This window comes from Oryzias latipes, chromosome 16, assembly GCF_002234675.1.
Source record: "Oryzias latipes chromosome 16, ASM223467v1".
Lineage (NCBI taxonomy): Eukaryota > Metazoa > Chordata > Actinopteri > Beloniformes > Adrianichthyidae > Oryzias > Oryzias latipes.
The window spans coordinates 4,768,066-4,840,154 of record NC_019874.2 but is presented as its reverse complement, the minus strand read 5'-3'; the positions used below and the strand labels follow the sequence as shown (position 1 = coordinate 4,840,154).

The 72,089-nt window shown below is 41.5% G+C and overlaps 3 protein-coding genes across 6 annotated transcripts in view; 2 read left to right on the top strand and 1 right to left on the bottom strand.

Annotated features, from left to right (window-relative positions):
• LOC101161187 (proprotein convertase subtilisin/kexin type 4-like) overlaps nt 1-23,110 on the top strand; it is a 234,265-nt gene extending 211,155 nt beyond the window's left edge. The window contains exons 17-20 of the mRNA XM_020709885.2: nt 6,333-6,456; nt 14,287-14,456; nt 17,960-18,028; nt 18,653-23,110. Coding sequence (XP_020565544.1) covers nt 6,333-6,456; nt 14,287-14,456; nt 17,960-18,028; nt 18,653-18,745 — 456 coding nt within the window. The 3' untranslated portion in view covers nt 18,746-23,110. The remainder of the gene's footprint in view (nt 1-6,332; nt 6,457-14,286; nt 14,457-17,959; nt 18,029-18,652) is intronic.
• A 1,451-nt stretch (nt 23,111-24,561) lies between these two features.
• LOC101159940 (POU domain, class 3, transcription factor 2) lies at nt 24,562-27,977 on the top strand. 2 transcript variants are annotated; one of them, XM_023963835.1, is made up of 2 exons: nt 24,562-25,781; nt 26,938-27,977. In XM_023963835.1, exons 1-2 carry the CDS (start codon nt 24,804-24,806, stop codon nt 26,971-26,973), a joined length of 1,014 nt encoding a protein of 337 aa, XP_023819603.1. In that variant the 5' UTR covers nt 24,562-24,803; the 3' UTR covers nt 26,974-27,977. The 2 variants fall into 2 exon arrangements, with proteins under 2 accessions (XP_023819603.1, XP_004077648.1); XM_004077600.4 differs by lacking the exon at nt 26,938-27,977 and having other exon boundaries at nt 24,565-26,357.
• Nucleotides 27,978-32,418: 4,441 nt separating this feature from the next.
• On the bottom strand, nt 32,419-55,564 carry fbxl4 (F-box and leucine rich repeat protein 4). 3 transcript variants are annotated; one of them, XM_011484838.3, is made up of 9 exons: nt 55,438-55,564; nt 53,478-54,114; nt 50,229-50,562; nt 49,339-49,583; nt 48,901-49,114; nt 44,457-44,528; nt 38,292-38,416; nt 37,837-38,024; nt 32,419-36,701 (listed from the first exon to the last, which is right to left on the bottom strand). In XM_011484838.3, exons 2-9 carry the CDS (start codon nt 53,972-53,974, stop codon nt 36,538-36,540), a joined length of 1,839 nt encoding a protein of 612 aa, XP_011483140.1. In that variant the 5' UTR covers nt 53,975-54,114; nt 55,438-55,564; the 3' UTR covers nt 32,419-36,537. The 3 variants fall into 3 exon arrangements, with proteins under 3 accessions (XP_011483140.1, XP_020565542.1, XP_023819806.1); XM_020709883.2 differs by having other exon boundaries at nt 55,541-55,563; XM_023964038.1 differs by having other exon boundaries at nt 53,478-53,921; nt 55,438-55,558.
• Nucleotides 55,565-72,089: the final 16,525 nt, after the last annotated feature.

The following is a 72,089-nucleotide window of genomic DNA, read 5'->3' as shown; positions in this document are numbered from 1 at the left end:
TGAGAAGCAGGGTGGCAACAGTCTTTGAGAAATAACATCTCTGATTCCCAGAGGACTTTGAGACTCAAGCCAAACAGAGATGCTGAAGGAATATAATGGAGCTGCTTAGCCTGCAGCACTGTGGACACACAAACACACACCGCCACAAACACAAACAACCGCGGTTTCTGCCTGTGACTGACAGATCATATATTTACCATCATCTTTCCCGGTGCTTCTCCAGGAGTCTCTCCCCTCTTGTCTCCTCAACAGATTGCACAAACCAAACATGAAGTGACTAACTGATAAAAGAAAAACCAGGAGATAATGTTGTAATTATGCAGTTCAGCTGATGCACGGAGCCAGCAGGGAAAAATGATCAGCCTGTGTCTGCCACCTGGAATGAATGGATACTGTACAGTTTTTGTTTCTGCAAAACTACTCAGAAAAATAATCAATCCTGTGGTCCTCTGCGGAGAGACGATAGCATTACATTTCAAAACAATTCCTCAGAGGCTTATCATACTTTTAGTTGAATCATGGCAGGACGGTTGTGTTTGAAAAAAATGTGCCGCGTTTTAGACATGCAATGAGCATTACAGTGGATCATACTGACAAACTAGTATTAATCCAGCAAAATGACTCTTCTAACTTCTTATGTTTGTAACAGCTGCAATCTGTTGCATTACAATAACAAAAACTGGGTTGGATGCTGTATATTAACACTGCTTACAAGTGGCCATACTGTAATACTATAGGGTTATATGTTGCACATCAACCTAACATAACATGGAGTGTAACAGGTTCTCTGGATAACACCTGGAAACAGCAAAGATGCAAAAACACAAATGAAAGCAATGCATTTTTATAATTATCAAAGCAAAACTGCAAAGGTGCCTCAAATTAAGTTAAGGTTGCAAAAAAGTCGACTGATTTGAGTTTATTTCCTTTAAGGAATAAATAAGTCTTAGTTCAAAGAGAAAAATTGGACATTCTTCTTGTTGATTAAAATTTTATGCTCTTTGTTTGACTCTGACCTAACAGAAAAGCATCTCTCCGTCTGCCTCATGAAGCAAGAGCCTGCTGGAATCTTCAGCACCATGGACAGCACACTACCCTGAGAACAGTCAGCTGAATCTTAAGAAAAAGTTAAAGTTGTGTGCTTAACTTATTCAGCCATAATACCTCTGCATACTTTCTTCTTAAATTTGTTTAACATGGACTCTCGTCCCGTTACTGACCCCACAGCAGTTATTACAGTAACATCAAGTTAAAAATGTGATTCTAGCTTTTACCAGCTGGATTTCTTACACAAACTGCCAGAGACCTCAGTAAATCACACCAAATTTTACACTCTGTAAAAACTCCCATAAATACATATGCAGCAGTCCCACACCTTTCAGGTGCGAGCTCATCACTGGGTCTTTTTGATAAATCCTGATAGTCCTGCTTCTAAGCCGCAAAACTCGTGCCAGGCACAGGCTTCTGGTTAGATGTCATCCCTTTTTTTTTAAACTCACTTCAATGATTTTTTGTGAAATTCTGTAATTTTGATGCATTGCCACTTTGTTGGGAAACACCTCCACCCTCTCCCTCAACATCAGCAAACACACAGTATCAAGTTGGCGGATGTGTTGTCAAAGCTTGAAATGATAACTGAGCCGCTTGCACTTTCAAAAAGACAGCATCTTTCACCCCAAAACACACACAAACTCTCCCTCACTCTCACTGGCCCAAGGTGGATTTCTAGAGGTGCATATATTTGCATTAATCTGCATGTTTAATGAATTTTGGGAGATCAAGCGATCTGAGCGGGCCCTTTGTGGGTATTCTTTTCTTTTTTCATAGCAGTTCAAAGTGGGGGTTTTTGGGGGAAGGGGGGAGTGCTCCATGTAAATATCACCCACTGTGTGTTGGCACCCGTCACAGATGGTCGGGGGCGAGGGCACCCTGTGGGCAAAGGATACCTATTTATGTATGTTTGTGTGACACTGAGCAGCAAAAAGAGTGTGACTGTGTGAATAGTTTGCAGCATATGTGTTTTTGTGTGGGTGCGCTCTTTGTGTTTATCTGTGTGCTACTTGCAGGATGTTAGCTTCGATAATTGTGCTGCTGTTTGAAGTCCAGTGCATATTTGTGCTGTGTGTGCGTGCCTGCGTGCGTGTGTCTGAATTGATGCAAGTCTGGTTGTGTAAGTCGGCTTGTTTGTGCTGAGGCGTGCCGCAGAGTGTGCGTGCCTGTGCGTGCGCATCTCCCAGCATGCAGCACTGCTGTGGTGGCCCTGTTTTGGATGATTGATGTGTTGGAAGGAGCAGTGAGGAGCCCAGGTTGGGCCAAAGCCTCAGTCTGACACAGTGCTGCCTCCCTGCTGCTTTACATATGTAGACACAGCAAGACTCCTCTTTCCCTCCCATCTGACACTGCCTCACTCTAACAACTGTGCCAACACTCACAGGTTCCTTTTTCTGCAAGGGGTGGGGGTATTTTATTTTGAAGGTTCTTTTTGGTAGTTGCTGAAGCCTTTTGCTGTTTGGTAGCAACTTCCTGTTTCCTGTTTTAGACTGGAATCAAAGTTAGAAGCAAAGACACAGTCAGTTCAATTTTTACTTTTTTATTATCATTAAGCCTGCAGCTCTTTTCTTTGAAACACCTGCAGTCATCCAAAGACTTTCACTTATTATGAGAAGCTGTAATCTTTACCTGATATATCTTAAGTGCATTTGGCCTCAAAATAATATCACAATAGTGTAAAACAGGTAAGAAAACATTGTTTTGCCACAGAGTTTAATTAGCAGGAAGCCAAACTGACACAACAAGCAGAGCTTTAAATCATTACCACTCCAGAAAAATGTCAGGTTTCTATTTGTGTGGCACAAATTTAGAACGTTAGTCAAACTGCAGGCTGCGTGGTGGAACAGTGGTTAGCACTTCACCTCACATCAAGAAGGCCCCAGTTCAAATCCCGGCTGGGACATTTCTGTGTGGAATTTGCATGTTCCTCCTGTGCCTGCATGGGTTGTCTCTGGGCACCTTGGCTTCCTCTCACAGTCCAAAAACATACTTCATAGGTTGATTGATTACTTTAAATGAACAGATTGACAAACTGTCCAGGTTGGACCGTACCTTCATGCAATGGTTTTCCATACATCCTATGACCCTTTTTGGGGTCACAGGATGGAAGTCACACTGGAAGTCACACTGCAGTTTGATCTCCATGTTTTTGATGCATGAAGAAATTTTGTCAGAACAGGTTCAGCTGCACTTTTAGCAAAGATGACAACTCTGTCCAAATAGGCAAGGCTATTTGGAAATGCTTTACGCTAAACAATCAGTTTCACTTAACAATATTCAATGTATAGAAATGGATGGAACACAAAGATTGATGATGCTGTAATTAAAGTCCCTTTCTGATCATCTTTAGATCCATTTTCAAAGCAGCAGTGGTCTTTTAATTATGATTATGCCCTTTTAAGGAGAAAAAAAAAACGTGTCATTTAGGACATACTTTCTGCAGAGCGGCAGAAACTACAGTTCCGCCCTCTGAGTTGCAGGTGGAACTGTTGCTGTGGATAAGCCTGCCACCATTTCCCATTATCCATCTGTGTCCTGCTAGCTTACATCCCTTCACAACCCCAACCTAACATTAGTGGCACAACAAAAATGGCGAGCAACATTGGAGCTATTCAGTCGTACATTTTAGATCCAGATGCCAGCTTGGACAAGGAAAAAAAAAGATGTTGGTCTGCAACTGGATGAATCAAAAGGGAGTGGAGAAGGGAGATTGTAGCCTAGTGATTTTACCACCTACATCACTGCTTTTCTAACACCATTTTTCAATACTCAGAAAAGCAATTTTAAGCTTAATTTTCCTTAAATATGTCCTTCATCTTTAGACAAATGCTGCAAGATTACAGTTTTCATTGGAGTGGTTCTTTAAACGTTCTATCTAAAGGTAGCACTGACATACTGCCCCAAAGGACTTGCAGCCTAAAGTCTTAACCCTTGTGCTATCTTATGGGGTCTAGATGACCCCACCCTTACATTGACGTGTTCTCCCTACCAAGACAAAGGTGGATAAAGGTGGAAAGATTTCATGTAATCCATGGACACCAGTGAAGATCACAAATCATTGAAGAAAAAAGGTTCAGTGCACTTTCTAGTGGGTCTAGATGACCCAACTCCCAACGTTAAAGTGCCTAGGACAGCACAAGATTATTTTGGTCTATGGGTCTTTTTTTATTTTGGTTACAAGCACCATGAAATAATTTTCCGGTTTTGTCTTCAACTTAGTTTCTGCCCGTCGTTCTCTGCATTCTCCTCCATCTTCTCCTGTCTTGTTAAATGTATCACTTCCACTCAGTGTTTTGTTCTTCTCATCCTTGTTGAGCAGAACTCCCACTCTCCCTCTCTGTCTGTCTCTGTCCCGTCTGCTTTTCTCTTGCATTTGCCTACCTCAGCATCACTGTTTGTCTGAGCTCCTCTCACATCTTTGGCTGTCTTTCCCCTGACACTCAACCGCTTCGATATCCTGCCATCTCTCCCATCACTTATCCCCGGTGCTTCTTTTCCCATCCCTTTTGAAACCAGTCCCGTCTCCCCCGTTCATCCGTCTCTGCTAATCTGTCCATTTTCTTTCTCTTTAAATATTTTTTTTTTGTGACTTCTTCAAAGCTGGTTTGTGCTTTTTTGGACATACAGTAAACAGTTTATTATGATTACTGTGTCCCTCACTTTTATTGTCTCGGTTGAATGCACACCTAAAGAGCTAACATCCCTCCAAACATGACTGATACTTTAAACAGTGTCCCTCTGGACATTAAATTTAGATAAGTAATTTTAAATTCGCTGTTTCAATTAAAACATGCTTTCTAATGCATGCCTTTGGTTTCTTAATGACGGCAGGACAACAGCTTCTTGGAGAGCCGTATTAGACCAGCAGAAGGGCATGCTGGGAGGCTGCGAGCCATGCAGGCCTTATTGATCCACCTGTAGCATCCAGCTGTTTGTTTACCAACAACAAATCAATGAAACTCTCAGCTGGGCGCCGCCATGCCTGGACTCAGATCTGCACTGAGCACTCACACACTTCAGGTCTCACACAAAACAAGAATCCACACACAGAAAAGCAACTGCTGTCAGCTGATGAAGTTTGTCCAGACTTTAGGTGTGCTTTGTCTTTTAGATAGTCATGGTCTGGTTTTCATTAAGACGTGTTGGAGGCTTACGACACTTTTTGGTCTGTAAATTTTGGGATTTAGGTTGCTGATTTTTCAATGCTGGGTTATTTTTTTCTGATGCTCAAGGGAGTATTCAGGCTGGTCTCATTTGGTCAGCTTAAAGTGTCAAGACATATAAACAAATAATTTTTCTAAATCCCATACAATGCCACCCCCCCCACACACACACACACACACAAACACACACACACACCATGGTAAGAAAAAATTATGCAATGTAGAAATCGGGATCTCTAGTGAAAAGGGGAAATGATATTTGGGGGACATGTCCACATCAGTGATTATGCCATTTTTAGTCAAAAATGTGTTTTCTAGGACATAGTTTGTTCAGAGCAGCAGGAGTTCATTAGAAATTTATTTCATACCTGTTGATGCGGCGCAACCATGCCCCCTCTTCCCATCACCCATAACTGAGCTATCTCTATACACAATCTCCCTCATACCCTCAACTTAACTTTGCCAGTGCAGCAAAAATGTTGGAGCTTTCCAGCTTTACAGTTTTGATCCAGATGCCAGGTTAGATGAAAAAAACCAAGATGTACGGATCTTTTTGTCTGCAAGTGAATGCATCATAATGGAGTGGAGCAGTGAGCCTGTGGCTTTCTCTACCTAATAGAAAAATGCTCAGAAATGCAATTTTAAGCTTAATTTAATAAATATATGTCCTCCATCTTTTAAAAAAATGCGTCAAACATGTTAAAGAACATGTTAAAAATACCAAAAACAACATTTTTTGTTAGAGTATGTCTTAAAAACCTGCCGTTGAGTGAGACCCAGTAGAGTAAGAATATTTTAAAACCTCTCAGCCATGCCAGTCAACCTAACATGACCCTAACGATGGACATCATTTTATTTTGGTTGTGTCGTTAAACATTTTAACATGGCGATCCATGGGAAATTGCTCCCTTTAACAGAGAAACATAAAGCCATTTATCATTTAACAAATTGACTAAAATATAATCTAAAGTTAATTGTGAAAAATAAAAGATGGAAAATATATCTCTTCCTTGCTTGTACATGCCGTTTTTGTTTTTTGTTTTTTTTTGTTAAAAATGTGAACGTTTCCCTTCGGAGTCTTTGTTTTGTGAGATCGTGTATTTCCTTTCCTTGCTTTAGGTGACCGACCACAAAGGCGAAGTGTGGAGATGCACGAGGCAGCATGAAGAGGAGCCTGCTGGAGCTTTACTCACTGCCACCCTCATTCTGTACGGCACCTACCACTCACACCAGAGCTCGCCTGGTAAGTGAAAGTGTCCGTCTTTGTTGAGTCTTCCAGGTGCTTCGGTGATGTAACACAAGCACTGAACATCTTTTTGTGATGAGTACAAAAGCACAAAAAAGAACAACAAGCAGAAAGACTTGTTCCACTCAAGTTTCAGTCAATTCCGTCCAATATTTCTGTTATGTTGTAGAGCATACACCATAAAAAATGTTTGAAGTGAGAGATTTGTCACTAAGACCTTACTCACTAAGTGAGCTCATTTCATGTTTTAATCCCTGATTCAGCATTCATAGTTTCTTCCACAGCATGCATGATAAACCCTTATTCCCTGCCCCAGTCATGCCACCATAGACGCTGTTTAATAAGCTCATAGCTGAATACCATGCAGAGTTTTGGTTCTCTTTAGTCCAAAACGTCCATTATCACCAAAATAATGTTTTCACACATTACAAATTGCCTTGTGGTTGGGACTTTTGGAGTCGAGCAACCCCGCCCTACTTCCCATCATCCATCTGTTTACACACTCTCTCGCGAGTTTACAGCCCCTCACATGCGCAACCTAACATTGTCAGTGCACAAAAAAATGGCGACAATACTAGAGCTAACCAGCCGTACAGTTTGGAACCCAGCTTTGACAAAGAATACAAAGACGTACATGGATCTATTTGTTCATAAGTGGATGCATCAGAATGGAGCAGAGCAGGGAGCTTATGGCCCACTCACTGTAGCACCGACTGCTACTGCTACAAGCTTCTTCTACCAGCATTTTCTTATTTACTACTGATTCACAATGATTTAAATAAGAAGAAATTCCCCAGAAACAGGTTTAATCTTGGTATTTTTATCGAAGTCCTCCATCATCAGAAAAAGGTACTAGAACATGTTAAGAACACAAAAAATACACTTTTCATTGGAGCTATTTGTTGCCTCCTTTTTTGAGATCTGAAACATCAAATTATAAATAAACTAAAATAATTGCAAATGTTTTCAATGGAACTGTTTCGTTATATATTGTCTCACATGATTTGAAAGTGTTTTAATGTTTAAATTAAAAAAATAGGTTGTAATAAATGTGTGTTTTCATGTCAAATATTGTTTTGTTAAAACTTTCAAACTCTCACAGCACAAATTTTGTCCTTTCATTGTTTATCCAGTCGGATCTAAAGAAGTCAGTTTGTTGTCCAACCCAACTGTCATGTGTAATTACAGTGTGACCTGTAGCTGCCCTTTCCCAATCCAGCCACCTCCTTCCCAGGGTGCACGCGACCTCCCTTCAGACCTGTAACTCGTTAGCTGCCAACCTCTGATTCCCTGCCAGAGGTTTGAGGACTGTTAAAACCACTGAGACATACTGGGGGGAACACACATTCAACCCCATTTTGCTGTTTATCACTGTCAATCAGTGTTTATTGTGGTCATGGAGGTCATGCACTGCCACAGTCTATTCACAGCAAATCAAGGAACACTGAAAAATGTTCTCTTAATCCTTTAGATTACATTCTATTGTTTTCACGTTGCACTCACTGTAGAAGGTTAGTGATGGACGTATGAATGAAAAGTGAAGGAATTTCCCTAAAGTGGCTCCATTGGGAAAGCTGCTTCTTGCTCGTGTCCCATTGTGTGTGTGTGTATTGCTCCCCTTCCTTTCTTTTTTTGTCAAGATGCTGATCTCTCTGTTGACAAATCAATGCCCCCCTCCCTCCTCTCTTCTACATAGTCAATCCATCCATGTACTTCTCCCCATGCTTCTGGGTCTAATCCAAGTTCAAGCTGTTAGTCAATCTGCTGTCCATGCACACAAATACATGCAATCGCACACACACACACACACAGGGCTAATTTGCAAATTTGCATGAGCCGCCATTCTTACCATTCAGTACTTCAATACTTTGCTGCATTTATACATACAGTATTATACTACAGACTGCTCTATTGCTGTTAAAAAAGGACCATGCCACCTATATTTACAACGACTTCACAACTAAAGGCTTTATGCCAAAATCTTGGTAAGATAATTGCAAAAAGGAAAATGTGTTTTACTCAGTCTTTCGAAATACAACGGAAAATTATTCTGGTAGAAAAAACATTATATGAGAAATAAAAGCCATTGACTAATGTAACTTTATCTTAATGTCGTAAACTGACAAAGAAAACCTAAACAGTTTTTTTAAAGTGTTTGTTACATAATTTAAAAAAAGGGATTCTAACTGTGCCAACATTTATTTTATGTACTTTTTGAAATCTCAGATATTACTCTTTCAAATAAAAGTAAATTTTCGCTGATGTTTTTTCCACTGATATTTCACTTATCTTTCCAAAGTTCTCAGATCCATCAAAATAACTTGGCAAGTTTTTATATTCATATTTAATCTGTCTTTAAAAATTTAAAAGGTTCTGCTAAACTTCTGTTTTCCCTGCAAATCAGTGGCTCCATTCTAAAGAGCGGCAGGTCTGTCAACCTGTTGTGGACAGAGTGTGTCTGTGGGGAAACCGTATTGTGAGCTGGCACGCTTGAAAAAGTCTACCTGCTAAACCAACTTTGGCTGTGGTTTTTTTGTTAGTTCAGGGCTGAGCTGATCTTCAGCTTTTCTTAGGCTGTAGTGAGCTTTGTTTAGTCAGAGAGCATGTTAACTGCAGTTTGATGTCCCAGAACTTCCAAATGAGTTTATCAGCAGCTTTTTTCTACCTGGAATTTGCGTCAGAGACATTAAAGGTAAGAAAGCGTGATTAGCTTTTCTCGTTTGTGTTTTGTTCTCATAACTGGCCCAGCTGTGGCTTTACAGCTATCACAGAAATGCCAGTTTCATTCTTTCTCGCCTTTGCTTTTTTAAACGTTTTGATCATTCATGTGTGAATTTAGGAACTTGTTTTTAGAGTTTGTATTAGGTGGCTTGCAATATTTTTCTGTGTGTGAGGGGAGGGGAGGGGGGGTTGAAAGTTAACTTTCCAACAAGTTAGAACAATTTGCTAAATTTTGCATTCTTTAGCATGAGTGGTAATACCCATTACAGCCTTAAATTCTTACTGTAATTATGGTGTGGCGTATGTGAAAACGGAACCTTAGAAAGTGGTTCAAACGTTGAATGAGGTAAATTTAAGTTACCCCCTCCAGAAGGGGCTGTGGTGGGATTTAGGACTTTTATTTCATAGATTGAAATTCTGTTTATTGTGACTGCCAGAGATCTGCTAACACAACACACGTTATAGGTATTAGAAAATGTTTGTCATATTCCGTCTTTAAAAACTTCATATCAGACATGGTTAGAGCTGTTATCCAAACAAAAAAATGGACATAATAAAAATTAATTAAGTCAACACTTACTGCACTTTATTCAGCCTTGTAGCTAAGATATCTTTATACATTTAGTGTAGAATTTGTGATGAAAGTCTGTAGGTTACCAAAATTCTTTTGTTGAGCTAACAACAAAGCTAACAAAATACTTTTCAATAGAAACATTTTTCCTAAAGTTCTCAAATGACATAAAACCCCAAATTGTTTAAGTGAAGAAAAAAGATGTATTTAAAAAAAAAAAAAAAAAAAAAACTATCCATTTCACTTTTTATAAATTTTAGCAACAGAAGAAGAAGTGCAATTTACTAAATTATTTATGGTGTTCACAATGTTTTCTCTTCATGTTGCTGTAGAAGTTTGCATTCTGGATTCTCCACAGACCACCTCACCTGACTGTGTCATTCTCCTGTGTTTAAAATATTATTTTTACAGAACAAAATGATGGGAGACCAAAATAAATGAACTGTCAAAAGCTGAAATCAGTTAAATGATGGGATATTTTTGCACGATTAGGATGTGGCAGTAATATTGTTGAAGTCATCACAAAGTCATTAACATTTAGGTTCATATGTCGCCAGACTGTTAACTTTTCCGATTCTTTCACATGAGAAGTAACAAGTTCTAAATATTTTATAAAACTGTGAATAAACGTGTTTGTTTTTTTATTAACCTTCTAGTATGCCTGCTTAAACTCTAAGTAATTTTCACTAAAATGAACTGAAAAAAAATGTTTGCTTACAATAGATCTGTTAAAGACTATTGAGTCAACAATGAAGATAATGGAAGCAAAGAACTCAACAATATGAACTTCAACATTGGCGGAGCTAGAACTTTTATATTGGGGTGGGAGGGGATCAGAGGACTTTTAAAAAAGGTGGCAAATGAGAACCGCAGAGTAGAAGGCCATTACAGATGCACGGATCAAAAAAGCAAATTTTAAACAGTTTTATTATCATTATTGTCAATATTAAAACAGCAGTTCTTAAAGATGGTTGCGATCATTAATGTAAAGCAGTAGCAAAACAAAAAACAAAAAAGTGTAGAAATTCTAGAAGCACCTCTAAAATGGAATTCAAGCACAATAAGAGATCAAATGTGTCCACATACTGAACATTCTGAACAACAAGAAAGAAATTGTTTTCAAGAAGTTTTTTAGACAAACTTTATTTTTCCAAAATGGAGTTCATGAACAACAAGAAATCTAACTATTCAAGCCTTGTACTGATTTATAAGCGACAAAATACAAGAGAGTTTGAGGTGATGGTTGTTGTGTTTCACAGAGATGTCTGTATCCGGGGCTTTGCACGCGCTTTCTTTTTTTCCCCAATACTGAGAATGACTAGATTTCTCAGGCAACTGTCAGCTACAGTTGATTTTTTGAAGTTGAAAAGCAGCATTGACATCCAGCAAGAGTTCATTTAAATAATGTGCTTATGTTTTTTTTGATGACCTTTTAATCTTTGTCAATATTGATACTAATGCTGACTAAAAAATTTGGGGCCAAGTAGAGGGGGGGGGGGTTGCCCTCGTGTAGCTCCGCCCCTGATTTAAACAACATTCAGCTTCTTGCTAAACTGATGTCCTGAGAGCAGTTTTCTGTGACCAGATAGATAAGTGTGATTATGTCCGTCCTTTCTGAGAGTGTCTTTCTGAGAGGGCAGTTTATCATTATGCCTGATATCCCAGCTCATCACATGTCAAGTGCATTTATATTTTATATTGTAACGTTTAATGTCCGATCATTTTATAAATGTATCAGTTTTATGAAAACACAAGTTTGCTGTGCAGAAGCTGTGATGTGACGGTGTAGGCTGTCATGGAGGATGGCTGTCACAAGACGATGCAGTTAAAAGGCTCTTCACGTAAAATGCTAACCGCCTGCAAACTTCCTCCATTCTCACATGTACCCTAAAGATGAAGCAACATCTGCAGACTGCCCGTCTTTGTGGCTCGACCTCGTCCTCCTCTGTGTGTTTGTTTGGCGGTAGTGCTGCAAGTGAAGGTAAATTGCTGTGATTATGTGGCAGTAATTGAACAGGGATGGTGTGTTTAATTGAGTTGTTGTTTCCTGATGTTTCTCTGTAGTAGCGGGAGGTGCCGTGCTGACAGGTGCCTCGTCTCGCCTCGCCAAGATGAGAGGGGTTTTTTTCTGTACCATAGGCTTTGTTGTGTCTGTTGTAGCTATGTGTGTGTATTTCAAGTAGGAGTGTTTGGCACAGAGTGTGTGCGATTAACTGTTGCCTCTCTGAGGTTTATAGGTTTTAATTATTGCACCTGCATGTGTCTGTGTGTTTACAGACTTTGGTGCATCTTTAGACGCACCAAAAGGCCCGTTTCATGATGCTTCTTTGCATCTGTGCTGGTTTGAGCGCGCTGCATGCCATGTGTGCGCGTGTGCGTGTTTCATGAGTGATCAGGCATGTGTGTGCAAGCAGCTCTATATCTGATCTGGCTCCCGGGCTCCTTGGCCCAAATCAAATGGTAGGAAACATCAATTTCACCATTTCGTTTCCTCCTTCTCCACCCCCATTCCGCTCCTCCTCTCCCGTCGCAGATTTTCTCCCTTCTTCATCCCATCCTCCCCTCCAGCCCCTCTCCACCTCCACCTCCCTGCCTCAGAATCTCTCTCTCTGTGGAGGAGTGATTACGTTTCTCCTCGGAGCACCAGTGATCTGAGGGTTTAGTGTGTGCGTGTGTTCAGTTGGTGATCTGAACAGCCTGGTGCTGGGCATTGTGCTCTGCAGACCATAGACGATGTGTTTAGATGAATGCTTCCATTCACAATTACAGCCTCTCCATTAGCTGAAGCTTGCTGCCTTGTTGTTGTCTTTTCTTTGACTCTGCAAGAGAAAAAAAAAGCAATTAAAGCACAACAAAAACAAGACAGAAGAGCGAAGGCAGTAAACTTGGGGAGACGCATAAAAAAATCTGTGAACAATCACACAAACACTTTGTTGGATGTTTGTATTTAATGTTGTTGGCATCTTTTAAACCAACTGACCCTCTTCAAAATATTAACTCAAAAAATTAAGTAAAGTATTTGATGCGGAACATTCTGATCACTTTATCTTTTCAAACTGCATCAAAGATTACATATAAAATGAATAATGTCGAAGTTATTTGTATTTTTGTTTTTAGATAAAACATCAATTAAGTCTAAAAACACATGATGTTTATGACAACTTCAGATTTTCCTGCAGTGTGATGATTGAATGTATCTGTTTTTGTTAATGGCAAAAAGAATTTAAACATAAATTAAGAACATTAACATAATCAGACTTTTCATTATTTTTACTCATGTGTAAAAATGAAGAAATATTATCTAACTGAAAATCCTTTTGTGAAGTTTTGACCTTGGAGTTTTTAATCTAATCAGTTAATTTTGACACTGTCTGAAAACTGCATATACTTTCCCTAAATGATGCATCCACCTGCTGAAGCTGTAGCTCCTCACAGTAGTAGAAAGAGGAAAACCTGAGCCTGCACCACAAGTTAACCACAAGGTAAGACTGAGGAAGGGCTTCCACACAGAAATATGAGGGAGAAACTCCTAAGTCTTTTCTGCATCAAACACAGGCTTCAAATGGGAATCATCAGGCCAGTAACAACTGACAGAAAATGTGTTTCTCATTTCTTTTAACAAATACCATATATTTGAATTTCAGATATATTGAGCTGGCCTTTTTGTGTTCAGTGTCTGTCCTTGTTTTGTGGCACCATTGAATAATGAGCTTTCGTCTAACTTAAAGTCCCACTATGATCATCATTGTAAGAGCATACTCAGTGGTATAATAAGCATGATATTATTTAGGCATGAAGCGTGATGATGTGCTGTTTTTAGCCAAAATAAAAAAGCTTTTGCTGTTTTCTAGGACATTGTTTCTGCAGTTGTCATCTCTGAGTTGTCGGCAGGACTGCTGGTTAATGCAACCCCACCCCCCCTTCCGGTCACCTATATTAAGAGCTGTTTACGTGCTCTCCAGCCGGCTTACAGCCCCTCACAACCCCAACCTGTCAGTGGTGAAAAATAAAGGGCGAGCAATATTTGAGCCAAACAGAGGCGTACGTGGATCTGTTTGTCTACAAGTGCATGCATCAGAATGGAAGCTTGTGGCCTGCCCAGTGTTTTTTCTACAAACAAATAAGCTCTTTACTCCTGATTCTCAATTGGAACAGGTAAATACTCAGAAATGCAATTATCGGTTTAATTTATTTTTACATCATGGGAAAAATGCCACATGAACATGTTAAAAACACCAAAAACATAATTTTCATCAGAGTGGGTCTATAAGCACATTTAGACATTTTTTGTGATGAGAAAAAATATATATTTTTTAGCTTTGTTGACATGTAAAATATCTAATATTTAAATACTTGAAGTAGTACTTTACAATTGAATGTAAACATATACAAACATAAACTTTGATGATAAGTCATTTTTCATTCATAGGAAAATAAACTGTTGTGCTAACGGTGTTTGACCATGTAACGAGTTTGTCGGGTGCACACTTCCATACACTCTTTTAATAGCATTCCACTCTTTTTATCTTCTTCAGAGGGCCCCCTGTATAGCATTGTATCCATGGGGTCCCGCCACCCCATCCCCGGCGGTGGGTTGCACCGGAGGGCCCGCCCCCCACCTCTGGATCTGCTTCACTGGGTCTACCAAATGGAAAGAGATAGGAAAGTGCGGGCTGCTGACATCATCGTTCCAGCCAGACATGAGGTACAGTACTTTACACACAAACACATTCTAAACACACACACGCTGTGATTTACTGTTCCAATAAATCATTGCCGTTGCCTAATTTCCTATGGATTTCAATTTCCCCCTGGACACATCTGCATTGATCAACTTCAGGTGTGAGGATGTGCCAGGTGTCGCTCACTGTGACACTGAGGAATGACTTCGAGAGCTCTGCCATGTTTTTGTCTGTGTGTGTGTGTGTGTGTGTGGGGGGGTGCGCACCTTTGTCTGCAAAGTGTGTTTTGTGCTCATGCAGCATTTACCTTTTACCTCCATCATCACTGTTGTGACTTCAAAATACAACTCCTTTAGTTGAGTAGTATCATCTGAAGACCAAACGGGAAGCAATGGGTGAAGCCAGATTAAGTGGCTATGTGTCTGACTCTGATTTTGAGGTACAATAAAATATTACTTTGCTTTTTTCAAAAAAGATCAGGTTTTAGGAAATGAACTATAGCTTCCTCGTGTCTCCATCAGTGACGCTGCAGTAAAAAGCAAACCCTCAGACATGGCTGTCAGTGTGTGTGTGCTGCTTGCAGACTTGTCCTTGCAGGGGTGCACGGTTGCTCAGCCTGTAGATGAGCTTTGAGCCAGTGTTAGAAGGCAGCGACAAGGTCTGACAACGTCTTTACCTCAAGTTCCTCCCCTAGAGGCAGATCTGAATGGATTGTAGATGCAAGGAGGAGAAATAAATTGAAGAAAAGGATAAATCGATGCTCGGCAGAGAGGCAAACAGCCTTCCAACCTCTGGTCCACACAAACCCGCACACACACATGAATGCTCCACATCTTGGCTTTTTTTCCTTGGGCTGTATTGGATTGGTATGCAGAGCCAAGGAGAGACACTCAGAAAAAGACTTGGCCTGCAAATGATGTACTTTGTTTGATCCATTAGTTTGAGGGGAGGGGTGTGGTTTGTGGGTGCACAAGGAGGGGTCATTGCATGGCGTGAGCAAAAAAGGTAGGACCCCCCCCCCACACACACACACACACACACACAAATACTGCTCCTCCATTACAGCGTTTTCTCTAAGAGAAGAGCAGAGATCAGATTCCAGAGAAGCTGCATGTCACCTGATTCTGTTGAAGAGATGCACTGTGGCGTTCCACTGGGTGAAAATATTCTGAGGCTTTCACTGAATATTGTTCTCTGTTGCTGATCTATTCACTCTGTGATTGGCTGAAAATGGGGAACTCCATAACACCAGTTATCGAAACATGAACAAAACAAAAAATCGTAAATGGACTCCAAAAACTGTTCTGTTGAAGGAGGCGAAAGTCAAGAACGAAAACAGGAACAGGAGTTCAAATTGATTCAAACTTCAACATGTCGACCACAACTTTATCGCTTCAGCCAAAGCAATTCTTGTAAATAGAAGCTATAGAAGAAAAAAACATTTTTAGCAGAAAGCTCAGTTTCCTTGAAAAGTCATCCAGATGCAAACATTTAGAAAACTGATTGAGTTTAAGTTTATTCTGACTCAGAACATATACTGAAATGAGTAGAAGCATGACTTTATCTAATTCTGTACATGTTTAGTCTTTTAGTCTTTGAGTGGTCACTGAAATGTCAGGAAAACAAGATTAATAATAATTACTATTGTTAAAGTTGAGAAAATTTGTGGAAATTATTTATTTTCAAAGATTCATGTTTAAATTTATATCATTTCACAGCTTTTATGAGTTTTACACTAATTCTTTTTTTTTTTTTTTTAGATTTTGGTATTGTAGTCTTTAGCTTCATGACAAATTTCACTTCAATGTTTTTTTTTTCCTAATAACCAAATGACAAATGGTTCATTGTTTTTCTTCACCTCAAACTAAATAGCAGTTTAAATGTGCACTCTAGTTACTGCCCGGCCTTGAAATCTTTGATAGGTTTCTTACAACTTAGTGTCTTTTAAATTAATTCAAGAATTATAGATAAAATCTCCTCTTCGCCATCCAATCAGAACACAAGTATTAAACTTAAGAATTAAACTTTATCCATGGCATCTTGTAAACTCCTTCCATTGGCTGTAAGAGTGGCTCTCACACAGCACCCTGCAGGGGTAATCAGACCCATTTCACTCTCAAAACAGATTCATAAGATGCAATCAAATGTAAACGTCAGCGTCCCTCTAATTATTGATGCACCCATCCTTCTGCATCAGTGCTCCCTCTGTTTACTCTGCTCCGTGCTATTTCTGTCTCTCATTTCCCAGCTCCTCAGCATCAGCAGCAGCAGCAGCATACACAACCAGTTCTCTGGAACTTCTCTTTTCACTGCATTTCCTTTTATAGTGTACTCGTTCGTACTGTACTCCCTGCTGTGCGTCTTTTTTTAAGAATGCTGGGAGAAATAATTGGAGCGCCATGTACAGTGCCGTCTGCTGCAGAGCTCCCACTTCCTCGTGCCTTGTAAATACTGTATCACCGAAACCCCTGCTGTAAGCTCCGGGTTTCCTCTCAGCTCTGAGACGTCAACGCTCGCTGAAAACGTGAGCTGGGATCAAACCGCGTAACCGCAGTCTGAGCGTCGTTCCTGCGGACAGAGCTGGGTTTTGACGGTTTTAGAGTTCAGATGTTCGTCCTTGTCTCGTCTTTTCTGTGTGAGCACACAGCTGAGGCAGATTTCTCTGAAGAGCTTGCATCCCTCCCTCTGTGTGTTTTTCTTTCTTTTTTTTTTGCTTCCATAAGTTCCAGAAGGAGGAAAAAAAAATATGTCAAAGGAGTCACGACTCCTGCTTCAAGTGCTGTTGGTGTGAAGTACGACAGATGGAGGACTTCAGGGGAGCTTCACAAGAGCAAACATACCGCTCTCACTGAAAATAAAACCAGCGCTTTCAGATGTTAGAATTAAGTTGCTGTCAGTTTGCCATTGAACAGCCAATAGTTTTCACCTTTGATGCAACTGGAAAGCCCAGTGCATTAAAATAAAAAGGAGCGTCTCTCAACAGTCTGAATTCATTGTCTTAGTTGTTTTTTGTCCTGCAAGCATAGAGGTAAAGTTCTGTCCCCACTAAACTGTCCAGAAACATCAACTAAAGATGACCAGTTACCATCAACACCAACGGATGCAGAACACCTCCATCCATGGAGGCCACACATTATAAATACATATCCTGTCATTTAAAAGTGTATATAAAACTTGCAGTGAAAACTCCTCTTTTAATGTTTGGAGCACAGAATGTAAATTGTCCTCATCAGTCAGAATGGAGCTCCTGATTCTGCCATCCTGAAGCAGTGGGTGGCAGCAGAGTGGGCTGTAATCACAGTCCACCTTTAAGCCCCTGTTTACCGCTGCATCACCATGTTGGAAAACAAGCAAAGTGTCCTCAGACTTCTGTACAGGACACACGAACGCATCTCCACCTCTGAGGTCTAATCTGTTATCAAGCAGGAGCAAAACAAAATGTTTTTTTGTCTGATTGAGCAGTAAAAGGAAACAGAAAATCCTGTTTTGATGTATTTTCATGCTAAAGATCTCTTCTATTTACCAGAAGCTGGAGACTCCTGCTGATAGAACGGCTAACTTCCTCAAACTTCTGACATCAAGGGAAGCATTAAAGGTAAAGAAAATACAATTCAGGTGCAGTATGGAAAAAACAATAATTATGACTTCAAAGAATATTTAATGGACTGTACGATGGTGCAGTGTTTAGCGCTAAGGCTGCACAGTGAGAAGGCCCTTGTTTGAGTTCCAGCTATGTCCTTTCTGTGTGGAGTTTGCGTGTTCTCCTTGTGCATGCGTGAGCCTTCCTCAGGCTCTCCGGCTTCCTCCAACAGCCCAAAAACAAGCTTAAAACAAGGTTAATTGGTATCTTTACATTGTCATCAGGTGTTAGTGTGTGACCCTGCAGCAGGCTGACGAGCTGTCCTGGGTGTACCCCCCCCCCCCCTCACCCAACAGTCGTTGGGATAGGCTCCAACAGCTCCATGACCCCAAAGGGGATTTATTGGGTGCAGAAAATGCATGTATGGATGCATGGATGAACTGAACTAGATGAACTGTTTTAAATGCGCTTTTGTCTTCATGTTTTTTTTATCTTAAGGTGTTTTTTGAATAATTTATAAGAATACATCAGTAAATCTTGAAAACAGAGATAGGAGTGATAGTGGTTGAAGCACTGATATCACCTACAGACAACTTTGACATGACATGTGCTCATAATGACTGTTGCTGTATTCCACAGCTTCATTCGGCATGTCTTCTACAGAGGTCCTCCGCGAGATCAAGTCCTGCCGCTGGAGAACTTCCTGAGCAAGGACTGTCAAGAAGGGTGTGAAAGGGGAAAGTGCATCCTTACCATCTTGTCTTCTCAGGGAGGGTATTGCGCTGATGAAAAAACAACTGTCGGACTCTTCAGTGGAGCTGGATGAAGGGGCTGTGAGCAGAGAGGCAGTGGGGGGAGCTGAAAGCACAAACATGAACCACAGTTAAATAAAGACGCTTGTTTCCCTCAGTGCAGCAAGCCAATTGATCACAAATCAATCTGTGTACTGTATTTCAGCCGTTTGGCCTGTGTCGATGGAGATTATTTATTGTGGATTCCCAGCCTCTTTACAACGCCATCTTTCTCACACCTACAGAAACACATCAATCTTTTCCCCAAAACAAATCAGGAGCAGGTCTCATCTTCTTTCCTCGTTTGCCTTCTGAAAGTTGCAGAGATTAGTGAACGATATGTTTGTCTTTTTCCACTTCAATGAAGGGTGAATTCAGCTCAGTGCAATAAGAAATGGATTACCCATTCATTAGGGAGGCTGTGTCACTCCTCATTGAGTTGGACAAATAACAAATTAATTCCTAGCCGCCTAATTTCTTTCTGTTCTCCACAGAATATTCCATGACATCGAATTACCGATCGCAGCTCCCTAAACTTTCTCCTCAATTCATTAAAAATTAGGAAGGAAATGCGACTGCTTTGCCAACGCATGACAGAATCCAAAAGTAAAGTGTTAATATTATAGGATTTTGTTAGTTACAGAAAGTTTTCTTTTTGACTTTCTCAGAATCCGCCAAAACTTTGAGATTAGACATCAAAGATACTGAGGTTGTGTTTTTTTTTCCCAGTCAAGTGCAGGTCTGTTGGTGGATGGGTTTGTAAAGAAACAGTGGTGTATTGACAGGCCAGTATTGATGTTTCAATTAGAGCAGCGTTACATCGTGCTGCAGCACGGTAACATGGTGCGTCTCCTGCCATCTGCTCTGCCTCCACGTCTGACGAACGAGGCACGTGGGGCTAATCGAGCCGCACATGAGCGATGGGACCGCAAAATCTGTCTCTCACGCACACAGTCACACATATATCTTATGCACACGTCCTTATGCAGAAAAAAAAAGGTAGAGGGGGAGGGAGGGGAAGGAGAGCTCCTCAGAAAGCCTGATTCCTCCCCTGCTCCCTTCACAGGAGCAGCCAGCAGGTTATTTCTCTGACAAGGAATCCGGTTGAAGCTCCAGATGCATGAGATGAAATTCTTCAAAAGCCCGTGCGATGGAAAGACAAAAAAGGAGACAGCTTCTGCCAGGTTTTCTTGTGCTGGGATGGCCTCAAATCACTGTGCTTTATGCCTGGCATAACTGCCTGCCAAACCACACGAATCAAAGACCTCATTGTGTGGATTACCTCGTTAATCTACTGATGCCATTGAGCAGTATTGCAGGTGTTAATGTGCCAGGTTTTTTTTCTCTTCTTTTATTGGGGAGGTGTACCATCAGGTTCGTAATCTGCTTTAAATGCTTTCTGGGGAGTGCCACACTGACACTCTGCCAAGAGAGCTGTGCTATCGCGAAGAGCTCCTCGTCAATGCAGCGCGCAGAGGGGATGGGCTGACTCAGGCTGCGGCGCCGATGCCAGTGGGACTGAACCACTGAGCCACACACCACTTGTTGAAATGTATGACTGCATGAATAATGAAAGAGGAAGAGGGAAGTGATATTGCTGGAGCGGTCCCACAATGACATCCATCACAGAGGTGCCTCATCTCTCTTCTTCCTCTGTTTCCTGCTCAAACTCTGAGCCTCCGCGCCTCTGTACCTGCCGCAGCTGATAGACTGCAGAGGTGAACTCTAAACCAGAATGAGATAAAGAGGAAAAGAGAGGGACGGACAGAAAGAGAGGTAATCCTTGCTTTTTTTTCCTGCTCCCTGGGGTGGTCTCTTCATCCAGGGCCTCAAAGGGGGACAGAACACACCCCCCTCCTACAATGGAGGGGGACACGCAGGGGCTGTTGCTATTTGAGTGTGTGTGTGTGTGAGCGTGTAGTGGGGGTGCAGCTTTAAGCAGGCCTTTGAGTGGCCTAATTGCGTTGGAATACAGCAGCCTGAGAGCTGGCTCAGATCACGGCGGGCTGCTGGAGGGGTTAGCGCCTGCACCTCGACAGCCACACTCAGCAAAAGAGCCCCGGCACAAAGCACACAATTAATGCTCTCCCTCTCGTTAACTCTCTCCCCACTTTTTGTCCTCTCCTACTTTTCTGTCATTCTCTCCCTCTCATCACCCCCCCTCGCCATATCTCGGTCCCCTCTCCGTCTCTTGTTCCTCCCTCCCTCCTGCCACACCGGCTCACTGTTTCGTCACTCGCCCACTGTATTAATCCTCCCATGCAGCCTGTCAATCTCCCCATCTTTGATGCACACAACAATTGCAGAGAGAATGAAAGGCGTGGGTCAGCCGCCTCTATTATGTAAGACCTGAAGCAGGCCAGCATGAGAACTACTGATATCTCGCAGCTAATCTGAGATAAAATCCTTTAAGTGATGCATGCTTCTGCATATGTTTCACTTTGAAATTAAAATTAAAAACTCTAGAAGCAGAAAATACTTGATTATTTGTGACGACTGCGATTTAAAAGTTTCATTTTCACCTTTGTTTTCCTTCCTGAATATTGCAGTACATGTTGTTATTTTCTCTGCTTACGTGGCAGCAGCTCAGCTAGGGTTTTATATGTTTGCAGGTCCTTCACATCACTGAGAAGTCAATGCATCATCCTTCAGATTAACTTCCAGAAAAACGGGCTGCAGTTGTATTTTCTTGTATTTTGGGGTCAGCAGCAGATGGATGGCATGGGTTAATGGATCTCTGCAGCTCTGATCACACCCCTCTAGCTGTTTTTTTGATGAAACTGGACTCCGCATGTGGAACAATAAGCGGTTTTAAAAAACATATTTCATCAGCCCGTCGTTTGATTTTCTCAATTACCCAAACCATGTCTTGATAAAATCTAATCATTTCCGCTCACAGGACGCTTCCTGGTGAGAAATTGGCAGTGGGATGTGAGCTGATGTATGGGCAGACAGTCGCCTAATTAGAGTGTTAGAAATTGAATCTTTACAGCACATGGGTCATATAATTATCCTACTGTTAATTTAACGGTTACATTCTCTACTGTTCATTTTTATTCCCTTAAATGCAGTTTGGCAGCAGGCCTCGTTGCTCAGCACCGGCTCTCCGTGTATGAGGGGAGGCAGCGTGGCCCCTATCATTGGCCCCTCCGAGTGATTGAATAACTGCAGACCCTGCAGTCCAAATAACAAGGCTCGCATCATTTATGCATTGTTAAGCCATGTAATTGAAGCGAGCCATAGTTTGCATATTACACCATTAAAATAATGTGCTTTGCGTTTCTCCCAACACGACTATTTAAGTCTGTGTGGCGATGTGGTAATGCCTTGAATTACAGCCTAATTACCACAATGTTCTTTTGATTTGGCTGAATTCAATGTTACGCCACAATAATGTTCAGAATTACCAAAATGAATTACCGAGCCGTGCTTGAAACTTTTTATGGGAAGACTTAAATCCTGGTGGCTCCATGCACCGCCAGAGCAGCTGCATTCAAATCTATAAAGGATTATTAGCTGCAGGAATGAGATCCATTAAAGACCCAATCACTAATACTTTGTTGAAGAGCTTGAGTTATACATGGAATATAATCATTTTACATTTCTCACTTGATCATCATCGCCTCTTTTAATCTGGTGTGTGCAAGTATCGCTGATGCAAACAGAATTCATCTTTGCATTTAAGTTTTGACTATGTATTATGGGTAACAATCATTTCCAATAACACATTCATCTTTTTTGTGATCATTTTAGCAAACAATACTTTTAAAAAGTCATTGTTTATTATTTTATATTTGTTTTGTCCCATTAGAGACTAATTATGCTTATTTCAGTCAACAAAGCAGCTTCAAAGCAAAAAGAAAAAAAGATGGGTTAAAACGTGAATCTGCATATGAATGAAAGGTCAAACTGAGGTCGTAGAGTTTTAGCAGCTATTGTTTGTGCTGTATTACACGCGTGTTTGCAGTCTGCGCGCTTCTACGTTCTGATAAAAGTTGAGATTAAAGATTACACTTCTGTTTTTAAAATAAAAAGGTTAAATCTTCTCTCATAAAAACAAACATAATGAGTTTGCTTTATCTTTATTCTAGCTCATTTATTATGAGGCTTACCTTTATTTTAAAAAATGTAAACCGAGTGTCTCAAAGAGCAGTAATTAGTGAATTAAATATCGTTTCTTTCCACCACAAAACTTCCTATCTGTGGAACCTGTGTTGCCTTTATTTGCACTTTTGTGATTTCTTTAAAACATTAAAAACAGATGCTGGAAGGAGTTTCTGTCAGAAAATAAAGACATTTTACAAGTTTTGTTTGTGGGTTTCCTTCCTTATCTGAGTAGGGAGTTGGGAGCGCTGAGGACAGACATAATCTGTCTTATCTCTCAGTTCTTCCAGGTTTTTCTTCTTCTCACGGCCCTCTGCTCTTTGCTCCTCCTTCCTTTATATCCCTGCAAAGGCTTTGTCCCCGCAGCAGCGGCAGAGAGCCTCTCTAAATAGAGGCCTTTAGATAGTCCAGGAACCGGGGGGCAACAGCAGAACCACGGCTGCTGTTGTTTCATTTACCTCTCCCTATGGCAACCAGCAGCAGTCGGCCAGGAATGTCCTCTCTCTGGACAAAGTCCTCGTCCCTGAGGCTGACACTGAGGGAACGACAGCTGGGGTGGGATGGAAATTTGCCCTTCCTGCCCTGGACTGCAGGCCTGAGTCTGGACTTAATCCTACTCTCCTGTCATCACTTTAGAAGATGATGAGCAGCCAGAGAAGCCTTTCACACACTATTAACTCTGTAACAGCTCCCCACAAGACCTGAAAATAATTTATAAATCTTCCTCCAACCTTCCACCGTGATTTCCCACATAGATCTTTCACAAAGAAGCAGAATTAAACTCTTCACCCTCCTTTTTTCCTGAAGCCACTCCTACACAGCCTAAAAAAAAACACCACAGCCCAAAGTTACTGTTTCTACAAAGATCATAACAACCCACTTTATTTTAAGGAATAATCAAAATAACAGATGATACAGATGATGGTGAGGCAGATTCTGACTTTTAAAGTTTAGAGTGATCATAAATTGATGCCAGCAGTCACATGTCTGCAAACAAAAAAGTCTGCATGTCACCAACCAATAACTTTAAATTAAAGAGCCAATCAGAATAATTTTTAATTTAGTAATATGTAAATTTCTAAATAAATCCAACTTTAAATTAAAAAAAAACAACAAATTATTTAAACGATGTTTTACTGTTTCTAATCAGTGGAAACAAATGAAAGGTATATTTTAAACAGTAAATAAATGCGTGAGATTTCCTCAATATTACTAAAATGTGATATTTCTCCAATATTTCGTTTTTTATGTAGAAATATTGCAATTTATAGAAAACAAAATCTACCTTACTCAAACCATATATGGAGAGAGTTCCTTAACCAAATATTCAATTGTGCTCTTAAATATTTTAATTATTACCTTAAAACCCTAATTTTCATTTTGTGGACCAACAAATTTTAATTTTCTTGTTAAAAAAAATATTTTTTTGCAGTCACCTGCTGAATAAAATTTCTATTTGTAGTTTTATGGAGTCCATAAAGTTGATTTAAGTTACCTTAGTAAAACGGTTAGTAATAAAAATGTATTTATTTAATTTGTTTTATTGTTAAACAATAATAATAATAAATTAAAAACAAAATGTCCAATCTAATCTACACCTTGAGCTGGATTAAAAAACATATTAAAGAAAATGAAGTGGATCTTACAGTGGCACTGCTCAGCCCGGCGCTCCGTCTCCCCATGCTTCACTCCGGTTATCCGCTTCCACAGGAGCCCCAACTCGCACCTCTCTTGCATAGAGGGTGGTGTTTGTTGAGGTTTGCGTGCAGCCAATCTCCGCGGCGTTGCCCTTGACAACCACGTCCATCAACATTGGAGATCCAATCGGCGCAAGGGGAGAGGAGGGGTCCAGGTGCGCCTCGGCATCAACTTGGCAGAGCGCCTGGGAGCCGCCTATGGGCAGGAGAGGATCTGTCAAATGCGAGCCTCCTTTAATGAGAACGACCAGTCCACCTCCGAAAGTCATGGCGACCGCAGCGTCCAACCACTACAGCATCCTCACCTCCAGCGCATCCATCGTGCACTCGGAAGCCGGCAGCATGCAGCAAGCCGCGGCGTACCGGGACGCGCAGAGCCTGTTGCAGAGCGACTATCCGCTGCAGAGCAACAACCACACGCTCAGCCACGCGCACCAGTGGATCACGGCTCTGTCCCACGGAGAGGGAGCCCCGTGGTCCTCTAGCCCGCTCGGCGCGGAGCAGGATATTAAACCCGCGGTTCAGGGCACGCGGGACGAGATGCACAGTTCCAGCAACAACCTGCAGCACCAATCACGGCCGCCCCACTTGGTGCACCAGACGCACGGGAACCACCACGACGGCCGCGCGTGGAGGACCACGACGGCGGCGCATATACCGAGCATGGCGACGACGAACGGCCAAAGCCTTATTTACTCCCAGCCGGGGTTCAACGTCAACGGGCTGATCCCGGGCAGCGGGCAGGGAATGCACCACCACAACCTCAGAGACAGTCACGAGGAGCACCACAGCCCGCACCTCAGCGAACACGGCCACCCCCCGTCCCAGCATCAGCACCAGCACCGGCCGCAGAGTCACCACGACCACTCGGACGAGGATACACCGACCTCAGACGATCTGGAGCAGTTTGCCAAGCAGTTCAAACAGCGGAGGATAAAGCTGGGCTTCACGCAGGCGGATGTGGGACTCGCCCTGGGGACCCTCTACGGAAATGTGTTTTCCCAGACCACCATATGCAGGTTCGAGGCCCTGCAGCTCAGCTTCAAAAACATGTGCAAGCTGAAGCCTCTGTTGAACAAGTGGCTGGAGGAAGCGGACTCCACGTCGGGCAGCCCGACCAGCCTGGACAAAATAGCGGCGCAGGGGAGAAAAAGGAAAAAACGGACTTCAATCGAGGTAAGCGTAAAAGGAGCTTTGGAGAGCCATTTTTTGAAGTGCCCTAAACCGGCGGCGTCGGAAATAATCTCCCTGGCGGACAATCTTCACCTGGAGAAAGAAGTGGTGAGGGTCTGGTTTTGTAACAGGAGACAGAAGGAGAAGCGCATGACCCCTCCCGGTGGAGCGCTGCCGGGGAGCGAGGATGTGTACGGGGACACGCCGCCGCACCACGGGGTCCAGACCCCGGTCCAATGAACCCTGCTGGAGCGCTCCTATAGGACTAGCTCATCCTTTTTATTTATCCCCGAGGTTATATATAAATCACTGGACTAAGAAGAGATCTAGTGGGTGTTTTATGTATAATAGATCGCAGTGAGTACTCACACAATATCTGCAGAGAATATCTGAGAAATGGAACATGAGTGAGGGGAGGACAGGACATTTTTTTAGCTCTGTTGGAGCTAAAGGAACAAAAGCCTGTTTGTGTTCTCCGAGGATTCATTCCCAGCACTGTGACCCCAGTCGAAGCAGTTTCAAGGTGTAGCTTCTGTTGTGTGCTGAAAATATACTTGATTAAAAAAGAAAAGAAAGAGAGGAAGGAAGCTTTTATTTTTGTGGAATAATTTTCATTTGCCACTTTTGCATCACCCCCTCCACCCCTCCCCTCTCCAAGCAAGTGTTTTGTTGCCGTGCGTAAAAAGGAGACCAAAAGGCGCGTTAGACTTGCCGCTCCAAACCGTTCGTCCGGCAGTGATGGCTGCGTGAGTGGTGCAGTGGGACTGGGGGGGTCATAGGAGCTGCGTCAATGGACGGCCAAGGCCGGTAGAGAGGCTGTAGCCCCAGTCCAGGAGAGTCCAACCAGCCGCCAGAGTCCCATCTGTCAGCTCAGAACCGCTGTGAAACTCAGACTGCGGCCCGTTCTGTGACGATTGAGGCTGCCGTTAATCTGTTATTATTATTATTATTATTATTATTATTATTATTATTATTATTATTATTATTATTATTATTATTATTATCTCACAGGTGCAGCGCATTGGCCTTAACTCGTTAATTACTCAGAGGTCAGCGGTAAATAAACTGCTTGACCTCTGGTGTCAGCGAGCAGCTCAGTCAGAAATTCCCTTCTCCTTTTCACACAACAAGAGTTAAATAATATCATCTCCTCCCTCAGAGCCGCTCCCTGCTCCAGGAGGGGATTCGTGGTTGATTGGAATAAATGGCACTTTCCCACAACAAGACGGTCTCTGCAAATCGCAGCAGAAATAAGAAGACAGCAGCTCTCTCAGATTATTGGGATCCACTCCTGTAAATATTGTATAATTTTGAAAATCAATGTCTTTTTTTTATCTTTATCTTCACTGGGGCACTTTTTTGTGGATTGTTGGTTTCAAACAGGAGTAAGTCGAGTTTCAGGGTGTAGCCTTATCCATTGCCTTTTATTTCTCAATGTTGCTGAAATTTTGCTTTTATTGCCTTGGCGAAGGCATTTGGTTTCATTTAAATTCACTTTGCATCACATCTGTTCGTTTAAATTTGGAGCAGGTTGGTTATTTCCCCCACTGGCCTTTGCTGGATTGTTTTCCAAAACAAAACAAAAAAATAGAAAATTAAAAAGCTGCGTCAGAGGAGCATTTTAAGCTTTTAGATGGAATTTGAAAGAATAGAAAAAGTCAAATTAAATTATGTCAAACAGAAATTTATGAACTAAAATTTTAATACAGCTTTAATACAGCTTTTTAAAATTTGTATTTTCTTGGAATTAATACTTCATTTGATTTCTAAACAACAAAAAGTGTATTATCATAATTATTATTATTATCATTATTATCATTAATATTGTGAGCGCCGCTGTTTTTCTGAGCTGTTCGTCACGCATTTAATTCAAGCCATTCTGCTCCTTTTTGTTGCTTTAACGTGGAGGAAAACTGGTTGTAGACGATTTGCTACGTTTTCTTAGTTATGTTAATGAAATCGTAATTTATTCCGCGATTTTTTTCAGCAGATGACGTCAAGGGCGAGATTAAAAATAGTTCTATATACATGAATACATTTATATATAGTAACCGCAGGGAAGGCTTTTGTTTTGTATGGAAAAGAGAAAAAATAGATATTTTGACTTTACAGGGAGAATGCCACAGTCTGCAGCGTCACAGTAAATGTACATAGGCCTTCATCTTTTCTCTGCACCGTAGCCCCCCCCCCCCCCCCCATCCATCCATCCATCCTTATTGACACCCCCCCCCCCCCCCGCACACACACACACACACACACTTTATGTTCGTCCTGTAAAGAGCAGCAGAAAGGATCCTGGCTGTTTTTCTCGGTAGCTTTAATGAAACCATTCTAATGTTGGAAGTTGTTGGATGTAGACCTGTAGCAACCCCAGCGTTGTTTTTCTTTCTTTATTTATTCTTTTGTAAGGTTATTTTTGTTGTTGTTTTTATTCAGGGTTTGGGGGCGGGGGGGCGGAGGAACTCACTGGATAAACGTGGGGAAATGAAAAAACGCGGAGCTGAAAACGTGTTTCATCATTGGACACATGAACGACGGACTTGCACATTTTTAAACAACGGGGTTGATAATAAACAGCTTTTTTCCAACTTCCAGACTAAATGTTGTTTTTTGTACAGAAACGACGTGATGCTGTCATCATTGTAAGTGAATGTGAGGAGTGTGCGGCTTTCTGACAGTTGAGGTGTTCAAATATTGCTTTACTGGTTAATCTGCAGTTTGCAGCTCTGTCCGTAGCTGTGTGGTGGGGGAGGGGGGTGTCCCAAAGTTTGAAAGAGCTTGAAGATTTTATTTTGAAAATCTCCAAAGATGGGATCTGTTGTTTTCATCATATTTTTATCTTGTCACGTGAAATACGAAAATAACAAAAATAATATTTTTATTTTATTTATTTTATTTGAATCCAAAAAGAAATGGATAAAAACTGATAAAAAAAAGTTCAGCATTTTTAGTTAATTTATATATAATTTTCTGGACTCATGCATTTAGAAATTTTCTACAAAAATGTGGGCAAAAATTATGCATTAGTTCAGTGTGTGCTGAGTTTGGGTCTGGAGTGTCTTTCTGCTGATTTTGTGCGGGATCCAGCTTTGTTTGTGTCAGCTGTTGCAGCGGTGAGTCTGCGCGCATTCAGAGCCATTTCCATAATCACTGCAAATATTTCAATCGTGAAAAAATACATATTATTTGAAAGGTCATATTGTCAAATGTGCATAACGTGATGGTTTCTCCCCCTGAAGAAATGAGTTTGACCTCGCTGATGTTCAGACCAATGCTGCGTCCCGTGCAGGCCTCTCAGGCTGTGAGGACAAACACGGTCTGGATCATGGCGTAAAAGCGCGCCAAAGCGCGAGCGCGCATCTCTGCCTCATCACCACCCCTCGCCTGTCGACCCTCCACTTGGAGGCCTGACAAGAAACGACGGACGGAAGCACGTGGACCCCCCCCCCCCCCCCCCATCCCCAAAGCAGACTGTAGTTGAGAGTTGAAACAATAAAAAATAAAGGACGCGCCCTCCTGCCCTTCATCTGCTCTCTGGCAGATGCAATTAATAGCGCGTCGCGTTAATTACACCTTTCTTTTTATTTAGGTGAAATTTCCCATTAGACTTCAGGAGAGAGTTAAAAAAAAAAGGGCCGCGGCTGCGCGTTGGTGCTGATGAGAGAAGAGGAGAACTCCGGTGCTCTACCGCCATCTAGCGGCGATGCGACCACCAGAAGGTGAGTCTGTACTTTTTTGATTCAGGTAGGAGGAAGTCTTCTCATGGAGAAATACATTAAATAAACATTTGTTCCTGTATTTCCATGTAAAAAAAACTGTTTGTGTTGTCCCTGTTTATGGAAGGAGTTATTTTATTTGCTTCAAAAACCCTTCCAGCATCACAGAGACACATCTGACCCTCGCAATGGAAATCACTGCAAAATATGAACCAATGACGCTGAAACAGCTGCTGATGATGTTGAAGATGATGATGTTAGTTTGAATCTTACTGGAAATCCACTCAGTCTTAACTAAGGTGATTTCAGTATGAACACCACTGAAAGATCCCCCATGGATTTGCCTGATTGAATTGCACACTTTTACTGAGATGACCCAGGGATGTGTCTGATAGAGACCTCAGCTGTTGAGTGTTTTTCTGGTTAAACATATATGAATCTTTCTCTAAAAGCCATCCATCCATCTTCAGAACCTGCTATATTCCCTGTCAGGGTGACTGGGTTGTCTCAGCCAATCCTACTGTCTGGCACAGACCCACAGTACCTGTTCAGATACACCCTGAACAGGTCGCTAGTCTGTTGCAGGGCCACACAACTACACACACCAAGGGGCATTTTGAGGACAATAACAACAAATACAAACTATTACTGTTAAAACCAAAACAGCAGGCATTTGCAGCGAATCTGGGAATTTTAGTGGACCTTACAGGTGTCCAAAAATCCCAAAATTTGATGTTAGCAGTTATTTCGGTTTTACAACTCAAACCAGACTGAGTTCATGAAAATTGAATATGAGGTTTAGAATCATTTCAGATTTTTGTTTTTTTCTGTGTGAAAAATCATGATTGAACTTTGAAAGCAAATCGACTCTTGTACTGCTTTAAGGATCAGGACGTGGCTAAAACACAGAGTGATTATTTTAATATAAAACAGATTAGTTCAGGTGTAGGAGGATGTCATCAGTAACATCACGACATTTTTTGATGTTTAATTAATTCTGTGTTTGCTTTATTTAGTCCTGCAGGAGCTTTTCATCTACTACAAAGTAGAACAGCATGTCCACATGTGGAACACACAAAGACAAATCGGGCCTATGTATCAATCACACTTTCAATCTGCTGTTTCTCTGCCCCCTGTGCTCTACACACACACACACACACACACACACACACACACACAAACACAATAGTGACACAAGCTCACAGGCTGCAGACTATTCCCCCATTTGACATCCTTGTTGTTTGTTCTCACTCAGATGCATCGCAGCTAATTACACTTTGCACACTTAGGCGCAGAAAATGCGCGCATGCGTTCATTTGTAAACGAGTTATTGTTTAATTATAACTTCACATGAACTTTGCTGATCGGTGGGGCGAATCGTGTCTCTCCTTCAGCGCATAATTACTCAGGCTGTAATTGCTGGGCCTGTTGTTAAAGCGTGCTCGTCTTCCTCCATGTCGGCGCCTCTTGGAGGTGGCCAGAGAAGTTCTTCCACATCTCAGATGCTTCAGCTAAAACCAACAGTTTTAATCAATATTTTTACCAAAAATGACATTCCTGAAGCTCACAAATAAATATGTTTAAAGTTAAAAAGAGATTGTAAATGAGGTTGATCTAGATAAAAATCTGTAAAAAACCCACAGTTCAAATAATTTCTCAAACAAAAACTGTGGGTTTTGTGAGACAACTCTTCATCTTGAGAAACAGTGTTTGTCTTTCAGCAAGCATCATGCAGCCTTCTGAACAGCCCTGTGTGGTCTTGCTTGTTTACAGTAATTACACAGACTTTCACAGCAGGACAACAGCATGTGTGCATAAAAAAAAAACACCATCCTGGTGGATTTAGACATGGGTAAAGCAGTGCTGCTTCACAATGCCGTCTGTGGATTTCACTGCTTAAATGGATTTAGGAACCTGAGCTCTGACATTCTCCATATCCTTGAAAAAACACAAAACATAATAAGCACAGACATGGCAGTGAAGACTATCAGGGATGTCTTCAAAAGCAGAGCCAGAGCTGGGGAACAAGAGAGGGAAGAGTGAGCCACATAATGATGGGTATCACAGTGAGGCTCCCCTCAGGCAGCTCTGAGGCCTGTCAGGTCCCAGCCTGGGGCCGGCTCAGAGGAGACCATCTTCACAGCCGGGCTGCTCACTTTGAGGTTGCAGGGAGCTGAAAAAACACCCGGGACAACAATGTGCCAATGCTCCTCTCCCAGTTTTTTATGCAAAATTTATCACCAACACTCGCATAAATATATTCCCTCTCCAGATTCATCAAGCTCTGTTTACAAGCTCTTGAAAGACAAATAAAAAGCTGAACTAATTGCTGTTGATCTCCTCCTGAGTATATCAGCCTCATACAAGAGCATGACAGCGAGACATCAAGCTGCAGAGCAGAGAGCCTCCATGAATCACGCCTGCACGCTGCAGAGGCAGTGGCGGCGGCGGCAGTGTTAGTGGCGGAGGAATAATCATCGGGGAGGCAGGCCAAATTAATACTTCAGCCGGGGCCGCCTCATTCTCCATCATTAGAGCACATTACAGGGCCACAATATACATCATTAAACCAGGCATAAACAATTCATTAAAAGGCCGTTAAGAAGACAAGCTAATGTCACGTCTCCCTGTTGTATTAATAGACTGTAAAATGGCTGAGGGTTAAGGCAAAAACGATCATTCTGCAGCAACTATCCAGTCACTCATCCTGAATAATGGCTGGAAAATTTAACAGGCAAGTCTCTTTCTAATCACACCATCTCACTTCATGAAGACCCAGCAGTTAGACCATTTATTTTTCTGCAGCAGACGGTCTAATGTTCATTCAATCAGGGGGAAAACGGAATACGTCTAAATAAGACCCCTGCCTCCCCTTAATAACTGTCTTGTTCAAACTATGTGAGAATTAAAGGAGCCACGGCAGATCAGTCATCAGCTTTCACTTTATTTAAAAACCCTGTGTCGTTGTGGGAAAGACATAACAAAACGTCCTGCCCAAGCACGCCACAGAGGTTCATCACATGACCAGAGTGCATATTGATTACAGAGGAGCAAGAAGAACCCCAGCAGCTTCTCCCCACAAACACTTTGATTCTGACAGCTACCATCAGGCTGTCCTTCATGCTGGCGTTTCCCCGGCATCACTGCAGCACTTCTATGTGAATCTCGCTGAGGTGACTTCCTGGATTTTTCAGATAGGCCAGAAAAATGTGCTGCACAGATATGAAACAATCACAACCTGCTGCAGCTTTAGTGAGAATTGCATCATCTGAGGGAGGCACTGCTGTCCATTCTGCCCCATTATTATGCCCCGGGGCTGCAGGTCGGAAGTGACTTAAATACTTCTCAACCCTAAAAAAAAAAATTGAGATGAAATGTAATCTTAATGGGGTGTTTCACGCATTAGATCATTAGGCAAACTCACGGTTTGACTGTAGGACTCTGAGTCAATAAAGTCAAGGAAAATAAGGAACTTAAACTCTTAATCACATACAACCTCAAAAACTGTACAGTTAAGGTTCCATAAACAGGAATTCAAACCATCACTGCATAATCAGGAGAAAACCTGGACACCACAGGAGCAGAGACTAAAGAAATATATATCATTGCATACGAGTCCACTTGTCTGATGTACAATATATGGCAAATGAACAGATCCATTTCTGACTGTGACACATGACTGTAAATGTACTTTGGTGAAGGAACGTACAAGCTCTGCAAACCACAACAATCTACATCACCACATTCAGCAGCATAAGGCACAAATATTTACAAACATGAACATTAAACTCAAAATGTTTCAAAGAGAAAAAAGACCAAGTTGGAACACTTATTCACCAGCAGCAAGATATTTTCTGATGCACTACAACAAATGTGAAAGGATTTCTCCTTTGTCTCAGTTCCTGCAGTGTTAGTTTGAGTTTACAGCGAGCTGCACTCCAGAGATGTCCTTTGTGTTGTTGTGAAGCATTCTGTGTGAGGAGGATGCGCCTGTACAAACCCTGAGTTGACCACCAGACACTGAGGTAACAGCGGTCACATGCTGCCCTCAGTTAACATCACAGGTTTTTACTACACAATACAAAATGAAAATCATTTGCAATATGAGTGCAAATCATTTCAGAATATCTGGATAACTTCTAATATAACCAGAGCCTTCATTATAAACCCTGTTTGAACCGAAATGCCAATTTAAAGAAGGTAAAATCACTAACAACTCCTCACTTCTTTATGTTGTTTAAGAGAAATCAAGTTTTCCAATTACGCAAAGACTTTGGTTATTTTGATGCAAAAATACTACACAACACGCTGATAGTCCTGCACCTAAAGACGCACAAAAATGAAATGACCCTGGCACCAAAAACAAAACCCTTTTTCCTAAAGGACAACACAGTTTAATCATGCTTGAGGGATTCTCATTATGAAAGAAAAAAGGTCAAATCAGTGAAAAGATGATTCAGGGAAAGAACCGGAGTACAGCAAGTGGAAAAGCTAAAGTTTGAGAAAAGTCAACTCAACAAAATGGACTGGACTTTTAAAGGCAGAAACACCCAAGAATGTAAACCAAAACGTTCTCCTGAAATGTGGTAACAACACCTACACAGCTGAAAACCATTCAAGACTGCAAAAGGCGCATTTTTTGACTAAAATATTTCCAAGTAAGACAATCACACCAAGACCAATTGATTCAAACTTCAAATGTGTCTTATTTCTGCTTTTCTATTGACTGGTAAAAGACCTATTTATGTTTTCTGCTGTACAAGGTTTTAGAAATGTGTCATCAATGCATTTTAGTGCTACAGCAGCTGAAGGTGTTTCTTCATCTTTACGTCTGCAGTTTGAGCCCCAGAATTTACGGTTAGCTTTAGACTGTGAGGCTTTACACAACACAATGTGTAATAAATGACCAACCCAGGCTTGAATGGAACAGGCTTGGACCAACAACATTTTAAAAAGAATCCACTCTTATTTTTAAATTCTTCCAAACAGGCCTAAATTAACATTTAACATTTCTTCAATTGATCATCTTTGAAGATGAGAGTGCACACTTCTAAAGTGAGCAGAGAAAATGCTTTAGAAAAACTATAAACTTAATGCTTTAAGGTTGTAACCTAAATAAAATAGTTTCACTCGTCTACAACGGTTTGGTGAAGCGGTCTTAATACAACCCAGAAAAATATTTCTAAAAAAAAACGGAAAAAAAAACGACTAAAGGAGTCCCTCTGTCATTTGTCTTTATAAACCTGCACAGGTGTACCATGTAAATGAGGCTTCAGGTAAGGGAGAACTCTTTCAGACTGTAAGGAATTGAAGTGATGACTGACAGCTAACCCGACCTCAACAGGAGATCTGTCTGTTACAACAAAGACAAAAGGGATACAATTTCTTCAGATCTGCAAAAGATATTTGCTGTTTTCAGTTAACCTGGTCTCAGATTTTGAGCAAGTACAAACAAAACAGGAAGATTATGAAAGATGAGCGTACGGGCGGGAGAGCGAGGGCGAAGAACGCTGACAAAGCAGAAATGAAGTCCAACCAAGGAGAAACAGGAGTCAGTGGAATATCAAAGGGCTGTAAAAATGTACGTGTTGTAATTTCTAATCATAGGCCCACTGTCATGTTGAAAAGGTGGACAGGTAGTGTGAACACAGAAACCCTAAAGGACAAAGAGAACACAGTCCCAGCAGACGTCTCTTCTGAATAAGCAGGGAGCGCAGCAACAGAAATCGAGGCTAAACTAAAGTTGGAACATCACCTTTGCAGCTGAAAGCATGAGTGGTGATCATGTGGAAAAGTTTATCTTCCCACAGACAAGAAGGAAAAGTCACCAGAGCAAGCAATATTTCAATGTGTTTGTCCGTGTGCGTGGGTGTGTGTGTTTAAGGAAAAGTCTAACCGGATTAATTGCAATACCAGAAAAAAGCTCCAGAGAAGGAATTTAGTTCCAATGTTTCATGTTTTAAGTTTATGTTTTACTCAAAGACAAAAGAAAAGCGTCAACACAATGTTCTAACTTTGTTTTTCTTTTGTTTCATTTTTTTTTCTTTTTAAATGAGCTGCAGAATTTCAAACGAATCATTTACAACATTTTTACTATTTGCTTCTCATGTGCTACAGAAAACTTTTTCAGCTGTCAAGAATAAAAAAAGAAAAACTCTTTGTTCTCATAATTATTATTGTTTTAACAAAATATGACTTTTACCTGAATTACTTTAAAGATTAGACCATCTTTGCCAGAAGTTCTCTGTGCAAACGACTAATAATCATTTTTAAAAAGTCCACCAACTACCCGAGGCGGCTTAAAGCAAAGCAGAAATCTGAAAGCTCTGAGGGAAGAAAGTCTGCCGTCTCTTTCTTATAGGATGAAAAACTTTGAGTGTATTTCTATTCAAATGTAAGTTTGCATTGGAGTGCAGATCTAGTATGAAATAATCTACCATTTTAGAAGAAGTGATGAATGCAGAGGCTCAGTCAAAGCCCTGAAACCAGCTGCTATAAGCAGAGCTGTACAGGTCAGTAATCTGAGCCAAAGTTAAGACCACAACCACTGGAAAACTGTAAAAAAGGTTTTGTTTTCAATCACGTCTTGAAATTTATGCACAATAGTGGAAGAATGGTGACTTCTTAAAATGATAGGGCCAACATTAATTCATGTTTTACCAATGTTTAAGAAGGCACTAAGCGAAAGGAATAAACCTTTGTGAGATGAATACGTGAGGCCAGAACAGTTGGAACAGAACAAAAATAACTCCTTACATTGGTATGAGATGCAAGCAAAACAAACTGTGGCTTTACTTTAACTTATTTTAAAAAGTCTCAGCCTACACCCAGAGGGCTAAGCTGTTTGTGTTCAGTCAGTACAATCCTCCAAAAGCTATTTAACTTAGAACAACCTTATTGTTTGCTGTCTAACAGAAGACTTTGTCTGTGGTGCAGGTTCTTCATCTCCTCTGACCCGCCTCCACCTTATTTTGGGGCAGCATCTGTTGGGTAGCAAGCTTTCCTCCGCTTGCCTCGTGGCAGAAAGAAAGGGGACTGTGGAGTCACTGAGTAAAACTTTTCTTGATGAAAACATTGGGGAAGAGGCTGGACAGCTCTTGGACGACCTGCATGTCTATCTGGGAGCAGAAGGAGATGTCCAGGAGAAGAAGTTTAGGACAAGCCTGAAGGAGTTTCTTCAGAGAGGCAGCACTCACCAACCGTGTGCCTGTTTGAGAAGAACCACAGTGAAGGGGGAGAAAACGTTACCGGGTAGAAATCAAGCTTTAAAGTCAAAAGTCAAAAGAGCGGATTTAAAAATATTAGTCATCATGTCAGACATCGTTCTTGTTTTTGTGGGTTTATTAACATTGTTGCAATGGAGAACACGAGAGTTCTTCAGAGACAAAGTGAGTCACAGTTTATCCTTAAAGTGAATCAATGTTCTTTGACCAAAGATATTAATGCTAAACATCTAAAAAAGCTTCTCGATCTGCTAAACATCTGTGTGAAACGTTGAAGACCAGCTGGTGGGAGCGCGTGGAAACCAGGGGGGGGTCACTCGATAGCTGAGGGGCCAAAATCCAAAACATGCTGAAGGTCGCGGGCCGAACAGGAGAAATGTTAAATGAATACACTATAACTAAACTTTTTAAACATCACAAGCTTTTAAAAGTCACAAAAAGACAAATAATATTATTCCGGAATAAATCAACTTAAACCTTAAATAACTTATATTTTTCTCTCCACAAAAATATATCCTATCAAAATGAGACCAATAGAAATAAGCAAACGTTAAACGAAAAAAACATCAACATTTCTTTACACTTATGCCATTTAATATAAAAAATAAACTGAAATAGTAAATTTACCAAATTATTTTGCTCTCCATAAAAAAAATAAATCTTGTCAAAATTACATGAATTCAAAATAGGTGAATGCTGCCTAACAAAACAAACAAATTAGTGCTTTTCAGCAATAACAAATCAAATGTAGTTTTCTTTGCTCTTGTGTCATTTTATCAGAGTAATAAAATTAAACGGCGAGCTGGATGTAGCCCATGATGACACATGATGTAAACAGGTGAGTGAAGGAAGGAGGGGTCGGGTTTACTCTGCACCAACAGTTCTGCCCACATGTCGGAGGTAAATTTCTAAAGAGCACCTGCCGCTCTGCCGAAACTATGTCCCCGCAAACTAAAAGTTTTTTGATTTTGGCTAAAAACATCATATTTGAAAGACCACTGGGACAGCTTTAAAAATGCATCAAAAGATAATCAAAGCAGGACTTTAACAACTACAGTTAACTGATGATAAGCTTCAGCTAAAAAGCATTGACACATAATGGTGGTGCTGAAAGTGTACCGAGTATGTCGAGATGCTGCAGGGAGGGACACCAGGCAGTCAGCTCCTCTATGTCAGAGTCACAGACGGTGCGGTTGGCAGTGAGGAAGAGCTTTCGGAGTCGAGGCAGACTGCGGGCGAGCTGCTGGAAACAACCGGTGCTGCTCTGCAGCGTGGGACACCAGCCCAGGTCCAGCTCCTCCAGCATCCTGATCAACCACATGAGACACATGAAAACCACGGAGACCCAGCTTTAAACTCAGTCAGGCGGTAAACCGACTGATTTCCCTTTGAAAAGGAGTCACATTTGGAAGAAACATGTACAGATTTTTGAAATTCCTGCTCTATTAAGAAGCTTATTTCAGTTGAGTCTGTAGGAATTATCACGACGATTAATGATTGAGCAGAAACAGAGCAATCTTTTACAAGAAGAATGTTATTATCAGTTGTATTTTCCACCTGCAGGTTTTGCTCACCTGCAACCAGAAACGAGCTCATTGAGGCCTCGGTCAGTCAGGTTTCTACAGCGCCACAAGTCCACAGAGCGCAGGGAGCGACAGCGCGTGGCCAACATGCTGGCTACAACATCATAGTCATCGATCTGAGGAGGATCCACGCAAAAATGAAATCAGAAGCAGGAAAACTGCATTTCCTGAAAATGCATGTAAATGCTGACAGCTGAAGCTGGGCTTGAGGATACAGAGGTACTCGGAAGCAAATAAGGACATGTAGAAAACTGAAAAAGTTGCTAGAACTTGTATAGGCCACTTAGTCCTAATATAGCAAAGTAAAATACAGCTAATGCTAAACCCTGTCATATGCCGTTGTTTATTCATATTTAAATTGCGCAATGATAAATGTGTTATCTGCGTGTGCTTTCTTCAAAACAGAGTTGAACATGGTTATATAGTGAAACCTAAACCTAATATTAAATGTAATATCTCCAACACTAGCTAATACAAATGACCAAAGAATGGTTAAATGTAAGAATTGCTGGGCGGGCCACAAGCTCCCCGTTTCACTCCACTTGTGTCATGGTGGCTGTGTCAGCCACCTCCCCCTCCCAGCACTCCTGCTCCTGCTCTGCTGATTGGAACCAGCTGTCCTGCATCTCCTCATCTCCTGCCTGCCTTCATAAGGGTTGTCTTCTCCAGTATCCAGCGCCAGTTTGTTATACTTACTCCGGTGCTTATGTCTGGCCCTTTAGTATTCGCTAAACCTTGTCAAGTCACGTTGTTACTTACCTTGCTTGTACTCACCTTCAGGTTCATCTCCCACTGGTCATGCTGGTTCCCGCGGTTGAGCTCCTCTCCACGTTCCACGCTGGTCCCGCCGTCCTCGGCGCCCACGCCTCGCTCCACATCGATCCCGCTGTCCTCGGCGTCCTGCTCCACCTCAAGTTGGTCCCGCCGTCCTCGGCTCCCCCACATTACGCTCCTCAGGTTCCACGGTCCGCCGCGCTCCTGGGACGTCAAAGCGTCATCCAAAGATTTCTCAAGCTACGCTCTCTTGGAGACTCTGTAAAGCCCCTGGAGAATTAAATACTCTTTACAAACTATTTCTGGTCGAGAGTTTACTTCCGGGTTTCAGCAACTGGGTCTGCCACGTCCACGACGTCATGACAGAACAAACTGGCCCCCGCGGAACAAAATTATGACGTGGGCAACCGCGAACTCCTTGCCATTAAGCTCGCGCTTGAGGAGTGGCGTCATTGGCTTGAGGGGGCTGAGCATCCCTTCATTGTATGGACCGACCATAAAAACCTAGCTTATCTCCGTACAGCTAAACGCCTTAACTCTCGTCAGGCCCGTTGGTGTCTTTTCTTCGATCGCTTCACTTTCACCATCACATATCGTCCCGGTAGTCGCAATGTAAAACCTGATGCCCTCTCGCGAATATTCAGCGCCCACGATCATCATGAGGCGGTTCCCATCATACCCCCCACATGTGTCATTGGTAACCTCACCTGGGATATCGAGACCCGTGTCCACCAGGCCCAAGGCGAAGAACCCGACCATCCTCCTCCCCCCGCTAACACTCTGTATGTTCCCTCCTCACTCCGTTCCGATGTCCTGGTGTGGGGGCACACGTCCCGGGTATCCTGCCATGGGGGTGTCCAAAGGACTCTAAATCTCATTAAACGCAGGTTTTTCTGGCCTTCCATGGAGCAGGATACCAGGGAGTTCGTCGCCGCCTGTACGGTGTGTGCCAGATCTAAGTCCTCCAATTCACCTCCCGCCGGCCTCCTCCACCCTCTGCCCGTCGCCGGGCGCCCTTGGTCCCACCTCGCATTAGACTTCGTCACTGGGTTACCTCCTTCCCAAGGTAATACGGTTATTCTCACCATAATCGATCGTTTTTCCAAAGCCGTTCAGTTCATTCCCCTACCTAAACTTCCTACGGCCACCGAAATGGCTGACGTTCTAGTTCACCAGGTCTTCAGGCATCACGGGATACCCACAGACATTGTTTCAGACCGGGGACCCCAGTTCGTGTCCCAGGTTTGGCGTTCTTTTTGCTCTGCTCTTGGCGCCACGGTAAGCCTGACCTCAGGATACCACCCCCAATCTAACGGCCAAGCTGAACGTGCAAATCAGGAGTTGGAGGCCGCACTCCGTTGTCTGGCGGCCCAGAACCCGTCCAGTTGGTCCAAGTTCCTCGTTTGGATTGAGTACGCACATAATAACCATCCCTCCGCTGCCACCGGTATGTCACCCTTCGAAGCCTCTCTCGGTTATTCTCCACCTCTGTTCCCCTCTCATGAACTGGATTTGGCCGTCCCTTCTGTGCAACACCACCTCCAACGCGTTCAACGCGTTTGGCGCCAGGCCAAGGCCGCTCTCCTGCGTACACGGGACAGTAATTGTCGGATCGCCAACCGTCGCAGGAGAGCGGGTCCCGACTACCAACCCGGTCAAAAAGTCTGGCTTTCCTCCAAGAATATACCCCTGCAATCTACCTCTCGTAAACTGGCGCCCCGCTATATTGGTCCATATACTATTGAGAGAATCATTAACCCAACCTGTGTCAGACTGCGGCTCCCGGCGGCTTTAAAGGTACATCCCTCGTTCCATATCTCGAACATCAAGCCCTTTCAGGAAAGTCCACTTTGCCCGCCATCCGCTTCCCCGCCTCCCGCCCGGGTCATCGACGGCGCTCCTGCTTTCACCGTTAGTCGGATCCTGGACATCCGCCGCCGGGGTCGCGGCTTCCAGTACCTGGTGGACTGGGAGGGGTACGGTCCGGAGGAGCGTTCATGGATCTCGCGCTCCCTGATTCTGGACCGTTCCCTCCTGGACGACTTCTTCCGGGCCCACCCGGATCGCCGTCCTGGACCGCCTGGAGGCGGTCGTTGAGGGGGGGGTACTGTCATGGTGGCTGTGTCAGCCACCTCCCCCTCCCAGCACTCCTGCTCCTGCTCTGCTGATTGGAACCAGCTGTCCTGCATCTCCTCATCTCCTGCCTGCCTTCATAAGAGTTGTCTTCTCCAGTATCCAGCGCCAGTTTGTTATACTTACTCCGGTGCTTATGTCTGGCCCTTTAGTATTCTCTAAACCTTGTCAAGTCACGTTGTTACTTACCTTGCTTGTACTCACCTTCAGGTTCATCTCCCACTGGTCATGCTGGTTCCCGCGGTTGAGCTCCTCTCCACGTTCCACGCTGGTCCCGCCGTCCTCGGCGCCCACGCCTCGCTCCACATCGATCCCGCTGTCCTCGGCGTCCTGCTCCACCTCAAGTTGGTCCCGCCGTCCTCGGCTCCCCCACATTACGCTCCTCAGGTTCCACGGTCCGCCGCGCTCCTGGGACGTCAAAGCGTCATCCAAAGATTTCTCAAGCTACGCTCTCTTGGAGACTCTGTAAAGCCCCTGGAGAATTAAATACTCTTTACAAACTATTTCTGGTCGAGAGTTTACTTCCGGGTTTCAGCAACTGGGTCTGCCACGTCCACGACGTCATGACAACTTGCTCTGCTAAAAAAGTAAAATAACTTTAAGCAAATAAGGCCCAAAAAAGACTACCGATACATTTTTAAAAGAAACACGAAAATTTGTTTTAAAAAGAAAAAAATAAATAAAAAAACAAAAGGATTTAGACACCAAGATTAATGCTTAATTTTTTTCCCTCCTTAATAATGTGCTACTGTGTTAAAAAGTGTGTATTTTTTCTTTAACATTTTTTTTCACATATGATTATTAGAAAATTCTACCACTTTATGTGGTCAAATGTCAGTTAGATTCAATGTGTTTCCACACATTGGACTGGAATGATGGACAGATCATTTTTTGCTGTCATTACGTGTGTTTGCTGTGATGGTGTGATGGTTTTTTTGTCATTATAGAAAAAAACCAACATACCTCAATCCAAATGATATTTTCCAAAATCGATATAATGGACTTATTTCATTTTGAAATGATTTTTATAACGTATGGAATGACTCAACAACTTGCCTACGACAGATCGATTTGGTTGGATAGTAAGAATAGAAATCAGTTACTGAAATGCAATTTGTATGCAAGTAATAGCTGGGAATGTGACAAAAAGAATCTTAAACCTTAAGCATTAATGTAGTAGTACCTAAGTTTTCCTAAACAGAATATACGCATCAACCAGCCCACGATAGTGCTGCTGTTTTATTAATGTACTCTTTTATTACTTTTCACTTAAATTGATAATTAAAAGCTTCAAAGCTTTCTTCTTAATGATCATTGAAATCTGAAGGACACTCAGATCCATACACTCTAAAACAGACTTTCCTAAATGCTGCAGACAGTATGTGGAGATAGAGACAATGTTTGTGTCAAACTAGTTCATTTCTCACAGATTTATAGCAGACTTTGCTATATTTTTTTTATGAAACTCTTGAAAATACTTTTGAATATATGGTATGAGCAGCCATGAATCAGTCTGTGGTGGATTCTCTACATTCTGCTGAGTGTTTTGACATACTGGAATGATAAAGTGTCAGTAATAGCTGGCATCACAACTTCCCTTTCTCTAGAGACCAAGAAAGACATTACTAACAAAGAGTCCCTTGATCAGACTTTCAGTGTTTTGGCTTAGTGTTAGATAATGTGGCCATTTTTTAATCCTTTCATCCACAGATGAAAGCAAATAAACGCATTTAACAGATAAACACCTGATACCTTAACCACCAAAATGACTGCATTTAGAACATTTCCCTGAGTTATCTTTGGATGAAACTGTCTTTGAGCATCTCTACTGTCAATCACTGATAGCAGTGCAGTTATTTTTGAAGAGATCACAAGAGGAACTGTTCTAAAATGTTGCGTTCTTTTCACGTTTTCCTCTTTTTAAATCTTCATTTGAGTTAGATACATTCTGTAGCAACTGACGTTAAGCTGTTTTAATCTGTTCTGCATTGCTATCCTCAGTTATAGTCAAAAGATTCTGTTGTGTTCTGTGTTTCCATTGGTGCTCCAGTCAGTTAGATGAATGTGATTGGAAGAGTGTGGGTGGGGGCAGAGGAGCGAATGAATGTAACTCTTGTGCTATCTTATGGGGTCCAGATGACCCCACCCTTACATTGACGGGTGGATAAAGGTGGAGAGGATTTCATGTAATCCATGGACACCAGTGAAGATCAGAAATCATTGAAGAAAAAAGGCTCAGCGCACTGTCTAGTGGGTCTAGATGACCCACTAGGCTAGCACAAGGGATAAAGGATTGTCGTGAGAGAGTGTGTGCACGGAAATCGAATAAGAAGACAAGGTCAGGGCGAGTCTTCCGTTTTGTGCCGTGTTTGGTGTGGTTACGGCGGACAGCAACCGTTTAAGCTGTCTACGACTTTTCATTATGTCCAACCGGACGTTACAATACATGTATGAGCACAGAGTTGTAGCGGAACAGACGGTCCGGAACAGACGGATCCAGTGTGAATCCACCCTAAAACGAAGATTTAAAGTCCCACTCTGACTGGCGCAGAGCAGCCCTACCCCCCCTTTCTCTCTCTGTTGCTGAGAGCTCCACGTTTACACACTCTCCCACTAACTTACAGTCCTCACACCCCCAACCTAACATTCCTGGCACAACAAAAATTATAGCTGGATAACTATATTGGAGCTATCCAGCTGTACAGTTTTGAGTCAGATGCCATCTCAGACAACTTCTAAAAAAAACATTTAAAAACAAAAACAAAAAAACACTTTTTTCATCGGAGTCGGTCTTTAAGTAATAAATGATACAAACACAGCTTGTTGACACATTGCTTGTGTCTAAAAATAAAAACTAAACAAGGATATTTTTAATGCTGACTTGTATTATTTATGCAAATTGTTGTTCGTTAATAAATGTTTATAAAACAAGGTTATTAAGCATAACTACAAAAACTTAATAGCTTATTCAAGCACTTTCAGTGCTAATCTTTGAGAAATAAGATGCTTCTAAGTCAAAGCAATATTTTGGTATAAGAAATTATGACAGCTCATTATAAAAAAAAAAAAATCAAACTTTGTGTTTTTGGAAACAATACAAAGATTTAACAGCACGTGTATTTATACTGCAGCGTTGAGTGGATTTCATGTGGGAACTATTGTATTTCTCCTGAGCCACACATTTACGGTCTGAAGTATATTTACAGCTATATTTGTGCAACATTCATTACAGTGTTCATCCATGCTCACCCTCACACAGCTCCCCAGGTTGAGATGTCTCAGCTCTACGCAGAAAGTCAGGATGCTCAGGATGGCCGTTTGCTGCAGAGTGAAACAAAATCAACTCTATAAAGTCTGCAGAGAGTCGGATGCCTCCATAAATACACTGGAGGACAGGCACTACCGCATTAAAAACAAGGTAGGAAGGATACTAATTATTGAAGGACTGGGGCCAAATTTCTAGCAAGTCCGTGTTGCCCAGCGACAGCCCCAAAACATCACTGCTTTAGAGTTGATCTGCATGAAGCAATGGGTCAAAATACCAGCAACAAGTTATGAATACCTATGAAGACTTACAGAAAACGTTTGACTGCTGTCATTGCCAAAAAAAAGGTATATAACAGAGTATTGAGTAGAACTTTTGTTATTGACCAAACACTTATTTTCCACCATAATTTACAAATTACTTAATAAAAATCAAAGTAGATGATTTCCTGAACTCTTTTTTAAATTCAGTCTTTCATAGTTGAAGTGTATCTTTGATGAACATTTCAGTCTTTTTAAGTGGGACAACTGGCAGAATCAGTGATGGACAAGTACTTTCTTGATCTTCTTCATGAAAAAAAAATTATATTTAAATAAAGAAACACATCCAGTCTTTTCACGCTTGGAAGGCAATTTCTGGTTTAAAGGTAATATAATGATACAGAGGATATCATTTTTACATTTTTTAATAGAGTGAAAGTGAGAACTTTTCTTCAGTAGCAGTAGGATGAATATAGAAGGAATTCAATGCGATGATTGCCAACACAAACACCTCTGTGACAGAAAAGTTTCAAGTAAGAGTGTCTTTTGTGTGTGAATGACTGTCTGGCATTTTCATAAACGTCTCCTCCCTGGCGAGGCAGTCATTTAATTAGAGCGCTGACAGGGTAATGACAACTGAGATGTCCGGGCCTCAACAGACACGCAGCTGTAAGCAACCTGCATGATGCCGCCTGACTCCACGGCAGAAACTCTACCCTGCCTGATGCCCACAGCAGCACTGAAACACCCCAGATGCTGCAGAAATGCTGAGATGCAAGACAAAAACCAAAGTCAGACACGCCTGAGCTCAAACACCAGCTACGCATCACTAACCTCAGTCAACAAGGTTTATCCAAAAAGACAACACTGGGCCGTAGGTGCTCTTAGTCTAAAACAACAACTGCACTCTGAAGCATCTTATAAAAAATGCATTTGTTAAAATCAGAAAATAAAAAGATCAAATATTAGCAGTTTTTCTGACACTGTCAGAAAAGTAGAGGAATATCTGAGGCCTCGAGTAAGACATTCCTAAAAGCAGGAAACTGGCCCAAAAACATTCAAAAGCCTTTAATTTAGCTATGATCACACACTGACCTTCTCACTAATGAATTCATATGATATCAGCTCCAGTCCATTTCAATCAGGATCAGTTCAATACAGTAAATTTTCCAAATAAACTTTCCACTCTTCCAACTACTCCAAAAACAAGTTGTCCTGCAAGTCTGAAGCAGGATTGTTCTACTTTTGTTTTGAAAAGAAAAAAAGCTAAATGAAGAGTTAGAAAATAAAGAACTGAAAGGAATTCATCTTCCTGCACAGAGTTATTCTGCCTAGTATATGGGAATAAAAGGAAAGATTATTTGGCAGTGGAAGTGTATGTTGCAATATTTAATTTTTTTATTTGCCTACAGTACAGACCAAAAGTGTGGAAACACCTTCTTATTCAAAGAGTTTTCTTTATTTTCATGACTATGAAAATTGTAGAGTCACACTGAAGGCATCAAAACTGTGAATTAACACATGTGGAATTACATACATTACAAAAAAGTGTGAAACAAGTGGAAATACAGTACAGACCAAAAGCTTGGACACACCTTCTCATTCAAATGAATGAAAAGGTGGGTCCAAAACTTTTTGTACTGTACTGTATGTGTTATTATAGGTTCTTCAAAGTAGCCACCTTTTGCTTTGATTACTGCTTTGCACACTCTTGGCATTCTCTTGATGAGCTACAAGTCACCTGAAATGGTCTTCCACAGTCTTGAAGGAGTTCCCAGAGATGCTTAGCACTCGTTGGCGCTTTTGCCTTCACTCTGCGGTCCAGCTCCCCCCAAACCATCTCCATTGGGTTCAGGTCCGGTGACTGTGGAGGCCAGGTCATCTGGTGCAGCCCCCCATCACTCTCCCTCTTGGTCAAACAGCCCTTACACAGCCTGGAGGTCTGTTTGGGGTCATTTTCATTAGGGTTGTGCCGATGGACAATACCATTGTTGATTGTTGATTATAAAAAACGTTCACATGGGTCACACTTTCGGTCGGAATAAATCATTCGCACATGCGCAGTAGAGTTGAAAATACCGGAAGAGAAAATTAGTTCCGCAGAGCGGCTACATGCATAGATACTTCAGCTCGGTAATATGCCAGATGATCTCCTAAATGTGCTTTTATTATTGTTACGGTTATTATGAAGCGCCTGTTCGCTCATCAATTTATTTTTAATCCGTGTGGTCAGTGCTTTTTCTGTTGAAGAACAGAGCCGGACGGAGTTAGCAGTAAGCTAACACGGGCTAAAAACATTAGCTTTGGATGATCATAAATCCATGCGGGAAATGCTGCAATCTGCATCTTGGCTGCACGTAAATGTGTGGGAATGACATCAGCCTTTATTTTGTCGGGACACGACTGGAAACACAAATCACGAGATTGTTTGAACGGTTTCGAAGGACTGAGCAACATGTCTGCTTAAAGCCGCTGTGTGTGTGTGTGCTGGCGGTCCGAGCTCTGCCCGGACACACACTTTACCGGGACACCCGGTTCTCCTGAGTTCGGTAGCTCGTTCACGTAGAGCTGCGGGACGGATCACAGTCCTAAGTCCCCCACACGTAACAAAGCATCCTCCCTTCCCCTTAAACACAAAGCTGTTAAGTCCGTCTGCTCTGCTCAGAGACATGGTAGATAGCTCCACGGGTCCACCTGACTATTAAGTGCAGGAGCGGACTACTTCTCTTCTATTTTTTTTTATTTTTTTTCTATTGTTTTGTTAAAGTCACTTCCCTCTTGGCATATAATAACAAAAAAATAACCCCCCCCAACGATACCATCATCCATGGTTGACTGCAAACATCGTCAACTGCCAATTTAAGGGACATCGCCCAACCCTAGTTGTCCTGTTGAAAAATAATTGATGGTCCAACTAAACGCAAACTGGATGGAATAGTATTCCGCTGTAAGATGGTGTGGTAGCCATGCTGGTTCAGTACGCCTTCAATTTGGAATAAATCCCCAACAGTGTCACCAGCAAAGCACCACCACACCATCACACCTCCTCCTCCATGCTTCACGGTGGGAACCAGGCATGTAGAGTCCATCCGTTCACCTTTTCTGCGTCGCTCAAAGACACGGTGGTTGGAACTAAAAATCTCCAATTTGGACTCATCAGACCAAAGCCCAGATTTCCACTGGTCTAATGTCCATTCCTTGTGTTCTTTAGCCCAAACAAGTCTCTTCTGCTTGTTGCCTTTCTTTAGCAGTGGTTTCCTAGCAGATATTCTACCATGCAGGCCTGATTCACAGTCTCCTTGTAACAGTTGTTGTAGAGATGTGTCTGCTGCTAGAACTCTGTGTGCCATTGACCTGCTCTCTAATCTGAGCTGCTGTTAACCTGCCATTTCTGAGGCTGCTGACTCAGATGAACTTATCCTCTGCAGCAGAAGTGACTCTTGGTCTTCCTTTCCTGGGGAGATCCGCATTTCAGCCAGTTTCTTTGTAGCGCTTGATGGTTTTCTTGTCTGCACTTGGGGACACTTTCAAAGATTTCCCAATTTTTGGGACTGACTGACCTTCATGTCTTAATGTAATGATGGCCACTCGTTTTTCTGTACTTAGCTGCTTTTTTCTTGCCATAATCCAAATTGTAACAGTCTATTCAGTAGGACTATCAGCTGTGTATCCACCTGACTTCTGCACAACACAACTGATGGTCCCAACCCCATTTATAAGGCAAGAAATGACACTTATGAAACCTGACAGAGCACACCTGTGACGTGAAAAACATTTCAGGTGACTACCTCTTAAAGCTCATCAAGAGAATGCCAAGAGTGTGCAAAGCAGTAATCAAAGCAAAAGGTGGCTACTTTGAAGAACCAACAATATGACATATTTTCAGTTGTTTCATACTTTTTTGTTATATTTCATAGTCGTGAAAATAAAGAAAACTCTTTGTATGAGAAGGTGTGTCCAAACCTTTGGTCTGTACTGTATGTAAGAATTCTCCGCAATGATGAATTAAAGATCATCAAAACAGGAACATCTCTATTAATGTGTTTCTAGACAATCAAAACCTATTATTTGCTATTTATTACCCATACCATTTTATTACACATGAATACTTCAAAATAAAAAGGTTCTCGTCCACAGGTGATGAGCATCAATAACTGTGAGAACGTACCTCTATCTTAGTGCGGTAGAGCACCAGCCTGCGGAGATGTGTGAGTTTAGAGATGTGTGTGAAGGCCTGTGGGTGGAGGCGGTCACAGGAGGACAGATTTAGCTCCTGCAGGTCAGGACAAGCCTGAGAGATGACCTCCAGACGGGCTTCATTCAGGAAGTGACAGCATGACAGTTCCAGGCAGACCAGGCTTTGACCACAGGCCTTCAGAAAACTAAAAGAAAGTGATAGAATGGAAGAGGGACAAAAAAGAATACAGATTAACCTCCCCAAAAGCTAGTGCTTTCCTTTAAAAAGGTTATCCTGCTGTTGAAATGACTCCCCACCCCAGGTTATTTCTCCAAGCACGATGAGGTCTTTGAAATGTCTCTATGTGAGAGTTTTCAGGGATTTTTCAAAGTCAGTTTTTAGGTTTTCTAGGACTTTGGGCCTTCTAACCTGCTGAAGCCTGTCAGAGTAAAGGCTCCACGGTTGCCGGTCCAGGACAGGTTGAGCCTCTGGAGGAGGGTGCAGCGGCTCTGTAGGTGTCCCAGGGAAGCGTCATTTAGCCGGGACCAGTAGGGTTGCAGACTCAGCTGGGTGTATTGCAGCGGGTCGCAGCAGTGCTGGTGCAGCAGCTTGCAGGTCTGAGCCAGACGGCAGAGGTCTGGCAGGGTCAGGTGGCTCAGTATCAGCTGGATGAGCTGCGCACAGAAGATGGGCAGAGGGGTCAGGGAAGGAGAGGAGGACCAGACAGGAAAAGGCAACAAACTGAAAGTACAGGGACGAAGCATGTTTTGCTCAACACAAGAGCAGTGTAACCTGGTATCAAATACAATGTAAAGAATATTAATTGTGTCCCCTCTATTAGGCAGATCTAAACAGTCAGCACAGAGCTCTGAGAGCAGGATGAGGAGTGAGGTGACTTGTTTTGCGTAGTGGTTGCTTTTCAGAGAGAAAGAATGACTTTGCTTGTGTGACTGTCACAGTAAATTAACAATACCCTGTGTTCAAACTGGTATCAGCTGACATATAATAGCTCTATTGTGTTTCTCCTGAAACAAACACACAGTTGTGGGGGCTGCCGTTAATGGCAGTGGTTTGGGGGAAAGATAAGAGAACAAATATCAAGAGAGCTGCTAGTGTTTTGGGCCTCGCCTCTGTCAACATGGCAAGAAAATGACTCTGTGCTCATGATTGTTCACAAGAACTGTCACGATCTGTCCAAAAGCTCGAGTCCTAGTGTGGAGTTCTGCTGAAAACTGAACACCCCTGCCGCTGCCCCAGCTGCTCAAGTTGCTCTCTGTGACAGATTGACACCTGGAAAATACACCATAGAAGGAATTTACCTCATAAGGCAGTTTGTCAAAGTACCCATTGCCGGTCCTCTGGTGCTTGCCGTCTCCTTGCCTGAAAGGGCCTCCAGCGTCACCCAGCTCCTCCTCACTGTCACTCAGGTCACTTATGTCGATGTGGGGTATCTTATAAAGCGCCAGCATGGTCCTCTCTTTCACCCCACGCAGGATAACAGCATCTAGCTCAGTGTAGTAGTCCAGCAGAGAGCTGTTGACCTCAAGGCGGAGCAGATTTGTGGGGAAGTTGATGTGCTTGATTTTTGGGGAAAACTGCCGTGCGTGGGGGGTCAGCACCTTCGTGGGCTCCCCTGACCACAACACCTCCCACCTGAACACAGGAACATATTTCTAAATGCTCCACAAGTAAGCCATTTATGAAGCCACTTACAGCTAAGCATGAATATTTTTGCAGACATTTTCTTTTACCTTGCCATTAGTAAATAGTGGCAACTCAATTTAATCTCTAAAAATCTGCCAACTGTTGGGAAAATGTGATTATTTCAAAACAACCCTTATAGGTGGACAGCTGTCCAACCTGGCAACCCTGGTAAATGCATTCCTCACAGCCTCATTTGGAGCTTTCAGATGTTTCCTCACCTTGAAAAACAATCTGTCTCCAGGCTTTATTTTTTTAATATTAGAAGCAAAACACATTTTCTTACAGTTAAGAATTGTTATACTGGATCATTGCGCTCCATAAATTTTAAAATTTTAATAAAGTTAAGTTTCCTTCGTATGGGATTTAGAAAATGTTAAAAAAAACAACAACATGGCTTTATTTCCGCTCAGGTTAAAGCACATCCTAAAAACACAAAAAACCTGCTTTGATGCACACTATTAAGATCATCATGTCCTCATCTGGCAAAACTGAAGTCTGAACACTTGAGATGAAAACATTTGAGCTTCATACATAGTAAAAAACAGCTTGTTTATGACAAGAATTCAGAATAGTCAAACTCCAAACGTACATTTCTTAGACCTTTGCATCCCATTTCATATTAAATTCTCAATACACACAGACCAGGTAGGGTGGAAGATAGAACTTGACCCACAAAAAAACGTTCTGCTGACATCTGGTATTGTTCTGCGTTCTTTGAATATGAACCACACTTTACAGAGGAACAGAAGATGTTAAAACAGTGATGCGTTTGGTTTCATATTTTTGAGATTATTCTGTTTATAGTTCATAAAAGCCTTTTTCAAAACACAGTTTTCCTTCATCTGGGAGCAACTGGATATGTGGCTTTCATGTGTGAAGGATCGCTTTAGTGACAGGTTGACAGAGATCATAAAAGGTAAGATCTGTTAACATAAGGATATCCATTTCTGCACAGTCGCACTACCAGATTCCCAGTAAGTTTATTTAAACCACAGATTATAAAACCTGATATGGATTAAAATGAAATAAACTAGAGTGCTGACTTTTTTTTTAAAGTTGACGAGCAGAAGTGCCATTTGTTGTTTTGCTGCCATTTCAAATATCTTTCTTGAATTGGAGTAAAGGTTTCTGATTTTAAATAGATCTTTTATATTATATTTTTATCTTAATCTGCTATGTCTTTGGTTTTATTTGAACTTCTGGGAAAACCATAACACTGTGTTAAATGTGGAACTGCATTATTTCCTACAGCCGTACTATTAAAAAGATTCACCAGTAAACAGTTTCCTTCTGCTGAGCTGCTAATAACTACTTTGGTAGAGCAGAAAATGAGCTTTTCATCATCTATTGATTCCATTTCTATCCATCCCTCTATTTTCTTCTTCTTATCAAGGACTTCGTGGAGCAGAAGTTGAAGCAGAGAGTCCTAGACATTCCTCTCCCCGGCCACTTCCTCCAGGCCAGTTGAGAGAATTAGTCTCTCCAGAATGTCCTGGGTCTTCCCTGGGGTAGGCGCTCAGTGGGACATGTTTAGAACACATCCTCAGGGAGGCATCGAGACCAGATGCCCAAGCCACCTCAGCTTGCCTCTTTCCACATTGAGGAGCGATGGCTCTACTCCGAGCTCCACACCCTATCTGTAAGGGAGCACCCAGCCACCCTGCAGAGGGAGCTCATTTAGGCTGCTTTTATTTGGGACCTTGTTTATTTTTGGACATGGTCCAGAGTTCATGATCACAGATGAGTAATGGAACAAAGACCGAACGGTTAAATGTGAGATTTGCTTTCTGGTTCAGCTCCCTTTTCACCACAACGGATTGGCACAACAACCTCATGAAAGCGAACATTACACCTATTTAACTGGCACAGACTCTTTAGTTCCCCTTCTTGAAAAGGGGAGCCACTGTGCCAAAATGTACCAATCCAATGATAGAAACTACCTCAGTGACTTCAGCATGTCAACAACATAGGCATGTCAACAAAGTAGAGAAGATCTCCACTGCACAACAATATTCCGAGTTGAAGTCAGGAGCTCTCCACCCAACACGGAAACCGTTGCTAAGATAGAACTGCTCTCAAATTGTTGTAAGCCTAAAGGTCCAATAGCAGAACACAACTCGAGTTCAAATCAGGGAAGCTATTCCTCCCATTTATACATTCCAGGTGCTGCTGTTGTTTCCCCGGTGAGTGTGTGTGGAAGTGTTCCAGGAGAACAATGGAACACCCCGCCTGGGCAATTTCCAGTATCCCCCAGAAAGACTCCTAAAGACTGGATACGCCAAACTTCTGTTCACGCTGTAGCCAAAACCATATTCAGAGGTCTGGCCCCCATCTGAAGGCGCAGGGGTGCAACCCTCTCCAACATGATGGTGGTGTTGGTGGGGGGGGGGGGGTGTCACACCAGCCCGCTTTCTCTCGGTTTGATAAACTCCAGAAGAGTGGAGAAACCAACCCTCTCAAGGTGTTGAGTTTCGGAGCCCAGGCCGCGCTTGGACGTGAGGCTGGCTACATCTGGCTGACACCTCTCAACTTCATGCAAAAGCTCAGGCTCCGGAGCTCCATGTCTCCCAGAGATGTGAAGTCTCATGCCTCAAAAGTCAGAATCCATGATAAACTGTCGGGTAACCACCTTAAACCACCGCCCAAACCCTTACAAGCTATGGGCCATATAACCACCCTATTTTCGTGAACTTTTAAAGAGTGAAAAAGAAAATTCTCTTTTGCTTCTGCTATTGTTGCATGAGAAGTCAAGAATCAACATTATTATTATTATTGTCATTATTTGTTTTAGGAATTGATTAGCTGTGCACATAAACAGATTCATGCACTGATGTTATTCAACGTAATATTTACAACACCGTTACCTGACGTCGGTTGCTGGGTTCTGAGAGAATGGGTTGTGAGAGCAAGCCAGAATCTGCACAATGGCTCCGGGGTAATAGGTCTCAAACACTTCGACTGCTGTGGGGTAGACCGGCTCCTCAAAGCCCAGTTCTATGTAATCCTGACTGTAGAAACCTTCAGGTGTGCGACGAAAAGGTAGTGGAGCACTGGCACACTGTTCCCACCATTTCCCATAGGTCCTGAACACTGCAGTCTGGGTGAAGTCCCCTGAGCTGGGGTAGACATTGGGCACCCCAGCCAAGTTCCACATGGTATAGGACATGCTATTTTCACTGCCATAATGGGAGCTGAAGTCCAAAACCTCCTTGGCATACTGCTCAACCTCCACGCTGACTGGTAGCACCGCCCTCTGACCAGACTCCACGGCGCGCCGGCTGTTCAGGGCCTCTCCTCGAGTCCCACTCCTGGAGCGCCGCCGCAGACATATATAGTAAAACATGCTCAAGAGGGTTAACATAGGGAAGTGTGGGACGGATGGGGGCAGAGAGGAGAAACTGAGATTAAAAGGAGGAAGAGCCTCCAACTACTGCTACTGCATTGTCCTAAAGGCTTGGGGGTGCACAAAGCACAGGCTAGATGGCTGGGTGCATGCATGACCTGTGGGTTAGGCAGAGACAAACACATACAAGAGTTAGAGAGGCAAGGCAGAAGGTCTAAGATACCATAAAATACAAGTCCTGCTTGATTCTAAAGATTGACAGTCAGTATTTACATGGAAGACAATTCTGTTATTAAAAGCTGCCATTTCATTTCAACTTAAAGCACATTTTTACATTTAGACACCAAGAGGGCAGCAAATCTGACATTTAACTGTATTACAGTGTGTGATAAATAAAGAATGTGATCCAGCCAAAGATGGATTACTTGCTAAACATATGTTATTCATACTGAAACTGCGGGTTAACCGTTGTCATAACTATTCTGAGTTGTATTTGTGCATGATAAACATTTTCTATTAAGGATACCTTTTCTTAAAAACAATTGCAACAGAAATGCTACGGTGAGAAAAACATTTTTTTCTTCAGAAAGTGGAATGACTGCAATTAAGGAAAGGTATTAAGCCTCCTCGGTACCATGTAATTGTTCTTAGCAGAAAACAAACTACTCCTTGACTTATTTTTCTTTTTAATCCACAAAAACAAACCTATATAATCACTTAACAGTTTAACAAAGAGAAATAAAGCGCCGATGCTGGTGTTTTTCCTTTCTAACCGAAAAGAGCAGAGAACTGCAGTTCTGCTGTCATGAAAAGACTTTCAGCAGCAGTCAGGACTAAAGCTGTCAGTTCAGTTTATGTACATTTTCTTTGTTATGGATACGTGTCTTCTGCCATAAATGTTCAATTCTAGTGAAGAGTGAATAAAAACTACAGATACTCGACCAACTTGTGACGAATAAGCATGCTTTTGTTGTTGTTGTTTTTTTGCGTTTTAAATGAGTTCTTAACGTAAGTTAAAAATTAACTTGTGACCTCATTCATACACGCTATCTGCTACGTTACCTGCCCATAACACCGCTTTAGAGGCTAAAAGGCTAAATTGATTAACAAGGACGTGCCTTGGTGGTCATGTGATGTCCTCAAAATGTACTAGTTAACCACTTTAAACTTAGGCGAATTTAAACGCTTTCCCGTTACTGTCAGTGCTCTACCAATAATCAATGTTTCTTAAGTGACGAGATTCGTTGATTTCGACAGCTAAAATAAATATGACTGAGGTAAAATCGCACACAGGAGAGCGTTTCTGATTGCCTACGCCGCCGGTGTGTTAGCTTATGCGGAATTCTGTGGATATAGTCAACCGAAACTAAGCTAACTAGCCGACCGGCTGACTGAGCTGTCAAAATGCGAGCAGTTAGCTTCTGTTAGGTAGCTTTAGCGTAAGCATAAAAACACAAGAAAATAAATAAAATTGAATGTACAGTAAACGTGGGTCGAGATTTCCATTCATGAGGAGCTCTCCTCTTCTCTTCCAAATCTTTTTCCAGCTATTTCAGCTTGCAAACAACCATTCCTGTCGTTTACCTTCTGATGCGACTTTCAGGATAATCGGAAATCTACGACTTTAAGATTGCACTACTCGAATAAATGCGCATTTGGAATAAATATAGTCAATAATCGAGTTAAAATGATCATTTGTATACTATTAAAATAGTCTGCATCTACAATCAAAGCTTAAATCAATATTTTCCATGTGAAATTGTTGTCTTCTCCATCCACTGTTACAGCATTTTGTATGTATGTATTTTTTAGAAAAAAGTTTAGAAACGTTAAATTATTATTCTTTTAAGGTTAATAAAGGGTTTATATCAGATTTAAAATCAACTGCTTTGTTTCAAGGACGAATAAACTGATATTTTTTAAATGAAATCCAAAAGTACGTGTAGTCTTTAAACGCCACATCGTCGTGTACAACAAACTGTCAACATCCGGTCACCATTCCTCTAATGCAAAGGATCACGGGAGTGATAGTTTATTGTTTCCACAAAGGATATCTTCTACTATATACCATACCACCGCGTCTTTTTTTATCCCTTGATTATCGTTTAATTTTTGTACCCACATTATTTGGATTAAAGTTTTATCCACCATAAATTAGTTTTATTTTTCCACTTTTTGCTGCTTCCTTTGGGTGTCGCCGCAGCTGTCTCGAATTATCTTCTTCCTTTTCGCTTCTACAAGAGAAGAACTCTTTTACTAAATACATTCTTCTTTTATTTGTTTACGTTTTCTAATACTCGGAGTTTAAATTTGCTGAGAATTGATGTTAACTAATTCAAAGAAAGTTTCTTCAGGTTCTATTTTCTGAAACTCCTTTGTGGTTTGTTACTGGGGCAGTTAATGACTGAAACTCGGATTAATGTTGATTAAAGGTGCAGAATCTTAGCATTGTTTTTCCCTTGTGATCATTTTTCAATAGCAGGTATTTAAAGTTATAAATGTTAATTTTGAATTTACTATAAATAACTTTGATACATTTTCAGTACAAGTACAAGAGATCTTCTGTCTTACTTTGACTTGGGTTTTCCCATTGTTACTGCAGTAGTAATAAATAAATAAATATAAATCAGTTAATTGTCTTTACTTCCCAATGAAAAAAGCAATTCAGCCATTATATACCATGTTAGATCCCAACCCTGTTCTACCCTCACATCTGAAAATAATTTTACTTTGGGAAATCCTATGAATCAAAAAGGGGTCATTTTTAACATTAAATAGTTCATATATTGCAAACTTCATGTTGACACAATCCAATTAAATCAGTTTCTGCTCAGATGTGTTCCCTCAAAAAACGTAGATGGTTCTCCCAGCGTGACATGTTTGTTAGCTTTCCCGGTAGTAGTTTTTCATCATCTGTTTTGTTTGATCTTCAGCTGAAACCGGTCTGTGCAGCTCGGACTGCAACACCGAAGCACATCACAGAAAAAAGACAAAAAACCCCAACACACACTTAAAATATGAAAACAGTCTCCAGACAGATTTAGAGCTAACAAGATGGTTTAATGTGAGTGGAGCACTGCTGGGCATGCTCAGTGACTGACAGGCCGGGCTGCTGTCACCTCCTCCAGGCAAGGATCAGCAAGCAGCAGCTCTGCTGCTGTCAGAGATCTGTTCTGGTCTAGTGTCACCCAGACACACGCACATGGTTCAGCACATGCAAATGGGGATGGACACACACATGAGTGCTTGTAAGGACATGAGCACGCACACACATTAACAGAAGATTCTCCTTCAGTCTTTCGTCAGTCATATGTTCATCCTCTCACTGCTAAACCTTCTGTCCCTTTAATAAGCCAGTTAAATAACAAGTCTGCACAGAAATAGCTGTTTGGCTGTTGCTTGTAGGACACATTTTTATCTTTCTCATGTGTTGGTGTTCTACGTGTCCTAAAGTTGTGAGCAAATCCAAGCTTGCCTATTCAACCTTTATACACTGAGAAGCAGTTTTTCCATATTTAATTGAAACAGATTCTTGCTCCAGTCAAGTTTCGAATCTTTAAAGAGTTGGTCTTAATTCATGGCATCAATGGGATTTCTGTCCATTTCAAGCCAAAAGGTTCTTTCTTAAATAAAATAAAATAAAAATGTTAAAAGTCTACATTCTTTCTTTGTTTTTGTGAATGTACTCAGCATCTTTGTCTTTTGGCTTCTGCTACTTTCAGAGTCTGAAGAGTTCTCAGTATATACTTTCAGCTTCTCTACATCGGCGGTTCTGGTGTTTCTTTTTTCATCTCATGTCTGCTCCTCTCATTCATGTGCTACTTTAAATGAGCTAAAAAAAACATTAGAACTGACAGTTAAATGACAATAATATTTGTGCTAACTGGCTCTTTTTAATCTTCACCTAAGTTCAGAATGTTAAAATTGATATTTAAATCCTCTCTTTATCTTCGCTACTTGTGGTTTTGGTTGATAGGGCTGCAGCTGCAATGTGTGAACAATGTTTTTTTTTTATTGCATATATGGAATTGGGTTGTAAAGTGACCTAAGGTGGGCAGCATTTCATTTGTCCCCTATGGATTCATGGATCCCTGGTTAGGAAACACTGATCCACTTCATCACAGCAGCTGTGTGAAACCTCAGTAACAATCACATATAGAATCACAATCAGATTTGCAGCATAGTTAAACTGAAGCCAATACACTTTAAAAATTTTAGCTTAAGAAATGTGCTTAGCCTGTCAAAGTGCCCTGGAGCACTTCACTGTGATGTATTCTGCCCTCTCTCTTTTCTTTCAGTATATTTGCTGTAACTTTCTTTCATTACAAAGTCAATATACTTTTTTATTTATTTTTATTTCTGTCTTTTTGTGTGTGTCAAAGTTGAATGAGTACTTAGCAATAGGCTTTAACAAGCTACAGCTTCTGCCTATCTCCTTTTCAAACATGTCAGTTTCTTAAAGTCTGTCAAATTAAGACTCTTTATTCCCCTAAACTGAGAAGGACTGCATGACTGAATCAATGATTATAGTTATTATTTATTGATCTGTTATTGTTTTTTAAAATGTCTGAAATAAATTTACTAAACTAAACTTTTGTTTTCTTTTTTTGGTCATTGTAAAACTTCAATTAACATCATTTCATTCTATTTGCTCACCTGCCTTGACTCACATATGAATTGAAGTGCCATCCCATTCCTAACCCACAGACTTCAATATGATGTCACGCCACCTTTTGCAGCTTTGACTGCTTCCTCTCTTCTGGGAAGGCTCTCCACAAGGTTGAGGAGTGTTAACAGGAATTTTTGACCTTTCTTCCAAAAGTGCATTGGTGAGGTCAGACACTGATGTTCGTGAAGAAGGCCTGAAGGCACAGTCATGTTGGAAGAGGAAGGGACCGCTCCAAACTGTTCCCACAAGGTTGGGATCGTGGAATTGTCCAAAATGTTTTGGTATCCTGAAGCATTCAGAGATCCTTTCACTGGAACAAAGGGGCCAAGTCCTGAAAAACAGCCACACAACATAATTCCTCCTACACCAAATTTTTACTCTCGGCACAATGAAGTCAGAACTGCACCGTTGTCCTGGCAACCTCCAAACCCAGACTCATCCATCAGATTTCCAGATGGAAAAGCGTGATTCATCACTCCAGAGAAGGCATCTCCACTGCTCTAGAGTCCAGTGGCGGCGGCTTTCCACCACTGCATCCGACGCTTTGCATTGCACTTGGTGATGTGATGTGCTTGGATGCAGCTGCTCGGCCATGGAAACCCATTGCATGAACTTGGGCTGGACTGAAGGTCACACGAAGTCTGGAGCTCTGTAGCAATTGACTGTACAGAAAGTCTGCAACCTCTATGCACCATGGGCTTCAGCATCCGCTGATCCCTCTCCTTCAGTTTGTAGTACACTTAGACTACTTTTTTCTAAGGGCAGTTTTAGACACTTAATGTCATATTCATTGCAGCTATAGATATAACATTTGCTGTGTTTTGTGCTAAAGCGTGTTTCTACAGGAATTCTGCAGACAAACACGTCGCAGCAAAAGGTGCAAGCATAGGTCCTCAGCATGCAGGAAATAACAATCCCAGCTGCTTGTAAATGTTCAATACAAGGTATAACAAAACATGTCAGATACATATAGTTCAAATGAGAAATGGGAGTCATTTTTAAGGAAAACAACAGCTGAGAGTACTGAGGACGCTTACAGGCACCTGCTTTTGTTCGATAAAACAATAATAACGCAAATTTGTATTTTTCTATTCTATTTTGACTCATATATACCTATAGTGAGAAGTATGATTTTAAAATAGCCCTTCATGCCAACAGTTCTGTCCAGGTTTAACTCTAGATTCTCTTTTGGCCCACCAATATGAACTTCCATCAACCAAACATTTTTAATTCTTTTAACAGACTGCAAAACTTTTTAGACGTTTTAGACCTAATGAGAAAATCTGCAAATATAATTACCGCACCAAGAAAACTGAGTCAAGATAGCACAGAGAAGCTGTCATCAGCTATTGTTTCCAATCTGTGTCCTCCAACTGAACTTCACCAACCGACAGTTTAATTGGTTTTAGGGAATGGAGTGTGAAAAAGAGTCATGACCTTGATCTTTCTTTCTGATAAATGATTTTCCCCCCCAACTATACATGCAAATATGCAGACTCTGTGTGTCAGAGTGTTGAGAGGGAGGTAAACAGATCGTCTCATTTTATTGTGTATTTAGTGGCTGATTAGGGGCCTAATTAAATACGCTGTTAGTGAGCTCATAGGCAAACAGAGGAGACACTGACCCTGCGACTTCTAAGGGACCCTGGAGATCATCTGAACAAAGAAGGAAGATGCACACGGCTGATGGGAAACACGCATTCAGAGAATCGGAACAAACGTCCATCATCAGACCTTTATCACCATAACCTGTTCTCAATACATTCCTCATTTGGGCTGATTAATATTATTCAGAATCCAGTGAGAAATCCCAGAAAACTAAGCATCAGTTAGTGGTGATGCTCAGTTAAGGCTTGAGATGGGATAAGCACAAAACTGCTAATAATGTGTTAAAATGTATAGCACTGAATCTTTATTTAAGAGCGGAAAATGTTCATATCACAACAATAGACTTCTGTTTTTAAGGACCCACTCTAATGAAAATGGTGTTTCTAACATGTTCTTGTAGCATTTTTCTGATGATGGAGAACAAGCTCCGAGTTGCATTTTTGAGTGTTTCTTTTTTCAAACTGTAGACCTATAGACCTGTAGTTAATCAAGAAATGCAGTAAGCAAAAGGTCGTATTTGTGATATAGAAAATAAGCTGGGCGGGCCACAAGCTCCCTCTTCAGTGTTCTAAGCAATGGGGAAGGGGTTGCACCAGGACAAAAATCCTGCCCACAACTCAAAGGTGAATTTCTCATGAACTCCTGCCGCTCTGCAGAAGCAATGTCCTAGATAACAACACAGGTTTTTTTATTTTGCCTAAAACAGCATGATCATAATTAAAAGACCACTGGGAACAATTTAAAATAGATCTTAAAAAAGGGTCAGAGTGGTACTTTGAATTTACTTTGTCCATAACCAAAGAAGAACTTCATTGTTGAAGACTACAACTCACTGCATAGAGTATGTTTCATCAGTAAATCAAACACTTCATTGTTTACCTGTCACAACAATGGTCTGAGCAGCTTCTGCTGGCATTGGGGCCACCAAAAGAAGTTTGCATGTCATCTCCCTGTTCCTTTGTAAAGTCATATGCAGTACAACACAGCACAGTGCTGCTGCATGTCTGTTTGCAAGAAGCCACGGTATCCCAGATGCTCATGTATGGACATTTTAGAGGAGAAAAAAAGTGTAATTTAACTCTTCATAAGGCACATACTACCCATCCATCAATCTTCTGTACCTGCTAAATCCCTTTTGGGATCATGGGGTTGATGGAGCCAACCCAGCTGCTGTTGGGCAAAGGCAGGACACACCCTGAACGGGTTGCCACACACTATAGTTGCCACCTACGGGAGATTTACCTATGAAGCGTGTTTTTGGGCTGTGGGAGGAAGCCGCGGATGGCAAGAGAAAACCCACGCAGAACATTCAAACTCTACACAGAAAGGTCCCAGCTGGGAATTGAACCAGGGCCTTCTTGCTGTGAAGTGAAAGTGCTGAAAATTAAGTATTTCAGCTTTACATCATAACTCGTAACCTTTTTTGCCAATCAATTTTTGCCGACATCCTTATATCGCTTCTATTCTAATTATGATGGATCAAAAGTGACGTGCTGCAAAAATATCAAAAAAGACCAAAAGCCATTCTACTGAAGTAAACAGACATACGTTGTGAATAGTACATACAGCTCAAATTATGCAAAGTATGAGCAAAATTCAGGCCAAAAAAATCCATCTAACATCTTAGAGCCTAAAATGTACACATGAAGAAAGTATAAGAAAGAAATAAACCTTTCCTTAAACTCATCAACGAGATGGGACAAGTAGGATTTGTGATTTATTTACGTTAGCAGGTGAACAGAGGAGGGTGTTCTGCTCTCAAACGTAGGTGTGACCTTCACAAAACACTAGATACAGTATTGATTTCGAAGCAGAATGTGTTTGAACAAACTGTAATGTGGAGCCAAAGTGCCTCCTGCTGCCCAATAACCGTCGTCTTATCCTCATCCACAGAGGCAGGCAAAGTGTCTGTCCATTGTCATTAGCAGTCATTTAAAACAAGGGAGCAAATTGTTGAAAATGAACTGAAATTGTAGCCAAACCTTTCATTTCTATGTAGCTCATGCCCCTCCAGAGGCCTTTCAGAGCTCTTTCACATGTACACCCCCCCTCCTCTACTCCCGCACCCCCAACTCTCCTTTATATTTCCCAACCCTGTCATCCCCTCTCCACCCCATTGGCGCCAACAATACTCCTCTCGCCGCACCGCCCCGCTCTCAACAGGCTTCTGTGGAATTTATTCAAATATTTTGACATTTCGCCTCCCCTCACTTCCCGAGCAGAAATGATTTGTGACAGCTGGAGATGGGCTCGGTCGGAGCAGCTTCCTCAAACACCCTGCTTTCTTTTTTTCCTTCCGTCCTTCTTTGGAGAAGGGCAGATTTTCCCCTTTCAACCCCCATCCCCTTTTTACCTCAGCTATTTGCTGCTGCTCCTCCTGTCAGCTGAAGCCGGCCTTGAAAGATTCTTGGCTTGTTTTTTTTCTGCGATTTCAAAGTGTGATAGACAAACTGGGTGATATTCCTATATTTGTTGACATTGTGTGTTTGCTGTCTTTCATGTGCCTTTTGCTCAGTTCCCACCTACTGTGTGACTCCAGGCTGACACCATGTATCTGCAGCATTGAGGGTAATCCTCCTCTGTAACGCCTTTCATCCCATTCCTTTGAGGATACAGAGCAACAAAATCCCTCTAGTTTGGCTTTTAAAGCAATATCAATTACACCAGCACTTTTATGCAGTCGGATCACCTGCAGAAAGCAGCCCATCCCAGACCATAGATAAAACTGGACAGCAGTTTGAAGGCACCTTATTTTCCCACTTGGTGATGAAATGAAATGGCATTAAAATAAGGATGCTGGGTGTCACGCAATGCTGCCTGTGACAGCACAGGGTGGACTGTAGCACAGAGCAGTGACAACAAAGAGCCCATTTGAATAATGCTGCTCATTAGCTCGGGGACAGGGCCTTTTTCTGTTGCCGTCTGTCCCTGGTCAGTGTGCGGCACTGCGATAGACAAACGCACACCAAGGTTGTCATCCATCACAGAGAAAGGTATGAAATGCCCAAACAAATGTATCTGTCTGTCATCTGTTTTCTCTTCATTGATTCTACACTTTGTTGTGAGTATTTACTGAAAAAATCGGAGAATCTGGACTTTACGATCCTTCTGTAATTTGAGGAAGATCAGTGCTAATTGTAATTATAGCTACCAATTAATAGGTAGTTCTGCAAAACAAAACTTGTGGTTAGGTTTTCCATGCAAATGTTCCCACTATTGCTTTATCACTGAAGTCCAGTGCTGAAAACAATGGTTAACGTACGGTAGAACTTACAGTATCTGACATCTTTCTTTCAGACCCACAATATCAGCTGTTTGCCAATATCTTATATGCAGATAATTTTTACTTCGGCCAAAGCAGATAAATAATTGTATAAACGTTTATTTTCTCATTTATTAAAGCTATACCATACAGTCAAAACAAGACAAAGAAGAACTCTAATTTTGTTTGCATGGTTTACACATAAAATGCACTAACATGGCAAATCAAACCCATCAAACAAAATTTAAGACTCAAAATTCCCTTAATCTGACTTAAGGTCTTTCAAATAAAACTATTAAAAACAGGCTGTTGATTGCAAATAACCATGATAGACTTTGGTTCTACCCACAGATATATGGTCTCTGGACCCTGACATGAGCTGTTACATTATGCACAGGGAAAATGAAGTCTGAAGTGAGAAGCTTGTTAAGATAAGATAAGATAAGACTTCATTGATCCCCGGAGGGAAATTAGGTTAACTGGAGTTCACTCCATCCAATCCAAAGTTATTCCAAAAACACCATTTAGACAAAGTAAAGTTTAAATCTTTGTGGGGCTCATCAATGAGTTCCACTACACTCCAATCAAAAGTACATGCAACTTAGCACAAATTCACATTCCAATAGTACAGGAATAAGAAAGCTGATCATCCCCACACACACACACAAACCTCTCTTGAGTTGGAAATATAGCAAACAGAAATCAAAGCAATCCATCCAGAACCTGCAGAATCCCTTTTAAGGTCACAGGGTGTCTGGAACCAAGTCATCTACTGTTGGGTGAAGGTGGGGTCCACCCTGAACATGTTACCAGTCAGACACGGGTCACACATACATGCACACCTGGGAGCAATTTTGAGATATCAATTAACCGATGAGGCATGTTTTTGGACTGAAATAAAAACACACCCATGCACAAGAAGAAAATGGAAACTCCACGCAGGAAGAAACAAGCCGGGATTGTAACAAGGAGGCCGGTAAGGATAAACTCAGGAGGAGGAACTCTCGAACAGATCCAGAAAATCAAAGAGATTTAATTGAGACACCAACACATCGCTCAAATACGACTTTAAATAATGAGAGCACATAGGATCACTCAATGGAGCTGCAACATTCTCCAGAAGCACCTGGGGGTGGGGCCTCCAGGACAGAGCTGACCCAATTAGAAAACAAACCAAAAAAAACATAAACATAACAAGGATTCAAACCAGGGCCTTTTCGGTGATAGCCAAGAGCGCTAACTACTACTCCACTGTGCAGCCCCAAGCAAAGCAATTTACATCAAAAGGAATGAAAATGTAATTAGTTTTGGTATAAACTGTCACTTCTTAACCGGGGTGTCAATGTTAAATTACTCGCTTTTATATCCTACCCCGTGTGGCTTTTTAAAGAACTCCAACATTTGAGACTTTCTGGATGGGTCAAATTTGGATATAGAAGGAGTTACAACAGAATTTATTGGCTGGTAGAAACCACTACAAAGAAGAGGCAATGAGTTAACATGCACAGGTTTTCCAACACAAAAATATTTTACAACCTACCTTTAGCTTTGACATTTCACTCAAAAACAGCAAAAGAGAAAAAATGTTCTTAGGTAAAAGAAAAACTGTAGAACACAGAACAGGGAATCTAAGTCAATCTACATAACAGCAGAAGCAGAGGAAAGAATACAGACATCTGTAACTACAAAATCCATAAGATTGTCCATGATTGTGCTTTTGCGGGTGATCTGGATTGGCAAAGGTCCATGCTTTTTGGTTGTTCTAACACTGCTAGCTAACCACTGGACAAGAGCAGTCTTTTTATTTGAACAGACCTGATGGGAAGATCCAGCTATAGCTCTCTATAATAAGAAAATCGTTACTCTGCCATGGACAACTGGAGCTAATAAGTGTGTAACATGATAGAAAAGAAAATTAGTTCATAGCTGTCATCTTATTGATGAAGAGGCAATCAAAATCAAAGTGAATCATTTCATGAGGAGGACTGTGTTTTGGAATTCAAACGGGCAATACCTCAATATGACAAATCAGCCACTGTGGCGCTTGCTGATTGATTCCGTCCATGAAAACCTAATAGATTTATCCCTCTGTGAATTTGGCTCTCATTAACCTCGCAGCGTTTTCATACAAGAATGTATTGGAGCCATTTTATCCACCACTCAAAGGCAATTCAGTGGGCGATAAATCCTGGGGCTTATCTGGCTGCAGGTGACAGCACAGCAGAGCACTGCGGCTGACAGGGGCACAAACACACAAAAACACACACACACACATTGCCGCATGGAGATGCACGCTTATGCATGGGCTTTTTCTCCAGAGGCGTCGCCATGGCAAGCCACGTGAGCAAAAACCCGTGATCTAACCCGAACTGAAGACACGCTTTTTGACCCAAGCGGCCAGCCACAAAAAAATCTTCCTCCGGGCTTCCAGTTAAGAGCAAGAAATAGAAGAAAAAGCAGAATTCAATTACACAGTCGAAACCCTGTCTTTGCCCTTGGGGAGTGATATCAGCACCATTTAAAAGTCTGATTACTCACAAAACCAATAACATTTTGACTCCATGGTAATGGACCAGTAGATTAGAAAATTTAGATTACATTTAACTGCCTGTAGATTCTCATTAAAATGCCACCAAGTAGTTAGAAACAATAGGTAATTAAGAGTGTAATGAAGCACAGTAGCGTTGGTGCACGACGGCTTTATGCTGCTCTTGTGGGACCAGCCTTACTTTGCACTTATCCTGCAGCAAAACACAAACCAGTGGCTCAGTTGGGCAATGCAACATATTTAATTAGATTAATATGAGTTGGGGCCGTCCCGGCGGGGTTGGCTCTTCCTCTTGTGGTGACAGCGTAACAACACATTATATATGACCGGTGCAGGCTGGTCCCATGACAGAGGTGCTATGTGTGACAGTTTGGGTGGAACCTGTCTACGACTCCCTCCCACTAAATGATCAGATGCAAATAATTATGAGCTGCTGTGCTGCACCAGCAAGCACAAACTCTAACCCAAAACTAGATTCGATTTAACAAGCTGAGACCTATTACACTAAACATGATTGACAGTAACACAGTGGAGACATGAACAGGCAAAAACGTCCAGATGATAAATAGCTGAGTTGAGAACCTGTGGTGAAGTTTAAGTTGAGTTTCTCTCTTGGCAGCAAATCAATGAATGCTTTCATTAATAAACCAAAGGAAAGGAATTGATGAATGATGTCTTTAGAGCTTAAATAAATGTATTTAAAACATGAAGACTTTCCTGAAGCAGCAATATATCTGTGGAGTTTACATTTTGTAAAATACAAATTAAGTTTCAGATACGCAAAGTATAAATGCTCCTTGATTGATGCAAAACTAAACACAGAATGTTAAATGTGTGATAAATCGATCCTTTTCTGCTGCTGAAAATGATCATTTTTAGAAAAAGACAACATTTATGAAATGTTTTCTCAAAGCAGTAATTATTGCAAACAACTTCATGCGGCAACTCATTCATGTTCCGGCAGAAATTTCTCTGGATTCTGACACATTTGCAACACATCAGAATTTTTCAGTCTTGTTTTGGAGGTTTAAAAATTCAAACCTTACTGGTGTCTGAGGGAGATAGTGACTTAAAGGAGGTAAAGATAAGCAGAGATTTTACAGAAATATTATGTTACTTCATGTTAGATCAGGAGGTGAGTCCAGGACAAATGGCAATAAGGAGAGATGTAACATTTAATCAATGAATCAATATTTCAATTTCTTTTACAATCCAACCAGATTGATCTGTCGGAGGCAAGTTGTTAATTAAATTGAATCAAACTATACCATTAAACAATAGTTTCCAAAATGAGATGGATTGATTATCGATCTTGAAAAATACCATTTGGATTCTTTGGATGTGGAAAAACAACAGTGGGCTAAACTTTAGGGAACTAAAATATGAATGGATTTGACATTCATTCTTGTTTACTTGTTTGTACACATATTTCATTTATTATTGATTATCAGGAAAACTTCACCTGCCCTGTTCAGTACCAGGTATTTCTCTTGGAGTCACACTAGTTAAATTTTTGTTTAAAGATGTTGTGGATCCATTTTTAGGTCAGTGAATCAGATCGTTCAAAATGAACCAATTTGGACAATGAATTATATCGGCAACCGCAAATTATGATATAAATGGCATCGTTGTCAAAGGAATTGTTACACCCTTATTTATAACCAATTTTTGTTGGGTTCTATTATTTTTATCATGATTCCACAAAAACAGAACAAAAAGTATAGAGACACGCTTTACAACCGATCATTAGAACAGATGAAATCTACTGACAGCTTTTCTTCTGCAACCCTAACAACTCAAATATCAGAGAAATTCAGTTTTGCATTTATTTATTTTTTTTTTCCTGCAGTAACTCATTATGCATTAAAAGAGCAAAATACTTTTTTCTGTAAAATAGTGGAGTAAAGAATCACTAATCAATATTTTACTCAGTACATCAGAAGAATTTGTATTACAACCCACAAAACCTGCTATTAATTGAGCAATGCAATGAGTTATAACAACTCAGAAATGCCACAAGAAAGTTAATTTTCTGCTTGTTAATCAATTTAAGTTTCATTGAGTTTGACCTCAATAATAGAGTCATATATGTTTTTACAGTTCGTTTACACCCATGCACTTATATCTAATTTTTCCATTCTTTTATTCTTTATTTCTTCCTGAAATGTCATCATTCCTACCGTCTCATTTTTGTAAATTTTGTGGAGCTATTTTAACTTTAATAAACATATTTTTTGAGGTCTTTTTAAAGTCTCATTATCTGTCACGCACCCAGGTGTCTGCAGCTCACCTGGGGGAGTGGCGAGCTGCAGACACAGCCGCGCTCGGGAAGCATTTGGGGGTTTAACCCCCAAATCCAACCCCTTTAAGCTGAGTGTCAAGCAGAAAGGCATCCCATTTTTTAAAAGTCTTCTGTACTTGACCTGAACTTATAACTGAACTGAAGCTGAGAGGAGATCCTACAACTGTTCATTCTGTAAAAAAAATTAAAAGCTAAATAGATAAATGAATCCATGTCCACCACAATACCCTTGTGTGATGCAGATATAAGCCTACGGATTACAACAACAAAAAAGAAACACTTGCATTTTGCCTTATATCTTACATGCAAACCTGTCTAACATGAAATAACTGAAGCTCGTCACTAAGTTTGTCAAACAAACACTTTAAATCTAAATTTTTAAATTATCCTGAATTTGATAAGTCTTTGTATGAATGTTTAAGTGCTGATTTTATTGTTTCGTACATCATCCTTGCTTTGCTGGCTTGAAATAAACCAATTCATATCAAAATAAAAAAATCAAAATTTAAATAAATGTCTTTTATACCAGAAACAAATTGATCAGCCTTTTTTTTTGTAAAGTGAGCCCGTTTGTGAATGTCATTTGGTCAGATCAGTCAGAGCAGCTGGTGATTTACAAAGATAGTAACAAAAATAGTATTGGAGAATGAAACAATTTCCATTAAATTACATACAATTTACCAGACCTTACAAATCAACGCATCAAACCAGCTAGTTTATTGATAAAGAAAACATAAATGTGCTCCCAGCCTTCTGAAGAAAATGCTCCCCAGCTGTTGATTCATAGTAACACACTGCCCTCTGTAGGACGTCTTTTTATATTTGCTGTCTTCAGCCTCAAAGAATATTTTTAATCTCATATCCTCCCCAGCTGTTTCACAGGCTCCACAGATTTACAGTTCAGAACAGAGAATTACACTTGGCTGACAGGCCTGTCAGGAACTCTGTCCTCAGCCGTTTTCAGCGTCAGCATGCATACGACTTGCTGTACATGAATTTCTGCAGCGATTTTGGCGGCAGACACAGATGTCACACGCCTTGAGCATATAGACACAGGCCGTATGTGAAGCTCTAAGAGGAAAGCACATACACACTCGTGCACTTCAAACCTGCTGGAGTGTTTGTGCTTGTAAGCACTTGAGAAACTGAGCCAGAATCAAACACTGTCCTGATGAAGGAGGAGGAGGAGGATGGGAGAAAAGTAGAGCAGATGGCCCTGTGCAGATAGACTCGCACACCAGGAGCGAGGCGTTTTCTCTGAAGGACGAGGGCATGCATTGTTGTGGCAGCAAAGGCCGCTCCACTGCACTGCGCTCCAGGGGTCCCCGAAGAGCGGCGGTCTTATGGTGTCAGTGTCCCCGCAGTCCTCGTCCCACAGCCCTGCTCCATTGTGATCCCTGCTTTTTAATTTCTCAAATGCAATCAAGTGTGACACAAATTGTTTACCTAGCGTGTCTGCCACAACCAGGAGGGGGGAAAGAAAGAGCGGTGGGAGGGGGGGGGCTCACAAGCCAGAATCTCTGCACAAAATAATCCTCCATAATACCAACGAGTTTAAAGAGGCTTTGCCAACACCCCCCTCCCACCCTTCCTCCTCACTTTGCTCTTTTGAAAAAGGGAGCAAGAGATAAAGAGGGGAAAAAAGCTTGGAAAAAAAAACTACTAAAGGAGAGCTGTTAAAATCGCCCCTCAGTCTTGTTTGGGATTGCTAATTATTGTTCTTTTTGAGCGCAACAATTGGGGTATTAAGGCGTAAGCAGCTGTAGATAACATCCAGAGGAGGGCAAGGAAGGGAGAGGGGAGAAACGAGCAGCAGGGCACGGGGGACACAGATAATGGGCTGACAGAAGGGGAGCCATGATAGGGTCTGGTCCATGACCGTGCGCCTCTCTGTTCTACAACACACCACAACAAAAGACAAACCCATTCAGCTTTCTCCCAAAAGTCTGGAAAAGTTACTGATGTCCTCCATTTTGCCCCCCGGATTGAGAGGGGTCACAGCAGGGCAGCTAAAGGTCCCTCCTTTACCTCTGAATTTATGTATAAGTACATTTTACTAAGGAAAATAATGACAAACTATTTGATGACTAAATTGTATTTGTTTGTAGCATAACTTTGACTCATAGTTGACAAACACGAGTAAAAAAAAATTTAACTCATGATCAAATATATTGAAAATGACCCAAAGCAGTTCTTTGATGAAAATATTTACCTATGAAAGAAAATGTAAAGGTATTTAAAAAAATAAAAAAATAAAAAAGCAAAAATCTGTAAGCATCATGTTAACCTCTTTTTCATAACTGTACCCTAACACTCATCTGACATTTTGTCACGGTGTGAGGAACACTCACTACCAGAAAAGACCCTTGGCTTCTGATTGGAAGCAGAACAATCACTGAAAAAAAAATAAAATAAAAAATCAATCCATGAAGTACTTTGGTCCAATTTTGCCATATGTTGCCAAAGCTAAATAACTTGAAGAGTCTGGAGGGACAGAAATCCACAGAAGGATTTTTTTTTTTCTTATCTGCTCAATAAGTCACATGAGATTAGATCTAAGACTGATCTGATCTGAAACTGGCTCCTTCCTGAATTCTCAGGGAAGTTTGCTTAAAAGATGGAAACTAAACAAAATGTTTAGTTTTTAGCTGTTATGTTCGTTTGTGAGGAACAGAGATGATGTTCCTGGGTCAATTTGACCCGGTGAAGGTTTTATTAATTAAAAGATGTCTGAAACCCAAAAAATCCTAACAAGCAGTGTGAATATTTCATTACTAACTTCATTACTAATTATTCTATCAAAACTTAGTGAAATGGTGTTCCTGACCTCTAACAGCTAATGGTTGAATCATTAGATAGTTCACTCGTTTTTCTTAAAAATATACATGGTCTAACTTTTTTCAAATTTTTCACTACTGTATTACTTTTAAAAGAGCACCATATAAAATACAATACTTTTACATAACATTGAAACATAATCTTGAAATTTTGTTTTACATAGATGCACTGTGAACCAGAAAAAAAACAAAATCACAGACAAGCAATTGCAATATGAAGTTGTCCGTGTGTGTCTGTACATATACACAGCACAAGAGTGATCAGTCATCACATTGTGCTTTGTGCAAATTAATTTTGCACATTTTGCACATTTTGCACAGGTCATGCTGGTCTTGACCTGGTTCCTGTCTCCGGCTCGACTCGCGCCCCCGGCCGTCCCCCCAACTCCATCTGGATGAAGCTCGTCTGCTGGACTTTAAATATGTAGTAGTAGAGTTTGATAAATTAATTCTTCTCAAAGAGTTCTGGTAAATCGCCTGTCCGTCCTGAGGGAGGATCCCTCATTCATGTGGGCCCCCCTGAGGTTTCTTCGTTTTTTCCGGAATCCGTTTTTTTTCAGGGGTTTTTCCTTACGGCGATTTTATGTTTACTTTTTCAATAACCTATTCGAAGCCCATTGAGACGACTGTTGTTGTGAATTTGGGCTATACAAATAAAATAAAATTGAATTGAATTGAATTAGATTGAATGAAGGCTGCACGGTGGCGCAGTGGTTAGCGCTCTTGCCTCACAGCAAGAAGGCCTCCGGTTCAAGTCCCGGCTGGGGGAACTGAAAAACTACATCAACAGGGGACCTTTCTGTGTGGAGTTTGCATGTTCTCCCCGTGTATGCATGGGTTCTCTCCGGGGTCTCTGGCTTCTTCACACTGTCCAAAAACATGTTTCATAGGTTAATTCGTTGATCTA

Excerpts from the sequence above, each read along its gene's own strand:
- LOC101159940 (XM_004077600.4), top strand. The coding sequence starts at position 24,804 with ATGGGCAGGAGAGGATCTGTCAAATGCGAGCCTCCTTTAATGAGAACG.
- fbxl4 (XM_011484838.3), bottom strand. The coding sequence starts at position 53,974 with ATGTTAACCCTCTTGAGCATGTTTTACTATATATGTCTGCGGCGGCGC. Across the intron at positions 49,584-50,228 it reads TTGACAAACTGCCTTATGAG|CTCATCCAGCTGATACTGAG; the intron begins GTAAATTCCTTC and ends TTCTGTGCGCAG. Across the intron at positions 38,025-38,291 it reads GAGCTCGTTTCTGGTTGCAG|GATGCTGGAGGAGCTGGACC; the intron begins GTGAGCAAAACC and ends GTGGTTGATCAG.